General features: G+C 43.1%; 1 long non-coding RNA gene across 1 annotated transcript; it reads left to right on the top strand.

Moving 5' to 3' along the window:
- The first annotated feature begins 25,087 nt into the window (after nt 1-25,087).
- On the top strand, nt 25,088-62,123 carry LOC115096574. Its single transcript, XR_003858108.1, has 3 exons — nt 25,088-25,145; nt 45,342-45,394; nt 61,941-62,123. It is a non-coding gene; the product is annotated as an uncharacterized LOC115096574 (long non-coding RNA).
- The last annotated feature ends 9,966 nt before the right edge of the window (nt 62,124-72,089 follow it).

Here is a 72,089-nt window from a genome sequence, read left to right as displayed (position 1 = left end):
TCGTGATGTCGAGTGACAGGAACCAAAATGGCGCCGACGCTACCTTTGCCCTGTCATATGGTAAGGGCAAAGGGCCACCGGCGCCATTTCTATTAACGCAGCCGTGGCCCGAGAGCGGGAGATCGCGCCGGGACCCCCCCCCACTGGACCCCAGGTAATTTAAAACATTTTGGGGGGGTTCAGGAGGGTGGGGGATTTGTTTGAAAGGGTCGGGGTGGGTTTTAGAGTTGTTTTGGTGTGCCGGTTTTCCCGCCCTCCCCTGATTTACGATTTTTAACGATTTAAAAAAACAAAACAAAAAAAACCCATGACGATCAGATTTCCCTACCCCCCTCCAGCCAAAATCAATCGTTAAGACGATCGATCACACGATTCACATCCCTACTACTTACCATAGAAAAAAACATTCAAATTAAGTTGTCACTTCAGTTATATAAAACCTTTTAGAAAGAATGTCAAGGCTTTCTATTTAACAAGGCTTACATAAGAATTGCCATACTGGTTCAGATTGAGGGTCCATCAAGCCCAGTATGCTGTTTCCAACTGTGACCAATCCAAGTCACAAGTATCTGGTAGGATCCCAAACAGTATAGATTCCATGCTGCTATCACGCAGTGATAAGTAGTGGCTATTCCCTACATCTACTTGGTTGATAACAGTTAATGGACTTCTCCTCTAGGAACTTGTCCAAATCTTTTTTAAATTCAGCTAAGCTGATTGTCTTAACCACATGCTCTGGCAATGAATTCCAGAGCTTAATTGTGTGGAGTAAAAAAGAATTTTCTCTATGTTTTGAATGTGCTACTTACTAACTTTATGGTATGTCCTCTAGTCTTTGTATTTTTTGAAAAAGTAAATAAACAATTTACATTTATCCATTTTATTCCACTCATGATTTTATAAACCTCTATCATACTCCCCCTCAGCCATCTTTTCTTCTTTCTTTTCTTGTTTATATATTTTTTCCTCTTTTGGTTAAGAACATAAGAACATGCCATACTGGGTCAGACCAAGGGTCCATCAAGCCCAGAATCCTGTTTCTAACAGAGGCCAAACCAGGCCACAAGAACCTGGGAATTACCCAAACACTAAGTCTATTCCATGTTACCGTTGCTAGTAATATCAGTGGCTATTTTCTAAGTCAACTTAATTAATAGCAGGTAATGGACTTCTCCTCCAAGAACTTATCCAATCCTTTTTTAAACACAGCTATACTAAGTGCACTAACCACATCCTCTGGCAACAAATTCCAGAGTTTAATTGTGCGTTGAGTGAAAAAGAACTTTCTCCGATTAGTTTTAAATGTGCCACATGCTAACTTCATGGAGTGCCCTCTAGTCTTTCTATTATCCGAAAGAGTAAAAAACCGATTCCCATTTACCCATTCTAGACCTCTCATGATTTTAAACACCTCTATCATATCCCCCCTCAGCCGTCTCTTCTCCAAGCTGAAAAGTCCTAACCTCTTTAGTCTTTCCTCATAGGGGAGCTGTTCCATTCCCCTTATCATTTTGGTAGTCCTTCTCTGTACTTTCTCCATCACAATTATATCTTTTTTGAGATGCGGCGACCAGAATTGTACACAGTATTCAAGGTGCGTTCTCACCATGGAGCGATACAGAGGCGTTATGACATTTTCTGTTTTATTCACCAACATTCTGTTTGCTTTTTTGACTGCCGCAGCACACTGAACCCGACGATTTCAATGTGTTATCCACTATGATGCCTAGATCTCTTTCTTGGGTAGTAGCACCTAATATGGAACCTAACATTGTGTAACTATAGCATGGGTTATTTTTCCCTATATGCATCACCTTGCACTTGTCCACATTAAATTTCATCTGCCATTTTGATGCCCAATTTTCCAGCCTCACAAGGTCTTCTTGCAATTTATCACAATCTGCTTGTGATTTAGCTACTCTGAACAATTTTGTATCATCTGCAAATTTGATTACCTCACTTGTTGTATTTCTTTCCAGATCATTTATAAATATATTGAAAAGTAAGGGTCCCAATACAGATCCCAATACAGATTCCAATATAGATCCCAATACAGATCCCTGAGGCACTCCACTGCCCACTCCCTTCCACTGAGAAAATTGTCCATTTAATCCTACTCTCTGTTTCCTGTTTTTTACATTTATTTCTTATCTCTTTTGAATACATTTCTTTCTCATCTTCCTTTTCTCAGACTTACAAATGATTTATTTTATTTTTGGTTGTTTTTATGTGTTTATTATGTTGTACTTGTTTTATTGTATTATTTATTCTGAATGTGATTTGTCATCCACTGAGTTCTATTACTTTTTAGCATTGTGCAGTATATAAGTTTGTGTAAATAAATAAATACAATAAGCAAGACCCACTGTTACCAAGCACTTTGTAAAGTAACACAAAAAAACCTGCAAAAAGTAACTGAGAACCTGCCATACCAAACACAGCACAAACTCCCAGAAATCAAACAGCCCTGTATGAAAAGGCAACTTTGCAAACATTCCACCTGGCCCTAAAACACTTATACACCTTCTACTGGGAAAACAGAATAAGCTGGCTACAGATCCCTGCAGAATACTTCACCTCCATCTCACGTGTAGAACACAGACCTTCCTCAAAGAATTACGGATTAGAAATAGAAATATGCAGAGAAAAACTTTGTTCTGTTATTCACTCCAGTTTCAAACCTTCCCCATTTCTGTTCCTGGCAGACAGAAGGAAGGGGGGTGGGGGTGGGAAAAAGAGACAAGAAGGGGCTGAATTAAGGAGGGTTCTTCTTTACATTGCACTGTGCACTCTCTGCTACAGGATCACTCTCCTCCCATCCTCTTCCTTGCATGCTGCTTGGCTGGAGTAGGAAGCAGGTGGCTGTTCTCTACCGTCAGAAATTTGTGGCACTGGAAAATAGAGTCATCAGGGCAGAGCTTTGTGTGCTTACACTCATAGGTGAAAGGGGCCCTACTGATAACTCTGCCTTGGGCTTGATACCCGGAACAGCCAGCCCCCTTGCCCTCCGCAGCTCTGGCCCTGCATCAGGAGGTCGATATTCAAAGACTTTTAATTGAATAACTCAAAAGTAACCTAGATAAATACTGACTTATGAATATCAGTGCTTTTAGCAGTAAAGAAAGCGAAGATCGGTGTATGGAAAAAGCCCTTTATTGAAATTTATCTGGATAAGGCATTATCAGACAAAATTATCTGGACAACTGGTAGGTATTTCGGGGTATTCAGGATGGAGTTGAGATAGCTGAATAACTTATTATCCATGAGTTAGATGTCACCATAAAGAGGCTCCCAGAAACTTTAAGCTTAACCGGCTATATTTAAAAGAACAAAGCTGGTTAAGGGGCAATTTAACTTAAAAATATCAGTCTATTGATATTATGCACTAGAAATGTTCCCTTGACATTTTGAAATAAAGATAGTTACCCTGCAGAGAAGAAGTTGATCAAGTTTATTAACTTGCTGTAGTAAGCTGTGTTATGGGAACGCTTGAGGCAGTCCCATTTCTGGGATTTTGTGTACCCTTTGGCCACGACGCAACCACAGAGAGCTCCAGGAAGCGCCGAGGCAGGCGAGGAGTGTCCAAGCACAGGCTGAAGATGCAGGACCCTGGCCTCTGCCGAACCTGATCACATCAAAGAGACCCAGTAACGCAATGTTGGTCTCTGGGGTAGCCCTCTGGCCACTCGATAGCCCTTTCGGACCCACCGTATGGAAACTGCGAATGCGACAGAACGGACATGTGCGTAAGTCCAAACCCCTTTCCCAATTCTGCCTACAGGAACACCACCACTCACTCCAGGTAAACTTACGTGCATATGTAAGTTTGCTCACATATCAGGTGGGCAATTTTTAAAGGGAAGCACTGGGAGAGCTCCTGGGGCACAGTATCACTTTGTCTGACTAGCGCTGAATATGTAAAGTAGAGAAAGTGCTGCTGCTACTTAACCACTAAGGTATTGCAAAATACAACCCAAGGTAATGCTACAGGAAGAGCCAGAGGAGAAGACAGCGCAAAAAGGTACCAAAACAAAAAACATTACCAGACTGAACATCTCTTACAGATGGAGTTGTATCGTCCTCCTAAGAGTTTAAAGTCTTATCAGGAGCCAGGCTTCTGGAAGTCACTTCGTCTCAGCTCCTGTCTGTATACACGGGGACAGTAACTTTTATATGGTTGCATGGTCATGCAGGTACGCACGTATGCAGGCTCGCACCAATGGACCCGGCCATTTTATATCATATGCGCGTATACGAGCGCATGGTATAAAATAGGCTGTACACGCATACATATGCACATAATTAGGGATATGAATCGCTTTTCTGACAACTGAAAATATCGTACGATATTTTCAAACTTGTCAGAGATCGGGGGGTCTCCGAAGCCGATAGGAAAACCCCACGAAATTTTCTTGGGGTTCTCTTATCGTTTTTTTTGGGGGGGAAGAAAGGGCACCCAAAAACAACCCCCAAACCCACCCCGACCCTTTAAATCTAGTTCTTTAGCATCCCCCATCCTCATGACCCCCCCCAAAACTTTCTTAAAATACCTGGTGGTCCAGCGGGGGTCCCGGGAGCAATCTCCCACTCTCAGGTCATTGGCTGCCAGTAAACAAAATGGTGCTGATGGCCCTTTGCCCTTACCATGTGATAGGGGCTATCGGTGCCATTGGCCGGCCCCTGTCACATGGTAGGAGCAATGCCCTTAATTTCTGAAATATTTGACAGACTCAGGGAGCCAAGATATTTTCTAAATTGGATCTCAAAGGAGCTTACAACTTGGTGCGCATTCGTGAAGGATATGAATGGAAGACAGCTTTTAACACCCGCAATGGACACTTCGAATATCTCGTCATACCCTTCGGACTAAGTAACGCACCTGCAGTCTTTCAAAATATGATGAACATCTTATGGGACTTACTATATCAATGTGTAATAGTATACCTTGATGAAAGCTAGATACTTCACTTAGAAGCAGTCAAGCACTGCTCTCTACATTAATGGCAGGGTGGAAGGGAAATAGAACCAAAAGGTTACATTAATGGCGGGGGTGGAAGGGAAATAGAACCAAAAGGTTACATTATTACTTCACTTAGAAGCAGTTCCAGCACTGCTCTCTACATTAATGGCGGGGGTAGAAGGGAAATAGAACCAAAAGATTACCTTAATGGCGGAGGTGGAAGGGAAATAGAACCATAATGCTTCCCAGCATAATATCTAAGCAGCATAAACAGACCTGGGCCCTTTAAAAGCTGACTGCTCCTGTTCCAGAATTTGGAGTGGTGCAGCCTGCCTTCTGGGTACCAGGACACAGAAGTAAAAGGGGCAAGGTTGCTCCAGTCCGATGACTAATGGAAAACCATCATGGATACTGGGTCTGAGGATCCAGAGGGCCAGCTGTAACTGTACAGGGGAGCTGCAGCCTACTTCTCCAGTGCTAGACTCACCTGACAGCTCAGTTATAACCTCCTCGTTCGTGCAACCCGAGGTGCCAGCAATACATAACCGCCAAATATTCCCCGAACGTGAAGAAAAATGGCAATCCATCAACCCTCATCATCCTGCAAGGACAACAGAGATAGAACAAACACTAACAACAACTGTAAGGAAAAAGGTATGAAATCTAAAACAAAACTTAAATATCAACACACAACTATTAATCACAACAACAACACATCACTCTGTATCTATCTAACACTTTCCTTCCTACTCTTTAATGCTCAATCGATAATCAAAAAAATTCCTATCATCAATGACCTTCTCCAAGATGAAAAACCAGACTTTATATCCATCACAGAAACGTGGGCAAAAAACACAGTCACTGTAATAATTAACCAAATCAACAACTCCCCTTACAGAACTTTTTCTTTACCCAGACCAAAAAAGAAAGGCGGAGGCCTAATGCTCATCTCCAAAAAAACCTACAGATGAAACTAATTTCAACAAGCAATTGCACTCCACTGGAATTTGATTCGCCACACTTACAAATTTGCCTAGTATTCTGCTCCTCCCCAATACTCTCAAAAAAAACTGCTCACCATTCATTAAATTTTTCATGACCAAATTATCTATCATCAAACCTATAATTATTCTAGGTGACTTCAAACTACACATTGACTCTACCCCCTTATCACCTGCCTGCTCCTCAATAATTAATGCACTATCATCTCTGTGTCTCAATCAAATTATCACTGGCCCTACACACAAGGCAGGTCATACACTAGACCTAATCTTCATCAATACCAAGTTTTGGTCTAATCACCAAACGACAATTTCAAAAATTCCATGGTCGGACCATTCTATCATCCACACAAATCTATTCTCACATCATAAACACTCCACAAGAAAAAACACAACCAAATCCTTCTCCTATCGTCCACCTTTCTCCATAGAAACCGTTCAAGCAAATCTGCAGTCTGAAATAAACATTGATCTATCAAACATAGAAATTGCAACATCTTCATGGTTCAACATGACGAAAACAATAGCAGACAAGATAAATCCCATAATAACAAAAACTATAAAAGAAACAAAAAATCAGAATCCTTGGTACAACAAAAACATCAGAGCAGCCAAAAGGAAACTCAGAAAAATAGAGAGATCCTGGAGAAAAAACAAAACAACCACACTACTAAACGTATATAGGACACAACTCGCCGAATACAAAAAACTCATCCATAAAACAAAAAAAAGACTTCTACTCCAAAAAAATTGCCAAATACCAACAAAACCCGAAGATGCTCTTCAACATAGTAAAAAGTTTAACAAAATCCTCTCAAGATGATCAACCACTTTCATCATCAAAGATCAAATGCGATGACTTTGCCAACTTCTTTAATGAAAAAATCAAATCACTCATAAAAAACAAACTAAAAAATGAATCTCAAGACCAGAAATTACTGAACAGTCAATCAAAACCCTGGTCCAACTTTGAAACAGCATCTTCCTTAGAAATCCAAATGTGCATCAAAAAAATGAACCCAGCTAAACACCCCATGGATGCCATTCCCATCACAACAATAAAAAATCTCGATCCATCAATTACCAAAACAGTAACTAAAATTGTAAACCTTTCCCTCACTGAAGGAAACTACCCAGAATGCCTAAAATCGGCTATCATTAAACCCATTCTAAAAAAGAATAAGCTAGATCCAGAAAATCCACTGAATTACAGACCCATATCAAACCTCCCATTCATTGCCAAAATCATTGAGAAAATTGTCCACACTCAACTCACTGACCATCTAGATGATAATAACATCCTCCTACCTTCTCAGTTTGGCTTCAGAAAGCAACTTAACACAGAAACACTACTACTTGCTATGAATGATTTCGTACTCAAAGGATTCGAAAAAGGCCAAAGTTACCTTCTAATCCTGCTCGACCTATCGGCAACATTTGATACAGTAAACCACTCTATACTGATTAATCGTCTATCTGAAATTGATGCTAATAAAACAACCCTTCAATGGTTCTCCTCTTACTTGTCCATGAGGTGTTTAGCTGGGTTCATTTTTTTGATGCACATTGATAAGACAGGCTAAAAGAGATTTTGAAAAGAAGTTGGCCGTAGAGGCAAAAACTCACAGTAAAAACCTTTTAAAATATATTCAAAGCAGAAAACCTGTGAGGGAGTCAATTGGACCGTTAGATGATCGAGGGATTAAAGGGGCACTTAGAGAAGATAAGGCCATCGTGGAAAGATTAAATGATTTCTTTGCTTCGGTGTTTACTGAAGAGGATGTTGGAGAGGTACCCATACTGGAGAAGGTTTTCATGGGCAATGATTCAGATGGACTGAATCAAATCACGGTGAACCTAGAAGATGTGATAGATCTGATTGACAAACTGAAGAGTAGTAAATCACCTGGACCAGATGGTATACACCACAGAGTTCTGAAGGAACTAAAAAATGAAATTTCAGACCTATTAGTAAAAGTTTGTAACCTATCATTAAAATCATCCATTGTACCTGAAGACTGGAGGATAGCTAATGTAACCCCAATATTTTAAAAGGGCTCCAGGGGCGATCCGGGAAACTACAGACCAGTTAGCCTGACTTCAGTGCCAGGAAAAATAGTGGAAAGTGTTCCAAACATCAAAATCACAAAACAAATAGAAAGACATTGTTTAATGGAACAAAGTCAGCATGGCTTTACCCAAGGCAAGTCTTGCCTCACAAATCTTCACTTTTTTGAAGGAGTTAATAAACATGTGGATAAAGGTGAACCAGTAGATGTAGTATACTTGGATTTTCAGAAGGCATTTGACAAAGTTCCTCATGAGAGGCTTCTAGGAAAAGTAAAAAGTCATGGGATAGGTGGCGATATCCTTTCGTGGATTGCAAACTGGCTAAAAGACAGGAAACAGAAAGTAGGATTAAATGGACAATTTTCTCAGTGGAAGGGAGTGGGCAGTGGAGTGCCTCAGGGATCTGTATTGGGACCCTTACTTTTCAATATATTTATAAATGATCTAGAAAGAAATACGACGAGTGAGGTAATCAAATTTGCAGATGATACAAAATTGTTCAGAGTAGTTAAATCACAAGCAGATTGTGATAAATTGCAGAAAGACCTTGTGAGACTGGAAAATTGGGCATCAAAATGGCAGATTAAATTTAATGTGGATAAGTGCAAGGTGATGCATATAGGGAAAAATAACCCATGCTATAGTTAACAATGTTAGGTTCCATATTAGGTGCTACTACCCAAGAAAGAGATCTAGGCGTCATAGTGGATAACACATTGAAATCGTCGGTTCAGTGGCTGAAGCAGTCAAAAAAGCAATCAGAATGTTGGGAATTATTAGAAAGGGAATGGTGAATAAAACAGAAAATATCATAATGCCTCTGTATCGCTCCATGGTGAGACCGCACCTTGAATACTGTGTACAATTCTTGTCGGCGCATCTCAAAAAAGATATAATTGCGATTGAGAAGGTACAGAGAAGGGCTACCAAAATGATAAGGGGAATGGAACAGCTCCCCTATGAGGAAAGAGTAAAGGGGTTAGGACTTTTCAGCTTGGAGAAGAGACGGCTGAGTGGGATATGATAGAGGTGTTTAAAATCCTGAGAGGTCTAGAACGGGTAGATGTGAATCGGTTATTTACTCTTTCGGATAATAGAAAGACTAGGGGGAACTCCATGAAGTTAGCATGTGGCACATTTAAAACTAATTGGAGAAAGTTCTTTTTTACTCAATGCACAATTAAACTCTGGAATTTTTTGCCAGAGGATGTGGTTAGTGCAGTTAGTATAGCTGTTTTTAAAAAAGGATTGGATAAGTTCTTGGAGGAGAAGCCCATTACCTGCTATTAATTGACTTAGAAAATAGCCACTGCTATTACTAGCAACGGTAACATGGAATATACTTATTTTTTTGGTACTTGTCAGGTTCTTATGGCCTGGATTGGCCACTGTTGGAAACAGGATGCTGGGCTTGATGGACCCTTGGTCTGACCCAGTATGGCATGTCCTTATGTTCTTATGTTCTTAAAGATCCTACCAAGTACTACTTAATGATTCCCTATCAAAGAAATCAACTTAGACACTGGAGTTCCCCAAGGATCCGCCCTTTCAGCAACGCTCTTTAATGTATATCTTCTCCCACTATGCCACTTCCTTGCAAATCTGAATCTAACCCACTTCATCTATGCTGATGATATTCAAATATTAATTCCAATAAAAAAATCGATTGGAGAAACATACAAATTAACTGCCAATTACCTAATCAGCATTAAGGAAATACTAGCCAACATAAAACTCATCCTCAACTTTGACAAAACTGAATTAATATTACTTGACAGAAAGAACAACTCTCTGCAAACACCGCCACTCAATCTCATAGACCAAAATTCAATCTTATCTCCAATCAACCATGCCCGCAATCTTGGAGTAATAATCGACAAATAACTTTCATTCAAAAATCATATATCAACAAAAATCAAAGACGGCTATCATAAACTACTCACACTTCGTCATCTAAAACCTTTTCTCCCAAATAATGACTTCAGAACAGTCCTACAATTACTAATTTTCTCCAATATAGACTACTGCAACTCTCTACTTCTCAACTTACCTCTAAACACCATTCGTCCTCTCCAGATCCTGCAGAATGCAGCTGCAAGAATCCTCACAGGAGCCAAAAAGCATGACCACAATCACCCCAACCCTTATTTCACTCCATTGGCTACCAATAAAATACAGGATTGAATACAATAGAGATGTGAATCAGAACCGGAATCGGTTCGGTTCCGGTTCTGATTCAAATCATATAATGTTCATCATCCGGCCCGATTGGTTTTTTGTTTATTGGCTGCGCCCAACCCTTGTTAACCCCCCATTTCCCTATAACCTATTTTGTAAACCGTTATGATGGCATTATTTTGACGTTTCCAAATAACGGTATATAAAACTCATTAAATAAATAAACAAAAATTAATAGTGGGGGTGGAAGGGAAATAGTACCAAAAGGTTACTAAAGGCCAAGAGTAACAGATAAGTATGAGAGAGAAAAACAAAAGTGTGGAAGCTTGCTGGGCAGACTGGATGGGCCATTTGGTCTTCTTCTGCCATCATTTCTATGTTTCTATGTTTCTATATTCTGATCTTCTCACAAGATCTACAAACACATCAAAGGACGTCAAGAAGGTTTTAAGACGCCTGTGGGAATACCAGTTATACGCAAAACTAGAGAAGTTCGCGTTCCACAAGGAGTCTGTACCTTTCCTGGGCTACATTGTTTCTAAAAATGGGTTTCAGATGGACCCCAAGAAATTAGAAAGCATCCGGGATTGGCCCCAACCTACAGGCCTGAAGGCACTGTGCCACTTCTTGGGCTTCATGAACTACTACCGTTCCTTTATCAAGAACTACTCATCATTGACAGTTCTTTTCACTGCTATGACCAGAAAGGGAGACAATCCTTCCAACTGGTCTCCTGAAGCCATATCAGCCTTTCTGACTCTCAAAGAGGCTTTTCAAAAGAAGCCGTGCCTCCGACATCTAGACCCGCATCGCCCATTCATTGTCGAGGTCGATGCATTGGATGTATGTGTGGGAGCGGTTTTGAGCCAGTACAGCGAATCCAATGTACTCCATCCCTGCTCCTTCTTCTTAAGGTGGTTCTCGCCTGCCGAAAGAAATTACAGAATCGAAGACAAAGAGTTACTCGCAATTAAGCTGGCCTTTGAGGAGTGGCGTCCTTGGCTGGAGGATGCACAACATCAGATAGTAGTGTACACTGATCACAAGAACTTGGAGTACCTCAGACATGCACAACAACTCAATCACCGTCAAGCAAGATGGTCACTGTTCTTTAACAGATTCGATTTCCTTTTGAAATACCATCCGGGAGAGAAGAACACCCGGGCTGATGCCCTGTCATGATCCTTCTCCCCTCAGGATGTGCCCGACGAACCCCGTCACATCATTGACCCCGGGAAGGTGGTTCTTGCAGTCACTCATGTTGTACCCGCTGGAAAGACGGTTGTGGCTAGAAATCAAAGGAAGAAACTGTTGAAGTGGGCGCACGATTCCCACCTGGCCAGCCATCCTGGACAGAGTCGTACTTTGGACATGTTACAGTGGTATTACTGGTGGCCAACCATGAAAAAGGATGTACAAGCTTATGTGGGTTCCTGCGCTGTCTGCACCAAGCAAAAGTCGCCAGCCAGACATCCTTGGGGGTCTGCTTCAACCCTTGCCAGCCCCAGCTGAATCCTGGAGACATATAGCAACCGATTTTGTGGTAAACTTACCACTCTCCAACGGGAACAATACCATTTGGTTCAGCGTTGACTGCTTCTCCAAGATGGCACATTTTGTAGTCTTCCTACTTATCAGCAGACCTCATACAAGGCATACATATCTGATGCTAGTTAGCAATAGTATACCAGCGGTATAATCATTGGTCTTGTAATGTCCAATATTTTAAGCGGGAACAATTGGCCAGATACGGGCGGCCGCCCGCAGACCAGATCTCAGAGCAACCGCAACCCACCGTAATTAATATCTCATCTCAGCAGCTTTCACCTGCACAGCTGTCTCTGCTTGAGAAGGGTCTCTCTTTCGTGCCATCTTACCAGTATGACGCTTTTCTTACCAGATGTGATTTGTTTCAATTTTTTCGCAAATTACAGTTGAGATTATTTTTTGCTTCCCAACCTCCTACTACTGAAAACTCTATTGTGGCTCCTAAATCTGTCTGGCTTCCCCCGGGCCCTATCGACCCTCACATCAAAATGTTTATTGATTTGGTGTTGTCTGCCCTAACACGCATTGAACAGCGCAAAGAACAGGTTTCCTTTAATCTAACCCGTGATCAACACAAGGCGCTTATAGAATTGAAAAAATCTTCCTCTCTTGTCATCAAACAGGCTGACAAGGGTGGTGCTACCATTGTTATGGATAGAGATTTTTATACTACTATGGTTTCTGAACACGTTTCTGATACTAGCAATTATAAAATGTTACCTCAAGACCCGGGTCCGTCTCTGCTAAAACAGATTGAGGACTGCGTCGAAGATGGTTTTGTCACAGGTTTCATTTCAAAAAAAGAATCTGCTTTTCTTGTTAACAAAGGATATAGATCTCCGATCATCTACATGCTTCCTAAGATACATAAGCACCCCACCATCCCTCCAGGTAGACCCATTGTTAACACAATAGGGTCCCTGTTAGAACCCTTATCCATCTTTGTTGATAAATTTTTGCAGCCCCTTATTCCTCAGATGGCTTCTTTTATAAAAGACACCAAATCAATGCTATCTCGCTTGGATACAATATGTGTCACAACTACTTGCATACTTGTGACTCTTGATATAAAAGCTCTCTACACCAGCATTCTGCAGGATGCAGCCCTTGTGATTCTTGAACAATTTTTAGACACTCGTCCCAGACCTCACCGGGTACCCACTACATTTTTGGTTACATTGGCTAAATTCGCTTTATGTGACAATTAGTTTTTGGAAAGTGACCACTTCTATAATCAGATACATGGAACAGCGATGGGGGCCACTATGGCCCCCAGTTTAGCCAATCTGTACATGGCAAATTTTGAGGAACAGCTATTATACCCTGCTCCGATTTTTTCATATGTTTCTAATTGGACTCGCTATATCGATGATATATTCTTTCTTTGGCATAGCGATGTAGCACATCTCAAAAATTTTTTACAGTGGATAAACACTCTGGATTCTAATCTCCTTTTTCCTATGCAATATCATGATTCTCTCATCTCATTTTTGGACATTTCCATTACATTAGTAAATGATCACTTTGTCACAACTCTTTATAAAAAACCTACGGATAGAAATACACTTCTTCAGTTTTCGAGTTTCCACGCTTACAGTTTAAAGAAGAGTCTTCCGATTGGCCAATTTTTGCGCCTTCGCCGCCTTTGTTCTGATAAGGCTGAGTTTTGTTTCCAAGCCCAAGGTTTGGCATCCAGACTGCTACATCATGGTTACCCTCCATCTGTCATCAAAAAAGCACTAAAAAGAGCTTCTAATGCTCAGCGCGAATGGCTACTATTGGAACCTACTGAAGGTCGGCTGGACCCTCCGCTGGTGTGCACAATTCAATATTCCTCTAGGTCACAAGAGATTGTCAAGATCATACGAGATCATTGGTACATTGTCCAGACTCATCAAATTTTTCAAGATTTTCCCCTCATTGCTTTTAGCAGAGGCAAAAACCTACGGGACTTGTTGACTCAAACCCGGACGCACGCGGATGTACCTACCTGTTCTGATGAACCCCTTGGCCACTGGGCTTGTGGCAAATGCTCGATGTGTGCACAATCGCTGGATGGTCCTTCTTGGATCGACAATGCTGGTATCGCTCATGATGCTCATTTTCATTCTACCTGCCTTACTTCTCATGTGATATATATCATTGTTTGCCCATGCACTAAAATTTATGTTGGCAGAACAAAACGTAACATCAAAACACGACTGATTGAGCACCATAGTTGCCTCAATACAGGTAAAACCAATGCACCCATTGTTCAGCATTGCCTTGACAATCAACACCATTCACTGATCTTAAGTGGCGGGTCATCGATCGGATTTTCCCCACGATGAGAGGGGGAGACCTTCAGAGACTTCTTAACTTACGGGAACAGCGTTGGATATTCCAATTGCGATGCATAGACCCTGATGGCCTTAATGCAGCCATCGAATGGTATTCTCTGCTATGAATCACCTAGCAACTATGCACGTCATTTCCTGGGTGGACTGATGACTCTGATTGGTTGTAGCCACTTGGAAAATGGCGTGATAGCGTCCCCTTCGGCAGAGGAAAAAACACTACTACTTGAAGATGCTGCTATTTTCACCTTCACGTTGGTACCACTGCTACGTAATGTGTATATATATATGATTTGTGCTGAAAGATCGTTTTACTCATGATATGTTTGAATTGCAGATATTATTGGCCCTTGAAGAAGGCTTTTTAGCCAAAACGCGGTCCGTGTCGGGCTTGACGCTGTGCATGTCCTCACGTCCATGTCTCTGCTACCTCCTCGAGAACACAAAGCTAAGTGCTGAAATTTGCAATGTGCTACTAACTAGCTAAATGCCAAACAGCTCAATGCTTAAATTTTGCAATGCTACATAGCCTATGATGTGCCAATGGGTTACTTTATTGTTCACTTGTGCATTAGAAAAAGCTTAAAAAATATTGGACATTACAAGACCAATGATTATACCGCTGGTATACTATTGCTAACTAGCATCAGATATGTATGCCTTGTATGAGGTCTGCTGATAAGTAAGATCACGTTGTGTATTTACACTATTATAGAGCTTCAATTTTGGGATTCTAGCCGTTTTATTTATTGCTTGCTGGACTGCTACTCCCTTCCTTTAAACTGGGTGCTATAGGTCTGCTGTGGTCACATTTTGTAGTCTTACCAGGATTTCCTTCTGCCATGGAGTTAGCAAGACTCTTCATCAAACATATCTTCTGCCTTCATGGAATGCCTAAGCATATTCTGTCCGACAGAGGAGTACAATTCACTGCTAAATTCTGGAGAGCCTTATGTCAAAAGTTTGACATCTCCTTGGACTTGACCTCTGCTTACCACCCTCAGTCTAATGGACAGACTGAAAGAATGAACAGAACGCTTAAACAGTTTCTACGGTCCTATGTTAATTCAAGACAGATTGACTGGGCGGAACTGCTGCCTTGGGCAGAATTTGCTATCAACTCGCATCCTGCTACATCTAGGGGTCTTCTTCCTTCCAACTCGTCTATGGATGACAATCGCTTCCTCCTCTGCCAGTTCCCTTATCAGTGGCTTCTTCTGCTGCACAGGCTACTGCAGCAGAGTAATCTCAGCTTTGGAAGCAAACGAAGGATCTGCTCCTTAAAGCAGGACAGAAAGCAAAAAAGATCTATGATGCTCACCATCGAGAGGCACCTCAGTTTCAGCCTGGAGACAAAGTCTGGCTGAGTATCAAGTTCCTCCATCTTAAACTACCTTCAGCGCATTTTGCACCTCATTATGTAGGACCCTTTGCAATCCTTTGGTGCTTGGGAAATCTGACGTACAGTTTGAAACTACCTCCATCAATGAGAATACACAACGCCTTCCATGTCTCTCTGTTAAAACCCTTGATGCTCTCAGAGTTCTCTAAGAAGACCCCAGAACCCACAAAATTGGACACGGAGGACAACATTGAGTATGCTGTAGATGACATCTTGGATGTCCGTAAGAGAGGCAAGATGTGGGAATACCTCATCTCCTGGTAGGGTTTTGGACCAGTAGAAAACTCATGGGAGCCTCTGGCCAACATCATGGATAAAGACATGGTACGTCAATTTCATCTCACACACCCTCGAAAACCCAGACCACCAGGAAGAGGTCCTGGAGGGGGCCCTTTGAAAGGGGGTACTGTTGCGTCCGTCGGTTGCAGTCGGCTGCGACCGCTCTGCCTCACCTTTCTTCTACCCTTTTCCTCCTCCCTTGGAAGGATGGTTGCCTCCGCTGCTGCTTGCCGAAACCCTCGGCATCTCCGAGACAGCATGGGCATCCCCGTCCGCCATGCTTCTTCCTGAGGCCTCCTAGGGCATGCGTGCGCATGCTACCTATGTTTTTGAATATGTCATGGCGGGAACCTCAGGGGCGGCCCCACCACATGACGTCAGTACCTCCGGGTATTTAAACCTCCGCTCCAATTCAACGAGTTAGCAAGGACTTCGGTTTTTCTACTCTGACCGCTTCTAAGCTGCTTGCTTTGATTCCTCTCTACTCTCCGGGGTATCTCGCACCTACGGAAGCTCTGGGTACCCGCTCCTTGGGGGCCTCTCGCTTCTACCTGCCCTTCAGGGTTCAACTGCCTAACCTTAAGGACACCCGCTCCTCGGGGATCCTGTCTGCTTTCTTTCAGGAACTTTTGGCGCTCCTAGGTACTCGCTCCTCAAGGGCCTATTCTGCTTAGGGTATCCTGCACCTCGGACCACGGGTCCTTCTCTTCATTCTACTACCGAAGGAAGTTTATCAGCATGCCACTCTGTGAGTATCACTATGCTCCAGCTCTTCCTATTCCACCCCTCAGGTTCACGGCTTATCCCGCGCTGCGGAACACTACCGGACCTTTACTACATCTGGATGAGGCCATCTACTACAGAGACTGTCTGAGCTTACTGTGATATAGCTGGACTACAGTACTGTCCATTCCTTGGGCAAGACTCAACCTTATCAATAGCAGTATAATAAAGCTTTCTTTCCTCAGTGTCTGCTTACTAAGAGTCTAGCCAATCATTGTGGATCCCCACGGGGCCCCTCCCTGTGGGAGGAGTCATTGCCACTTTGACCAAGAGTCCACAAATATGCCACAAACCCAAAATAATTCATACACTGCTCACTCTCTGACTCTTTGAGCTCCCTCTAGAGCATGCCCACAGCATTCTGTGGGGCATTATCACAAGGGCTCCAAATGTAGGGTGTTACCTCTCTGGACATATCATGCGATACAGGTGCTATGTGCAGCATATATAAGTATATCACAAGACAAATCTATTTCTGATCTTAGGAATACCTGGGTGAATGCAATAGTGTCAGAAATATTTGATATCTGAAAGTAAAAAACGGTTACTTGGCAAAACAGGTAGTTTCCATCCTAAAGCAGAAGGATTAGTAACTCAGCTTTGGAAAATACTATTCAAACAGGTGGACACACCAGCCTTGTTCTTCTTATAAAAGCACTGGTTAGAATGTTAACCAGCCACATCAGAGAATCTCCTGATGCTACCCATTGAGTAACTGCCTATGTCTAGGGACCCTTGTTTTAAGTTTGGGAAATTATCAGTGTTTATTATAACCAACCAAATGGTAGAAAATCAGTAGAAAAAAATGATATCTTTCCCACAATTTTCTCCTGTTCTTGTTGGTTATGATAAACACTGATAAATTCTTCAGGAAAATAAAATAAAAGAACTGAAAACAAAGCTCCCTATCTATGTCCCATGCCATACCCAGACCATGGCCATAGAAATAAAGTCACAGCTGGTGCAGAACGGCTAGGAACGGAAATGCAAAAGGTGAATCGGCCCACAAATCTCTCTCTCTCTCTCTCTTTCTAGATATAGATGTACACACACAATTATAATTTAGTTCACCAGTTGAGTGAAATGTCATTTCAGAGTGACAGAAAGTCCAAAGTAGGTCTAATGCAGTTCTTGGATATCAGTACAGCATATATTCTTGTTGTAAATCAGCAGCTTCTCAGTATTATTAGTACCCCGTACATGCTTTTTAGCACTTCACTTGCCAGTTTACTGTTTGCATGTGGATTTAATGCCAACACAGTCTTATGCTAAATGTGTCCCAAATATGTAAATTAACAGTGACAAATCTGTGTACTTTTCAACACTGAATGATGAATACCTCTGCAGTGTATGTTCCAGTTCAGTCTGAGATTATTGCTGGTTGAATTTTTTTTTTTTTTTTTTTTGCTTAAGAAAAATCCTTTTCACATAGCCTCAATATTTAAGTAGAGAGACCCTCATTTATTTGTGCCTTTCTGTGATTCTGGGATGTACAGAAGGCTCTGGGTGGGGGAGACCCCCTTAATAAGGTATTTGGTCTTCTGGGGGGAACAAATGTTTAAATGGTTGTTGCCTGTTGAAATAATGTTTGGCCAATGTATGGTATTTTTGATGAGGGCATATATATATTTATTTTTATTTTATTTATTTGGATATTTTTTACATACCGTTGTTTGGTACTGGCCTTCACAACGGTTTACAGGTATAACAACAGTACATATAACATTTTACATGTATAGCGATATATATATATAATGTGATTGGAGAAAATGTGTGTATATTTCCTTAAAGGTTTAGGATTTTCCTATTGGTTGGTGAAAAGGAAGTGGGCAGTATAAAGGGGGAAAGTTTTGGTGGGGTTTAGCCCCTTCCTCCCTTCCCTTGTCTGAATAGAATGGGGATTAGGGATCGCTAGCTATGTAATCGACTGGAGTACTCAACCTGTGGGCTGGGAGGCCCAGGGACCTTGCAAGGGAAGTGGGAACCTGCACGGGCTCTTCCCCTTAAGGGGAAAGGCCCAAGGCCAAGAAGTGGTGGAGCAGAGTCTGCCTCCTTTATGAGGTTTGGCCCGGAGTGGAGGAGCATGAGACGGTAGCAAGAAGTGGGGGGGTATTTTCTCCTCCCAGGAGAACTACACCTTGGAGCAAGGAGGAGAAGTGCAGGAGTAGGGTGAGTCATAAAGTGGGATTTGCCCAGGGCGTCTTTTGATGCGCCAAGGCCTGGAGGAGCAGCACAGAGAGAAAGGAGAAGTTTCCTCCTCCCCCCGAGGAGCTTCCTGGAGTGGTGAAACTGAGGGGCCAGGTGCTTGTGTGTGGAGTGGAGCAGAGTAGGAGCACGAGTAAAGGTATGTCCCAAGAAGTCCTTGATGCTCAATGTCTGGGGAAACTTGCACTAAGAGGACTGAGAGGTCAAGAGTAGGAATAAAGTCCAAGACCACTGGAGGTGTGAGTAATGCTATAGGAAGTGGGATTATGTGACTGGTACCCACTGATGTGGGTAAGGTTGAGCAACTCAACCTCCCTTACAGCTGAGGGAGAGAAAAGAAGACAGTGTATGAGGATAATACATTAACCGTTGGGGGCAATGGCAATTCACTGCCCATGAATTTCTGACTTGTTCAGTATCTTTGTACAACACCTTCTGGTCCATGTACATAGTTTTGCCTGGCTGGAGATTCCAGATAATAAAGTAAGTTGCTGTTATTCTGTAGTTCGATACAACGTGTCAGTCTCCATTACTATGACAGCCTAGTCCAGTGGATGGAGTCAGAGATCATGGAGGGGAGTGAGGGGGTTTCCGCCCTATCCTAACAGCAGAAATGAAATGGCGTAGTGGTAAATCAGTCTGTCCCCCAAAGGTCCATTTCAACATCCGCATGACCATGTTAAGAACCCACAATATAAATGCAGGGGGGGGGGGGTGACCACCCCTAATACTGGCAATCCCATTCCATCATTTTATGCACCCGCTCGGGGGTTACACTTACATATTACTGTAGTTTTTAAAAGGCTAGCACCAACAGGAAAAGCAGCACTGGTGAAGATCTTTTTTAAATGACTTTTACATGGGAATTTTTTTACCAGTGTTTAAAAAGAAGGGGAGAATATTAACTTTTTTTTTTTTTTTTTTTTTTAGCTGTGCTGTCTGATAGAAAAGAAGATCTGTTCTGACTGTATTTTCTATTTTTTACCATGCACAAAGAGCTTTGAAACAGGGCCAGAAATGTTCCTATAGGATGTCATGGGAGTTGCATGGCTGTAGCAGCTCTCTGGCCTTGACTTGATTGCTCCTGAGGCAAAAATAACTATATATTGGTCTGAGTGCTTAAGTAAAATAAAAGCCATATATTTATTTGGGTGAAAGGTTGCCTGTAAACAGTATGTCTGTTGGAGGAGTGGAGGGCACTAATGGTGTGTCTAAGGTATCTTTTCATATTGGGCTTCTTAGATATCTTTTTTGAGGCTTTGGCAAATATATTCTTTTTTTTATGAGAATTATCTGCTGTTATGGCAGTTGCTACAGCTTATATCCACTATTTGCCCCCCAAAGTCATAAAATGGTTGGAAGAACTGAAACCTTCTAAGATTCAGATATTCAAATCACTGTTCCTAATGTCCCAGTGTATTAAAAAATAACTCCTTTGCACACTTTCTCTCTAGTCACAGAGAGGCTGATATTCAAACAAAAGCTGAGCACTTACATTTGTTAGGTCCCTAACTTTTCAAGATGAAAATTCACATAAAATTGGGCACCTAAAACTTGTTCCTATATTTACGACTGCTAATCATTTGCCTAGATATAGGGGCTAGGGATGTGCAGAGCAAAATTTTATGTTCATATTTTTTATGTCCGAAAGGGGGTCCCACTTGCGGCCAATATGGACATAAAAAAAATCCAATGAGTTGGGTATATGTACATATGTGCAAAAAAAAAATTTAAACCCCCTCACCCTCCTTAATCCCCCCCCCAGACTTACCACAACTCCCTGGTGATGGAGCGAGGAGTGAGGACGTCATTTCTGCAATCCTTGGCGAGAAGCATGTGATGTCGGTGGCACGTCGAGTGACGCGGCGTCACGTGATTCCCGGCTCGTTCGCGCCGGACGGCTCGTTCGGCCCAAAAAGAACTTTTGGCCAGCTTGGGGGGGCCTCCTGACCCCCTCAAGCTGGCCAAAAGTTCTTTTTGGGCCGAACGAGCCGTCCGGCGTGAACTTGCCGGGAATCACGTGGCGCCGCGTCACTCAGACGCGACGTCACGTGATTCCCGGCAAGTTTGCGCCGGACGGCTCGTTCGGCCCAAAAAGAACTTTTGGCCAGCTTGGGGGGGCCTCCTGACCCCCTCAAGCTGGCCAAAAGTTCTTTTTGGGCCGAACGAGCCGTCCGGCGCGAACGAGCCGGGAATCACGTGACGCCGACGTCACGTGATTCCCGGCAAGTTCGCGCCGGACGGCTAATTCGGCCCAAAAAGAACTTTTGGCCAGCTTGGGGGGGGCCTCCTGACCCCCTCAAGCTGGCCAAAAGTTCTTTTTGGGCCGAACGAGCCGTCCGGCGCGAACGAGCCGGGAATCACGTGACGCCGGCGTCACTCGACGTGCCGCCGACGTCACATGCTTCTCGCCAAGGATTGCAGAAATGGCGTCCTCACTCCTCGCTCCATCACCAGGGAGTTGTGGTAAGTCGGGGGGGGGGGATTAAGGAGGGTGAGGGGGTTTATATTTTTATTTTGGCTCAACAATCGCGATTTCCCACATATCGAACATATCTATGTTCGATATGTGGGAAATCCGATCGTTTATGTCGAATCAATTTTTTAAGTAAAAAAAAAATATGAGTTGCGTTTTACTAATGCGGTCAATCCGAATGCACACCCCTAATAGGGGCTTTACAGGGTCATTCATCCAATTGCGTTATGGCAAGTATTAGGGCCCTAACGTCCACCATAATGCATGCAATAAATAATGCATCATGCGAGATGCATATGTAAATATAGTCAAAAGGGAGGAGTTTATGAAAATGAGGGATGTTTAATGCAATAGCATGAGAGAGAAAGAGAGAGAGAGAGAGACTCTCTAGGAAGGGACACCTGTTAGTCAACTTTTTATACCACTGTAAGAGGGGTCATTCTGAACTCAGGGTGAGGTTTTGGTGGTGGCCTAGGTTTTGGGGGCAGTTTTACATGCACAATCAGAGGTACGAATAGCACATTTTTTTGCATGCGTTAAAGGCATTTTTTTCATGCGAAAATGCCTTAATGCACGTGAAAACTGCATATAGCACTTTGATAAATGATCCCCTTAGACAGCTAACTCAACTCTGCCCAAGAACACCCATATGCAATATGGCTATATTTTAGATGGATACGTTATTCAGCTAAACTTTAACCGATAAATGGGGGAAATATTGAAAAGTCTGCATTTAGCTGGATAGTTTGTGATTATTGACCCCTTAGATTTTTTTCAGAAAGACAGATAATATTTACATGCCTGCTACTGTGGCTACTTCCTAGCACTGATTGCTTCCTGTTTCTTGCCCTCTGATCTAATGACGATCATCTGGAGCAGTGGTTCTCAAGCCAGTCCAAGGGACACACCTAGTTAGTTAGGTTTTCAGGATATCCACAATGAATATGCATGATATAAATTGTCATCCACTGCTTCCACTGTATGCAAATCTATCTCATGCATATTCATTGTGGATATCCTGAAAACCTGATTGGGTAGATAAGAACATAAGAACATGCCATTCTGGGTCAGACCAAGGGTCCATCAAGCCCAGCATCCTGTTTCCAACAGTGGCCAATCCAGGCCATAAGAACCTGGCAAGTACCCAAAAACTAAGTCTATTCCATGTTACTGTTGCTAGTAATAGCAGTGGCTGTTTTCTAAGTCAACTTAATTAATAGCAGGTAATGGACTTCTCCTCCAAGAACTTATCCAATCCTTTTTTAAACACAGCTATACTAACTGCACTAACCACATTCTCTGGCAACAAATTCCAGAGTTTAATTGTGCGTGGAGTGAAGAAGAACTTTCTCCGATTAGTTTTAAATGTGCCACATGCTAACTTCATGGAGTGCCCCCTAGTCTTTCTATTATCTGAAAGACTAAATAATCGATTCTCATCTACCCGTTTTAGACCTCTCATAATTTTAAACATCTTTCCCCTATGAGGAAAGATGTGCCCTAAGGACTAGCTAGAGAACCACTGATCTGGAGGATTGATGGAGGATGTTTCATTGCTCAGTTCTGTAGTATGTCCACCTTTTAGAGTGGATACTGTCTATAGTAACATTCACCACTTAACTCAGTTTTCCATTTCTACTCAGTTTATAGTAGATGTGGATATGAAAAATTGCAGGAGGACCTTGCAAGACTGGAAGACTGGGCATCTAAATGGCAGATGAAATTTAATGTGGATAAGTGCATGGTAAGGCACATAGGGAAAAGTAACCCACACTGTGCTTACATGATGTTCGGTTCCTATATTAGGAGTTACACAGGAAAAAGATCTAGGCATCTTATTTATTTATTTTATTTGTACATTTATAGCTCTCTTATACCAAATCGATTGTGCTAAGTGAGTTACAATACATTAAAACATTATACACAAACGTATAAAATTACATAATATAAAAAAACTAAACTAAAGTAAATTGCACTTTCTATCAGCTACAAACTGCATCATCAAAAGGCACCTGAAACAAATTGTCAGGCCGATACAGTACAGTGCGCTCCGACGGCGCGCACTGTTAGCCTGCTATTGGATACGCATTTTCCCTTACCCCTTATTCAGTAAGGGGAGGAAAACGCGCGTCCAACCCGCGGCACCTAATAGCGCCCTCTACATGCAAATGCATATTGATGGCTCTATTAGATATGCACGCGGGATACAGAAAGTAAAATGTGCAGCCAAGCCGCACATTTTACTTTCAGAAATTAGCACCGACCCAAAGGTCAGCGCTAATTTTGTCCGGCACCAGGAAAGTGCACAGAAAAGCAGTAAAAACTGCTTTTCTGTGCATCCTCCGACTTAATATCATAGGGATATTAATATCATAGGGATATTAAGTCGGAGGTCCCGAAGAGTAAAAAAAGTAAAAAAAAAAAAATTTGAATTCGGCCCGCGGCTGTCGGGCCGAAAACCAGACGCTCAATTTTGCCGGTGTCCGCTTTCCGAGCCCGTGGCTGTCAGTGGGCTCGAGAACCGACGCCGGCAAAATTGAGCGTCAACTGTCAAACCCGCTGACAGCTGCCGCTCCTGTCAAAAAGGAGGCGCTAGGGATGCGCTAGTGTCCCTAGCGCCACCTTTTCCCCGTTTCTACCACGCCACCTAATTTGAATACTGCATCGCGCGCACCGGTGAGGGGCCGGTGCGCGCATCGGGAGGGCGGGCGTTCGTCCGCTCTCCTGCGGACTTTACTGAATCGGCCTGTGTCTTAGTGAACAATACATTGAAATCCTCGGCTCAGTGTGCAGTGGTGATTGAAAGAGCAAACAGGAATTATCTGGAAAGGAATGGTGAATAAAACAGAGAATGGCATAATACTTCTGAATTGCTGTATGGCAAGACTACACCTTGAGTACTGTGTGCAATTCTGGTTGCCGCATCTCAAAAAAGATATAGTGGCACTAGAAAATGTTACAGAGAAGGGCGAACAAAATGATAAAGGAGATGGAACGGCTCCCCTATGAGGAAAGGCTCTAGAGGTTAGGGGCTGTTCAGCTTGTTGAAGAGACCACTGAGGAAGGCTATGATAGAGGTCTATAAAATCATGAGAAGACTAGAATGGGTAAACATGGATTGGTAATTTACTCTTTCAGATAATATAAGGAATAGGAGGTACCCCCATGAAGTTAGCAAATAGCACATTTAAAACAAATAGGAGAAAATTATTTTTCACACAGTGCACAACTAGGCTCTGGAATTTATTGCCAGAGGATGTGGTTAAGGCAGGAAGCATAGCTGGATTTTTAAAAAGTTTTGGACAAATTCCTGGAGGAGAAATATATAGACTGTTATTAACCAAGAAGACTTAGGAAATAGCAGCTAATTACCAGCATTAGTAGCTTGAGATTTATTTACTCTTTGGGTACTTGCCATGTACTTGCTACCTGGATTGGCCACTGTTGGAAACAGGATGCTGGGCTTGATGGACCTTTGATCTGACCCAGTATGGCAATTTCTTATGTTCTTATGTTTAAATACTCTGAATTCAAATTCAGTTGTATGAAGAAGATTTGCATATTTACCCAGATTTTGAATTTGTGAATGATTGCATTTTTTAAAATCAAGATTTATTCAGAATGGAATGTGGCCGGCGCTGACACCTATTAGCCAAATGAAGGCAAGTCAAATATTTGCAGATCTAGGTTGGAAAAGGATTGCCCAACCCAGAACTAAAATGTCCTAATTCACTGAGGTGTTAAATGGAGGTAGCAGATTGTGTAATAGTTCAATGGTATTTCTTTTATGTTCACTGCCTGACCTATAAGTGGTGTAAATTAAAAAAAAAATATTCAAATGACTTGTTATTTTTGAGAAGCCTGCTGAACAGCACATACACAATTCCTGCTTGTCCCACATAATAAGGTCAGTGTTATCATCTGATTTTGCCATTACATTAATTTTTACATAATATGTGCAGATTATTCTGTAGGAGCAGCCAAGTTTGAACAGTGTGGTCAGTGTGAATGAAATATTTAATGCTGTGAAAAATCTCCCCTCCTCCCCCCTCCACCTCTTTTTTTTAACCTGCTGTATTGGCTGGATTTTTATCAGCCTTCTCTCCCCTATCCCCAGACACAAAATGGCTTGATGAATTGGCTCAGGGGCACGGCGTTGTTCCTCACCTTTGTGTCACTGGTTCTGTTATACATTACTGGCTATGATCCCTTACACTGAAAACATGATTTTGTTGTTCAGCGCTGCAAGTGCAAGGGTTATGGATGAACGTTTTTCTGATCTAGCACTGAATAAGGTAATGTGACTTCCACATCAGGCCACTTAGATACATAGAAGTAAAGGGCTGCAAGCGATTCCCTTATATTGGACATAATATTTTTCACTAGCTGTCGAGAGTTTCGTATTCCCTTCGTCAAGCCTGTGCGAACTGATGCCAGGTTTATCATGACAGTAACAAGACCATAACCAATAAAGGCGTGCCCAGGCTGCTCAAGAGAGCTAGTGTGTACGGATACCATTTGTCACAGCATGACCTAAAAGTAACTTTACCAAATGTGTTTGGGTGCTGTGAAAAGCTCTTTGGAAGCCTGTGTGAATGAGGAGGAGCACTCGAAAAACAACTGAGTTCTGCTAAGTGCTTACAGGATTGTTTTAATGTTCCTGAAAACTATGAATCCTGCACGTCTCTGTTCAACATTCCTGCACAGCATGTTCCCTCCCTCATCCTATCTTTTATCCGGAAAGGCTCTTAGTTAAAAAAAAAAAAAGTGTTAAACACAAAAGGCTTGAAGGGGGTTGATGGGTCCCTTCTCAGTACTGTTGCTACCCTGCTACGTTTTCCTACACAAATATTGTGCATGCTATACATTCCTCATAAGTTAATCCCATTAAGCTTTGACTGGGGCCAAATATAGCACTATATATGCATGCACCTGTCCTGCGTTAATGACCTGCTATTATCATTTTCCTCCCCTCATTTTGATTGATGGATATTATATACATAATGACCCTCCATGTTTTTTTTTTGTTAGGCTTTGCTAAAGCAACCTTCAAATTAATTTAATATCCTCTTTTGGTTGGGAGCTATGAAACCGGGGCTCGAGGCTGATGATGCGTAAACCATTTGTGGCATGTATTTAATCTCCGGACAATGGATAGAGATGTTAGTGCATGCTACACTAAGTTCTATTTACGCTGGCTATTAAGTGCAGTCAAGCTGAAGGCAATAGGAGCACATTACAGGGCCTAATGGGAGAGGAAGCTAAACAACAGTACATTAAAGGCTGAAAATGAATTAAGAGGGAAGCATGGTAGAGAAAGCAGACAAGTGAAGAGTTTTGTAGACAAATAACTCTTACTGACAGCACAAATATTCCTGTACTTAGAGTTCCCAAATCCAATTTTGGTATTGGTTACTGGCTCTTGAGGGAGTGTTTTCAACTTTGCAGTAACTCCATTTTCATGCAAGGATGCACTGCACACAGATGGCCGTTTGCTGGGATAGCAGTATTGTCCAAACAACCCAACTGTACCTTGTGTATTCTGCTCTAGAACTTTAAAAGACATTCTAAGGTTCCAAACATTGTTTCTGAACACACGTTTCTTTAGCTCTGTATTATGATGTTTGAACAGACTTCAGTATGGTGAGAAACCTAAGTTCCTGAAAACTACTGCAGTTTGTACTTGAATAAAAAGCGAGATGGAGAAGTCACTGATGAATATACTAGCCTGTTATAATTTATCATTTTATTTTAAACAATTACTTAATTTTATAAGTCATTTATTTATGGATTTATTAGCAATCTCTGAATTCAAGGTATAAATTAGAAAACATTTGTGATTCTTTAAACTACCCATGCTTTAATCTAACAATACTCTTGCCACCCTACAATTTTGTCATTTTTCAAACTGTGAAGCATGAAAGAAAGACATTTGTGAGGTCCCAACAGGCAATTCTTACCTTCTGACAGTCTCTGTGGGGCTTTTAGTATTTTCTAGTCAGTTGTCCCAACTCCTTGGCCCATACTTCCTGCTGGTGACCATTGTTTCCTGTTTGGACATTATCATTTCCAGGCTTTCAGTCAGCAGGTTGCCAGAGTTTGGTTCTCATTCTTCAGCCCTTTCGTTGGAGTCCTGCTTCCAGAGTTCATCTCAGTGCATTGACTCCATTGTATTTCTCACTTCTCCAGATCTACTGATTCATCTCACCTGATCTTCCTGTGTCCAGTGTTCTCTTGTACTTCTCACTGTATTCCTGTTAAATCTTGGTTTAGGGCTTACTACCTAAGTCTGCCAACTGTCAGCATCTGAGGACTTAACTTGAGGGGAAGGTGGCCATTGCAGGCAGAAGACACCCTGCCGCTCTTTCAGTTGGAACCCATGTACCTCACCTTGCAAGGTACCAGCCACTCTGGTATAGGGGGCACACCCCTGGCAGCCTACACTGTCACAACATTTTTTTCTATACCTATTTTATAAAAGTACATGTGTTTTAGGATGTGGTTTGGAAGTACACACACATTTATATATTTTATAAACAGAGTATGTATATATGTCATCAAAATGTGTGTATACTTTTACACTTGCTACGCAAGTTGGGGAAATTACATCTGACTTCTTTTTTGTCTGCAGTTTTTAGGTGGGGTTCTACAGCAAGTAGTGGAGGGTATGGGTGAAGTATGGGTCTCCAAAAAGTATTGCATGGAAGTATGCACATATATTAGCCAACTTTATTGGGTGATGGGTGTCAGTGAGTACTGCAGTGGGTCAGGGTTGGCATGTTGACTTTTGTACCATGATCATGCTGATTGGGTTAAATGAAGGTTGGATAGTGCAAGATTGTCTGAAGCATGATTTAGGTGCTTGGTCTTTGGGATGTGCTTTTGTTGAGTATTTGTGATTCATCATTATCTACTCATGGGTGAAAGGGTGCCTTTACAGCATTTGTTCAGTTTGTATATGGTCATGTACATCGCATTGATCTGGAGTTTCAGGGGTAAATTTTCAAAGGCGTTATGTGCTTAAGTAACTTGTACTTTCATACATGCTATTTTATAAACATCAAAAATACGCATGCAATTATGGTTTTGCGGGCACATTTATATGGTCTAAGGGTGTTTTGGGGTGGGCTAAGAGATACACATGTAAGTTGCTATTTTATTAGAGCCTTATGTAAGTACATTTGGCAACGTATTTATGCAAGTTTATACCTGATAATTATCTCACACAATTGAGATCAGACTTATCTGTTGTTGCTATTGGTTGGGTGGGAAGTTTGGGTGAAGAACCAGGAGTGTCTTGTTTGCTTAGAGAAAAATTGGGTGAACTGGTGGAAGTATCTGCAAATTGGTGATTTTAATTACATGTGCATGTAAATCAGGGTTTTACATGAGCAAGTTATATTTTTTTCATGTGTAAAATAAATGCTTATATGTTTATAAATAGGTAGGAAAAGTACGTGCTTTCAATGTATTACAGGCATTTGCATGTAACCAAACAGAAGCATATACATTGGAGGTAGACATATGCTTATTTTATAAATTACAGGTTATAAAATACAGTAGTAGAGCTCTGTGGGGCCATATACACTCATATATGGTGCCACACAGAGTTGTTTGATGGTTATCCTCCCTTAGTTTTGTTTTTTTACTCTCTCTTTCTGTGGGTTGCATCACAGTTGGACAATTTGAATTGTTTCTCTTTGTTTGAGAGTTGCATCACAGTGGGAACAATTAAATAGATTCTTTGAATAAGGGTTGTATCACAGTTTGAACATTTTAATGGGTTTTCTGAATGAAGTTGTGTACTGAGAGGTCTGAAGGAGGTACTTTGCTGAGAAGCATGTTTCAGGAGCTGAGAGACAGTGTTATGGGAATTCTGGTAAAGAGAAAAAAACACCCAACTCCTGGTGAAATTAGCTTGTAGGAAGAATATGAAACCCAGCAGTAGAATATACTTACCCCAGTAAAACAGAATTGAAGCTTTGCAATGTGAGTAAAATGGAGGATCTATTTTCTAGTAACACTGGACTGGAGTCAAAAGGATTCACTGGGTTGTACTCTGTGAGAGGGAGGCACCCACTCATTAGAAAACAAGCAATATCAATTCCTTAGGAAAGCTGGGGAGAAGTGATATGCTTTAAATGTGTGGATTTTTCTCTGAGTAGTTTATATGAAGTCGGAGTAAGATATTTACAAATTTTTCTAACTGAAGTCAGAACCATGATCCCAAAGCTCCAAGGGAAGCCAAGAAAATAATATGCCCTAGAAGGAGAGGGATTTGTGAGATCTGTAACCTCATAAAGGCTGGAAGAAGAAGAACACTTTGAAATGTTTAAGCTATGTTATGAGACAATGGGCTGGAATGCAGAATGAATCAAAACCTGAACTTTACTTATTGGAGCTGTGAGAAATTTAAACCCAAAAGCTCTGCACAGCTTTCTGTAAAACTGTGCTCAATTGTTCCTGGCCAGTGTAGCAACTTGTGTGAATAATATTCTATGTAAAAAAAAAAAGTCAGACCTATTTTGGAACCACACTGTCTGCAATTATTCTAGGGAGTTGCTTATCCTCATTCAGAGCTCCCAGAGAGATTTGGTCACCCTTGCCTTTGAGAACTTTCACCCATGGTCCACTACCATCTGATTGAATACCCATTAAAATTCCCTTAGACCTTCAAGGTATCTTACCCTTAAGTCCAATATGCTATCCTATGACTAGTTAGTAAGCACCTCAGGAGGGGGAGAGAGGAGCGCAGGAGAAGGGTTATAAGCCAACTGGGGTACCACAACCAGAAGCAAAGATCACATTTGTGGAGAAAATAACTTAAAATACATTTTCATTCTAAGGGTGTACAGAGTCAAAATTTAGTACGGTATAACCTTGGAAAGCATTTCAACTTGTAGCCAACAATGGCTGTAGGTTGAAATTCTTCTCTTCCATATTATTGATTGTCTTGCAATTAAAATATTGAGATTTCTTCTGAAATGCCTAGTTTGTTTGTTTTTTTTAATATAATGTTCTCATTTTCTGTCTCTGATATGTTTGATAAATGTAAAGATCAAGAAAGGGCTAGAAGAAGGGACACATTTTCAAATATTTGTTGGCAATCTGAGAATTCTCCAGCTGTTGAAGCCAGCTAACCTCCCATCTCAGCATACATGACTGATCTCCATGAGGCATTGACCATGATAGGAGGAGGTGGGGAGGTTGAACAGGAAATGGGAGATAGACCTGAGTGTCTACAACCACCTCCCCTCCCCAAGAATGTTGCCTGCTCAGTTATCACTCTTCATTAGGGCAAGCCACCTGAGCATAACCCTGCCTGTTGTTTCCCACACATTATCAGATCAACACAGCCTTAATTGTTAAAGAAAGGGAGTATCATACACAATTATTGCACCATACTTTAACTACTCTGAAGCTTAAAGTCAATTTGAAGCAGTTCATTTTTCACGGATGCTATTGCTTTACTAGAGCTAGGGTGCCTCAGAGTCTAAACAGGTGGCACACAGGCCCTCAGCTAAAAGTGGTTTGTTAATAGCTTTTAACAAGATCATTTAGAATAATTGAAAATCTGTGAAATGTTAATTTCATGCATAAGTTTCATTAGCTTTCCCCCTTAAAGATCAGTTAAAAGCATTTATTGAGTTATCTCTATAGGGATGAATAGGAGGTCACCAATTTTAGTGACCTCGTTGCTTGCTAAATTCTCTATTTGAGAGAGGCTATAAATACAGAACTTTAATCTCGGTTGAGAAAGGACATCAGAGGAAGAACTCTCCCACAAACTGTCTTTTCAGGTTTCTTAATCCTGCAAGGTCAAGCTGAAGCACATGCGAGGGCCTAAGTAGAGTTGATAGTGGGACCTTTTGCTAAAAGACGTACTATGGGTTTCTTATATTTGATGCTTGTAATTCTTTTTTTTTCTCACTATAGACAAAGAAAAGCTACAAGAATCAGGATTCTTTAGGGGCAAGAGTTTTTAATTTTTAATATTTGCAATCTATTGGTTTGCCTAAATCTACACCTTAGCAAGCTGATTTCAAAAGATATAGCTAGGTCCCTAACTTTAAGAGTGTCTGCATCTGTAAAATTGAATTTCTGCCCTGAATTTCTAAAGTCAGGCACTTTAAAACGGGCATGGCCAGGGGTAGGTCAGACCGAGGGAAAGAAGTTCAGTTTTCAGCACTAACTGGCTAACTTGGGTGACCAAAAAAGGTGCTACCAGAACAGCCCTAAATTTGGCTATCCAGATCTTCCCCTTTCTCTCTCTGGAGAAGATAAAAAAAAATTGCAGCAAATCCTACCCCTTCCTATCTAATGTACAAGTCTGGGGAAGAGGCAGGCGGCAGCTGCCCTTCCCACCATAATCCCCCCTCCCTTGCAGGAAACTGTAAAAAAAAAATAAAAAAAAATTGATTGCCTCCCCCTGCCACTGACAATTAAAACAATTTCTGCCCCAGCCTCCTCCAATGCCTCTTTCCATCAAGATGGCCAAAATTCTCCTCTGGTTTCCCGACCTATCTAACCCAAGACGCAAGGAGGAGGCAGTCTTCAGTCCTCGCAGCTTCCTATCTATTGTTGCTCTGAGAATGACGTTCATTGAAAGAGCAATGACGGACATGAAGCTGTGAGGAGTGAAGACAGAATCTTCCTCGCTGCTAGGGCTTGGGTTATTTGGTGGCTATTTCGGGGAGTGAGGAGTAGATATTGGGGGCTGGAGGTGGCCTTTGACCATCTTGGTAACAGGGGGCATTAGGAGGGTTCTCGATGCAGAAAAGTGTTTAATTTATCAATGGTGGGGGAGAGGGGAATTGCAGGAGGGGTGCTTATCATTATGCCCCCCTCTCCCTGTCTCCCCAGACTTGCACTTTGGAAAGAAGGGAGTGGGGCTGGACCACGTTTTTAATCTGTTCCAGTGGGGGTGGGGTGGGGAGGAAGATTGCCAGATGGGCTTGGTCGGCCAGCACGCCACTGATATCCAGCACTAGGTTCCTAAGTTTAGAAGCATTGGTTATAGGCACCTAAGCTTCTTCCATGTAAGTACCTATAATCAGCTGCATATAGACATCTAAATTCCAGCGCTGAGCCCTCTTGAATATCAGGTTCTAGATCAGGGGTTCCTAACCTTTTAGAGAACGCAGACTGCTTTTTAGCCTCAAATTTTCATGGACCCTCCACACATCTTTCTTTAATTTTTTCCTGCCCCATTACAAAAGAAATAAAGATATGCGCTCCAGAATAATTTATAAATTTATAAAACTTAATATATTTAGCGATGCTTACTGAACTAAACTGAATACATAGGGGGGGGCACCCAGAGCATTTTAAAAATCGCCCCCATAACTGAAGGCGGAGGCCAGCAGTGGCCTCCACCTCCCATTCCAGCTGCAATGGCGTAAAGGATGCGAGTTCAAAAAGGTTCCAGGTTGGCTGCTCAGTGCGACCTGGCAGAAAACCTGCACGGCACCTGCAGACCTGCAATCTAAATTTCAAAGGGACACTGCCCACGAGTTTCCTTTTGAAAATTCAAGCATACGGGGGAAAGCCAACTCTTTTGTAGCTGTGTACTTCGCACCTGAATTGAAGCATGCACGAGGATTTGAAAATTAAATCCCTGCATGTATTTTTCTTCCTCCAAGCTAGCCCTGCTCCGTTTTCCTCGCAGGTAAAAATCTGCATGCTGTTCACTGTCTCAGTGCCCAGCAGAAACACATTTCAAAGGGCCTTCTTACACAGATAAACAGATAAAAAGATTTGAAAATTACCATCCCTGAAAACTGACCTCCTTTTAGCCTGCATTTCTTTTATACTTTATTATTTTCTTTTATGATTCTTACAAACACAGAGAGAAAATGGTAGTCATTAAATAATTTAGATTTTAGAAGCAGCAAAGCAAGTTAGCCTGCTTTTCAAAGAGAAGGTTTATGAGATCTCCATATCTGTCTGTGCGTCCCCCTAAATAACTTTTGGGTTTTATCCACACCTGGCTATTAGGGATGTGAATCGTTTTTTGACGATTTAAAATATCGTCCAATATATTTTAAATCGTCAAAAATCGTTAGAAGCGCGATACAATAGGCATTCCCGCGATTTATCGTCAAAAATCGTAAATCGGGGGAAGGGGGAGGGGAAGGGGGAGGGCGGAAAAACCGGCACACTAAAACAACCCTAAAACCCACCCCGACCCTTTAAAATAAATCCCCCACCCTCCCGAACCCCCCCCAAAATGCCTTAAATTACCTGGGGTCCAGAGCGGGGGTCCCAGTGTGATCTTTTACTCTTGGGCCTGCGGTGCGTTGTAGAAATGGCGCCGGCACCATTTCTACAACGCACCGCACCGCACCGCCGGTGCCATTTTGCGCAAAATGGCGCCGGCCGTACGGCAACACGATTCGACTGCAGGAGGTTGTTCCGGACACCCGCTGGACTTTTGGCAAGTCTTGTGGGGGTCAGGAGGCCCCCCCAAGCTGGCCAAAAGTCCCTGGGGGTCCAGCGGGGGTCCGGGAATGACCTCCTGCAGTCGAATCGTGTTGCCGTATGGCCGGCGGCATTTTGCGCAAAATGGTGCCGGCCGTACGGCAAAACGATTCGAGTGCAGGAGGTCGCTCCCGGACCCCCGCTGGACTTTTGGCAAGTCTTGTGGGGGTCAGGAGGCCCCCCCAAGCTGGCCAAAAGTCCCTGGGGGTCCAGCAGAGGTCCGGGAGCGATCTCCTACGCTCCTGACATCGGGGGACAAAAAACAAAATGGCGCCAGCGCTACCTTTGACCTGTCATATGACAGGGCAAAGGTAGCGCCGGCGCCATTTCTACAACGCACCGCAGGCCCGAGAGTAAAAGATCACACCGGGACCCCCGCTCTGGACCCCAGGTAATTTAAGGCATTTTGGGGGGGTTCGGGAGGCTGGGGGATTTATTTTAAAGGGTCGGGGTGGGTTTTAGGGATGTTTTAGTGTGCCGGTTTTCCCGCCCTCCCCCGATTTACGATTTACACGATATTTACAAAAACAAAACCGTGACGATCCGATTCCCTCCCCCCCCAGCCGAAATTGATCGTTAAGACGATCGATCACACGATTCATATCTCTACTGGCTATGTCTCATCTTCCCTGGTGATCAGGTCATCTTTCCCATCTTCCCCCAGGATTGTGGTAGTTCTCTATCCCTTCCTCTCTCTCTCTGCCTCTGTCCGGCATGATGCCTGGGGGTCCTCTCCTTCTCTTCCCTGATATGCTGTCATCTACTTTCACTCCCCTTACCCAGGTCAATCATCGATTCCTGTCTCCCTCATTATCTGCCTTTTCTTCCTGTTTTGTCTCTCATTCCTTCCCCATCTCCTCCTTTTTTCCTCTGAGTCATTCTACTCCCTTTCTTAGTGCAGCTTGCCTCTTCTCTCTCTCTCTCAGGCCAGTGGCAGAGAACATGACAATAGCAGGAAATGCTTCTCACCATTGTGATCACCCTGCTTGTCTCCTGCCTTCCTCAGTGTGCAGCAGTGGCTGCTGAAGTTTTTGACAGCCGCAATCGGCCCCTCTCTTCCCCCACATCCCCATGGTGCAGCAGTGTAGTTTATGGCTCTTGAAGGGTGCAATCAATCCCTTTCTTCCCCGCCTCCACTGGGCATATGGCAGAGCAGTCTGAGGCTCCTAATGGGTGCAAATGGCCCCTCTCGGTCACTTCTTCTCCTGGTCTGCAGCAATAGACCCAACTCTCAATCTTCGGGCCTGTGGCAGCAGCATTCACTAATCACAGGTAGCAGCAGCCCAAACCTTTTCTCCCCAGCTGAACTTTGTGCACCCCTTCTGGTGGACCCTAGGTTGAGAACCCCTGCTCTGATCCTAGATCTTGGCGCCATAGGCATAGGCAATATCTTTGCATTGCCAAACAAGTAAAGCAGACCTTGCTCTACTTTGTTCAAGGCACTTGAATACTGTTTTAGTATATTAGGCAGATAAGGACAATAAGATCCTTCTATTTTTCCTATACTGCAGAGGTGCAGAGCCTCGTTATTCTCAGGTTTTATCTTTGCTCCTCCACTGCTAAGGAACAGCGTGTACTTGTCTCATACTTTCTTTGTTTAAGTCCAGTGCTGGTTTTGTCTCCAGCACCTGCTAATCTATACATCCACCACTTTTCTGTGATGAAATATCCTCTTAAACTGCTCCTGATTTTAATCCCTCTACACACACCCATGCAGCAGCCACATGCAAGACAGAGCTTAGAGTATCCGCATGGTATTGCCGAAATTAGATGCACTATGAAGAGAAAATAGGAAAGTTTAGCTTGGCGTAAAAATTTACTATAGGTTAAGGGGATAATTTTCAAATGTATTTCCACATGCAAAATACCGTTTTATGCACAGGAATGGGCTTTTATAAAACTGCCCGCCCGATGTGTGGATAAACGTCAGTGTTCTGGAAAAAGAGGATTTTCCTTGTGGGGGAGTCAGAGGGAAGATCGCCTTGCAGGGAGAAGGTCCCCCAGAGCTGCTGCTTGAAGGAAAGCATCAACACAGGAGTTTTCTGAAGTTTCTAGCACCTACTGGGAAGGAATCTGCATCCTGTTTGCAGGTGGCATTCCGGGACGTTCCCAGGGAGGGGCCCTCCTGAAGAATGTCTAATGCTAGGCCCTGCAGATTTACCAGTGTCTGGGTCTGTGATTTTCTTCTGGAGCTTTGCTTTCTGTATTGACGTGCACTATTCTAAAGTGGACCCTTTGTGACATTTCATCTTCCGTCAAGTATTCAGCAAAAGGATTTATCTTTCAAAGACAGCTGACTCCTGCAGCGTGCAGAAGGCCTCCACAGAAAGCCTAAGGACCCTGAAAGACTAAGATCTCAGGAGCATGGATCAGAGTGTGGCCTAGCACTCCCCAGTGAGCCCTTGAGCCCTGTTAGCCGGCGGGACAGAGCTACACTTAGAAGTCAGAAGATGTCGGTACACCTCGGGGATCATTCTTGATTCATTTTACTACCGTGCAACTTTTCCCCACAGTTGGGACTTTGCTTCCTGCCCACTCCCTTTCTAGATTGCCATCTGTTTCATGACACCATGCCCCCATGTGCCTTCCTGTTTAGACTAGTCTACAAAATAGTCAAAATTAGCATTATAAATATTTAGCACCATTTCAGGTGCAGGATATATCTGCGCCTAATTAGATAGATACCCTGGCGTTTCAGCTGACAACTTATTCTCACAGCCTTTGGCAAAAAAAAAAAAAAAAAAAATGAAATGGTTTACTTATTTTAACACTTGTGAATGCATTCCTTAAAGAGTCAGTCAGGAGAAGTGATGCGTTCTGTAATGGCACACAGTGTACCCTAAGGGTCGGGGCAGAAGGTCCAAGCGAGTGCTTTAATTTCCCCCCCGGATGCACGTAATGGCGTTACTAATATGCCCCAGGGCAAGAGTAGCTTGCAGTTGTGGAACTGGACTGTTAAACTTATTGCAGGTAGAAGATCCCTACAATGAGATCAGAAGGCCAGGTGCCCCAATCAGAGTAATTTGGGAATCAATGATGAGTAGGAAATAATCAAATATAAAAAAAGAGGACTATATTTTCTTAGAAAAGCAAACCTAAAAATAAAACATGTTTTCCTAAATCACATTTCACTAAAGTAAGAGTTAATTTACAGTAGCACGCACCTCCCCTTCCTCCTCCCCCAAACCACAGCCCCCCTTGATTTCCTTCCACTTTTAAACCCGCCCCCCTAGATGGCACATCTGGTGCTCACGCATTCTCCTGCTGACTGAGGCTTGGAGGGGGACGTGGTCTCCAACAGGAAAGTCCGGGGCGCGCACATCAATTGGACCGAATTTTAAAAGCCGCCAGGCTGCGCGCGCATCTCGCTTGATTTCAGAAAGGGGCGTGAGGTGGGTATGGTCTGGGTGGGTCGTGGGCATTTCGGGGCCGGGCCGAGAGGTGTGTAGGGAAATACTTACTCGCCCCAGCGTGCCCCCAGGTCCTCTGCCGCGCAGCTTTACTTCTGCTATGGAGGAGGCGTAAATGTAAAAAACAGACAAACAAAAAAAAAGACCCCAGCCATTTTGGAGGGGTTTAAAGGTTCTGGGGTAACTGGGGGGAGTGCAGGCTATTAAATCAGGGAGGGGGGTTGGAGGACCTGGATCAACACTGGGCAGTCTGATGGACGAGCTGGTGAAACTGGTCATGGCGTGAATGCACGCCAATTTTAAAATACCCTGACTTAACGCGGTAGAAACCTGATTTGCGTGCCTGCGTGCGCACCCTTAAAACCGTGCGCACATGTGCACGCGGCCAGTCTATTTTATAGCGTGCGTGCATATGTGCACGCACGTCAGAAAATGGCCGCGTATCTGGGCATGCGCCGGCATACGTGCGCCAAAGTGCACCTGCGCGCCGGTTTGAAAGTTACCATCCCTGTGTCGAGATCTTCTGGCTACAGGAGTTGCCGCGGTGTTGGCGGATTTTCTTCCCCCTCTCCACATAGCTGGAGGTCATCGCCTGCCTCCCTGACGATGCCAGAGCCCTGCTGGTGCCATTCCAGAGGAGGAGCAGATATAAGTCAGCTGCATTGCCCTGCTATCGGCTGGGGCCATGGAGTTAACCCTTTCAGTAACCCTCTTAACAGAGGCATGTACAACAGCGCTCCTTTAAAGCAGAGTCTCTTAACCTTTTGTATGCCAGAGACCGGTTAGCTACCTTCCTTACAATCGCACAGACCGGTGGTGTTGGTGGGGTAGGGGGATGGATATACTTTCCCTTTCCTAGATGGTCTTTAATCTCATGGGTCAGCCCCCCAGTCTGTGTCATTTTAAGAAAATTGATTTTTCTCAAGTTGCTTTTATTTCAAAAGCCTCTCTCTCTAAAAAAGATCTCCCTCTCCCTCCAGGCCATGGAAAAAGAATCCCTTCCTCTATCTTTCCCTCCCCCCCCCCCCCCCCCCAGCCAGCCAGGAGTTGGTCATTAAAAAAAAAAAGAAGATAAGAAATCCCTCCCTGTCTCTCCCTTCCCCCTGCAATTTATACCCTTGCTCTGGGGAATATCCCCCCCCCCCCCCCCCCCGAGGGAAGCAACCAGAGCTGAATGTTAATGAGCTGGTGCGAGACCGCTGGCCCATGCTGGCTCCGTAGCATTCAGCTGCAGGTGCTCCCGCAGGGACTGGTCCTAACTGGAAAAATAAAGGTCCACAGGGCAGGGCGGGATGGGGGGAGGGAAGGTTTCGGAACAATCTCTGCTGGCTGCATCCTCCTCATCCTCCTGCAGTCATGGTGTCTCTCCAAGGACTGGCAGAAATGCCACCGGGGATTGCTGGCAGTGCAAGGCCCAGTGCTTGAGAAACACTACTATAGAACATCACTGGGATGATTCTGATCTTCATAGCACTGTTTCTCCAGTGACTGCTAAATAAAATGCTGAAAAGGGCCCATTCCTTTTTTAAATGCCTTTTTTTGGGGGTTGCTTTTTCCAGACCCATTTAGATGTGAGGGATAACTTTTAAAAAAAAAGCCTTAGCTGCTGTGAACTGTGCAGTATTTAAGAAATATGCATGACAATTGATAATATTTGCCCTATTGAACCATTGATTTTGAAATTGCTTTTTTTTTTTCAATGTAAAATTTATAAATTTAATATACAATTCCTAAGAATACATTATTGTTAAACAATGGAATCATGTCAGCAAATAGAAACAAGGTATAAAAAGGCCAAAAGAAGAAAAAAAACCCCTTCCTGCACAAAAATCCACCATATAGAAGGCAGAGCAATCGTAAAAACGTAGGAAAACGGTTAACAAACCCCATATAAAAAAAGAGGAACATATACTCTGGTAGAAACAACACCTAAAAGTTCTCAATATTCATACCCTAGAGCAGGGCTTCCCAAACCTGTCCTGGGGACCCCACTGCCAGCCAGGTTTTCAGGATACCCACAATGAATATGCATGAGATACATTTGCAATAATGGAGTCTCGGTATATGCAAATGTATCTCATGCATATTCATTTGGGTATCCTGAAAACCTGACTGGCCGTGGGAGTCCCCAGGACAGGTTTGGGAAGCCCTGCTCTAGAGGAAAGATGGGATCGGAGAGATCTGACAGAGACATTTAAATAGAACTGAAGTATATTGGATAACATAGATTTTTCCTTATTGATAAAAAGAGTTATCAATGAAGGTCTTGCAGATTGGTTCTTCTTTTTATTTAAAATATCCATGCAAATGCCTTATAAAATTATCAGGGGTGAGATATATATTTTTTGAACCTCAACACCTTTCTCTGTTTCCCTGTGACAAGTCATTATCTACGATTTCAGATGCAGCTTGATTGTGATGCAATTTGATTTATTCCGTGTCTTGCTCTATCTAGCCTTATGCTCCTTTAGCATTATTTCCTCTGAGTTTAAAACAATGACTGGATCTGTATTACACTTAACCATTGTAATTTTTTAATAAGTGTGCTCCTTTAATGCAGTTTTGGTTAACTGCAGTGCTTCTGTGCAAGAGTGGTTTTTCTTGTATAATAATGGTACATTTCAATAAAGAGAAAACTAAATACCTCCAAGGTATCAATGCACAGGAGATGGGTCACTTTCAATGGAAAAAGGCTGTCTAATGAGAGAGTCATAGGATGAGGGTGAAAGAGGGTGGTCTCGGGAATAATATAAGGAAATCTTTCTGTACAGAAAGAGTGGTGGATGCTTGGAACAGCCTCCCACTGGAGGTGGTGGAGACCAAGAACAGTATCAGAATTCAAGAAAGCATGAGACAAGCCCAGGGGATCTCTCAGGGAATGTGGGGACTGTAGAGATGGGCAGTTAGCATGGACAGACAGATGAGGCGGGCGGTATGGTCTTTTTCTGCTCTCACATTTTTATGTTTAGCAGAGGGAGAAAGAATGACAATTACCACTTGGGTTTTGAGGCTAGTCAAGACAAGTAAGAGTTAAGACAAGTAAGAGTCATGACAAGTAAGAGTCTGTGAGAAGTGTACTTACTGTAGAAAAGTACTTAGGATTTAAAAGAAGTTTCAAAAAAGGTGAGTTTTAAAAATGGATTGGAATACAGCTAGAGAGGGAACCTGGTGCACTGACTAGCAAGTCTATTACAGAGCACAAGGTGGAGAGTGTGTAGTTGGGAGTTGGCAGTGGAGGAGAAGGGTCCAGTTAAGAGCAACTAGCCTAATGAATACAGTTCATGAGGAAGGGTGCAGGGAGAGAGAAGAGAAGAGCAATGAGCAGCTGCAGAGTGAATGCATTTGTAGGTGAGCACGAGAAGCTTGAACTTGATGCAGAAGCGGAGGGGGAGTCAGTCTAGCAACTTGAGACAAGAGGTTATGTGGTCATAGCGACTTTGCAGATAGATAAGTCACACTGCAGAATTTTGAATAGATTGCAGTGGAGAAAGATGGTTCAGTGGGCGGCCCGCAAAGAGCAAGTTGCAGACCTTTAAGCGGGAGGTAATAAGAGAGTGAATGAGCATTTTGGTAGTTTGCTCAGAAAGGAAGAGACGTATTTTAGCAATGTTGAAAAGGAAGAACCAACACACTTTTGCAGTTTCGAAATGTGCATCGGGAAGGAGAGAGAGGCATCGAAGATGACCCCAAGGTTACGGACCAAAAGAACCGGGAGGATGTGAGTGCTCTCCATGGAGACAGCTGGTGGGACCTGGGAAACCCTGCCAGAGCTGCCGCTTCCAGCATCTGCAGCTCCTCTTCTTTGCCACTGGGCCATAAAACTAGTACAGTAAAACTTGTAAATTACAACTTTCCAGTAACGACAAGATGTTCCTTAGTGTGCAAAGTACACAAGTGACATCAGGGTATAGACTACTGAATATAGACTGCTTTATTCTTTGTTTCTTAGGGTATGATTTACTAAGCTTTTCCCCATACATATAGAATGGGAGAAAAATCTTAGTAAACCAATCCCTCAGTGCTATAAAATAAATACCACACACAAAAAAAGCTTCAAATTTCTAAGAGCTTGCATGCCAAGAGAGGCCTTGAATGAAAGTCTCCTCACTCTTTTTCTGTGGTGCTTTAGGCTAACCATTATTCAAGCCTTTTCCCCGATTGCATCTTTCATGATGTGCTTAAGTGATTTTAAATTGCTTTTGTGATTTAGCTTCATGTCAACCACAAAAAAGTGACCTAAAGTGTATAACTGTAAAAAAAAAAAATGTCGTGTGAAAGAAATGAAAATTCTAGCCTCATCATCTGAGGTTATGATCATGGGGCTGCAGACACAGGCGTCTCTGTGCTAAAGCAGGGGGGGGCCAACTCCAAGAACCACAAACAGGGCTGGTTTACAGGATATCCACAATGAATATGCATGAGATAGATTTTTTTTTGGGCTGGTGGTTTATTTTTTTCCAGCTTCCTCTCTTAGCACAGGCCTTAGGGGCAGATTTTCAAAAGCTTTAATCGCTATCTTTGGGAGTTAGCCATTTAAATCCCTGCTTTAAAAACTTTGACCCAACTGGCTAAATTTAACCCCTAAATTCACATGCTGGCCAAATCCAAGTGGTCAAAAAGGGCAGCTCCAAGGGTGTTCCCAGACTGGGCTCATAATTTAGTAGCCATTTAGTTCTGAGTCTCAGTTTAAGAGGGCACCTCCAGTAGTCCTGAAGCTACTAAGGCAAATTCTGACTGGCTTGATGTAGGTGAATTTTCAGCTGAAAATGTCCCTAAAGATAACTGGCGAACCAGTTTTCTTCGCTAAAAGAGAACCAGATAAACAGTTATCTGCTCTACAGCTCTTTGAAAATTGACCCGATTTGGGTTTTTTTTTTACTCTTGGTTGCTCTAAATTTTTCTTTTTGACATCCGTATCAGGAGATCTCTCTTCCAATGGTTTCTGTCAGGCCTCCTGGCCTCAGTCCCCTTTTTTTCTCCTCAAGCTACCTGTCTGAAAAACTGGAAAATTCTGGTAAAAGGGTCCCATTTCAGCACTGTCGGATGACATCACCTATCTGTATGACTGGTGGGCTGCTGTCTTCAGGGAACCCCCATTTTGTTCTCTCTGCCTTTTCCAGATGTATCTGGCATTGGTTTCATCAAGGCTCAGACAACTGGATATGGTGGATTCTGATGAGAGGAGAGCAGCATTAGTAAATGGTTAAAAATATGCCCACAGAAGGGACAACTACATTGGGTAGGCACCTGCTAGAATGTTGAAGAGCTGCTCTTATAAGAAGAATGCTTTTATGAAAGAAATTCACTGTACTGTTATTTAGGGATGTGCATTTGTTTTATCCAACTGGATAAAAAGTGATGAGTGAGTCGATTTTCAGTTCATTCTGAATGGAATGCATAAAAAATGGACTCATTCTGGAAAAAAAACCCCCAAGCATTAATTGGATCCTTCAGTTAGGTAAATAGTGTGCACTAGCAATGGCACACACTGTTTACTGGCTCTCTTGACTCCCTGTGACCCCCTTCTCAGCCTCACCACAACCCCCAGCCCATGCTTACCCCTCTCATAGAGGTCTCCTAGATAGAAAGGTGCAGGAGTAAGTTCCCAGTGGCTCCTGCCCCCACTGGGTCCAGTTGTGTTTTGCCATGATATTTTAAGGTCTATGTGGGACCCACAAGACCTGCTAGCATAAGAGGCAGAGAGGAGGATGTAGCAAACAAGACAGTCTTTAACTAAAAGACAAACTCAAGAAGGTACAACTTTTCAGGCTCTTGGCCTGGCTCCGTAGCAAAGAGTGATTTACCCTATAGTTGCATGCAGAGTTTCCAATACCAAGCTGCTGCTCAACATGAGCGTCCAGCCAGGATTGGTTGAAGGTGCTTCCACAAGGAAGGATAGCTAAAACCCTATAAAATAAAGCTTTCTGTTCTTTGGCTCTTTGGATAGTGACCCTGAGAGAAGCTTTCCATGCTCTGGCTCCCTCTCTACAATTTGAACCAAAGAAAGAGCTTTATGGACAAGCGGAGTATGGCTGCATGATTCAGGGTCCTTCCCCTACTCTTTTCCTGTCCGCTTGCTTGCTTTCTCTAGCAGAGGCTTGATTTTGTGGTTCACCAGCACATCTTCCTTGCTAGATACCTGGAAGGGAGCGCTGACTCTGTCACATTGCCTATGCAATAAAGCTTAATGGGCTCTTTAAGCACCGTTTCTGCACACTAAAAACAGGATGCTATGCAGTAAGGCATTAATGTGCATGTTAAAATGGTCCCTCAATGTAGTAACATATATGTGCTTAAATTAGCATGTTCCTGAATGTATATGGGGGTGCACCACATGCAAATTAGGCCTGTAAGTAACACAGTGTGCTCCCTTCAGATGCTATTTATCATGGGCTCATGTATGCCAAAACTTTAACAGGTGCTTTGGACAGGTGTTACATTTTTAGCAGATCCAGTGCTGGGAAATCTCATGAGCTAATCAGCCCAAAATAAAAGGGCCAGATTGCATGGGGGATTTTATCCTCTCCCCCCCCCCCCCCCCCCCCCCCGTAACGGCTTCCTCCAACACCTCTGACACAAAAGTAAGGGATCTCTGAGCTCCTGATCCACCTCCAACTCTCCCCACCCCCATAAAGAAGGGGCCTCTGAGCCCCAATATCCTACCTGTGATCCCCATCCTTTCCCCAGAATGACTCTGCTTACATCCTACCATATCTGATGCTGGCCAGAAGAACATTGGGGAGGGAAAGAATTCCTCTATTCCTGCTGTTGTTGATTTTAAAAATGGTATCAGTTAACCTCTCATGTACAAGCTGGGGCTCTGAGTCCCTCTTACTTTGCAGCTGGGAAGCGGGGTGTGTGTGTGTTTATGTGTGTGTGTGGGTGTAATATGTGCTTGTTGGTGTTCTGAGGGCCTCAGGGGGCCTTTGCACACTATGCAGTTGGTAGTATGTTTGTGTGTGTGTGTGTGTGTGTATGAGTGCATATAACCCAGTTTTATGTGCATTAATGGTCCTTTGAAAATTCACAAGGGGGATTGTCTGGTAAGAGTATACATGAAACCCAGAGTCACGTGTACTTTTACCAGCACTCACAAGAGGCATTCCAGAGGATGGTGCGAGGGAATGGAAAAGATGTATACACATAATTTTGATTTTCAAAAGTGGGCACGTAAATCTACCTGCATAAAGTTACCCCTGCTTTGAACGGAGTATAACTTCTTGCATGTAAACCTATGCTGAGGATAATTTTCAAAGGCATTTCTGCATGCACCCACAGAAAAAGAATTTTTCAAAGTTGCCCTCCTTGCATGTGTGTAAAATTGTGCACATAGTGCTACTAGACGCCTAGTGAGAAGATGCATTCCTGGGGAGGGCTTACACTGAAAACTATATTTTTGACTTTTCCAAAGGAAGCACATAGGTTTTTTTTTTCCTCAGAGAAAACTACCCACACAAATTAGCAAGTGTAAATATATGGCAGGTAGCTTTCCTGAGGTAATTTTCAAAGTGAAAGCATGCTCGTATTTTCATTTTCAAAATCAGGGCAAAGTCCACCTGTAAAAAGTACTCATGGATTTTGCATTAGTGTGGGCATTCAGATTACTTCCTTTGCATTTTATTACTCTTCAGTACCATGGTCTGGACAGCTCCTGTGACACACACATGGCCACATCATAATTAAAAACGATGTTCATAGTTTTCAAAGATGTTAATAATGGTATTGTGTGTTTTTCTAGTGAATAAAATAGAATAAAAATCACTGATATGCTGTTTAGTCTGTTGGTTGGCAGGGCTAGCAGAAAAGCCAAACAGTGAATGGCTTATCCTAGTCTGGTAGCCATGAATGCCTTCCCTCTATTGTAAATTTGAAACAGATCAGCACATGGAAAGAGCTGATGCAGCTAGCACCTATGCTGAAAGCACTCTTACTAAACTGAGGATGCCTTGTTCCAGGCTTGTGAATTTGGCTTCTTTTTGTATTGATTTATTTACAAAAAATCATATAAAACAACTGTACAAATTCTCTGACTAAACATCATCAATACAGCTTTACTTTAAAATAACAGTCATCTTAGAAACGTTAAAGACTTTGTGATATTTGTTATATATCAGCAACTCTTCATTTAATAAAAATTTGAAATTACTGTGAGACAGTCTGTGTCACAATGTATATGGGTCTATTTTCAAATGAAATGTACTTGGTTCTTTCAGATTGGATACATTTGAGTTACAAGGATGGATGCAAAACTTTCATCATGTCTATGGTAAAGTTTGCTTCACTGCAGCTGTGTATATAGAGTTCACATCTGTTAATGCACATGTTCCTCTGCATAGCACAGATGTGAAAGCTTAATTTTTTTCTAATTAGGAACATGAAGTATCTTATTTTTGTTTCTCTTTTTAATAATTGTGATATTAACAGTTTAACATTATGCATTTTGTAGCACTTAATTTGATCAAGTTATCTGTTCCCATGGTCTGCTTCCTACGCAGGTATAGCTATACTGAATATTAGCTCGTTATGTTAACTGTGAGTGCTGAGACATCACAAGCTCCAGAGAATTGCTGCCGGGGGCATCCAGGTATCTTGGGTCATCTCATTTACGTTGACCTGACTTCACCATACCTAAATTAAGAAGTGGCACTTGAATTGCTTGCAGAAGACAAAGGGTTAATATTAAGTGGCATATTAAAGCAGCACCATCTGACATATTAAATATGACCAGTAGGGAGGGACATGCATGAAAAAAAAACTCAGTTTGGTTTATTTCTCTTTGCTTGTCATTTTTTGTTGTTTCCTTTATTTTGGTTCCTAAGTTCAGTTGTTTATTTTGTTATGCCATATAATTAGTTTCCATTAAAGTCAGTATGGGAAACAATGCATCATATTTTGAACATTACCATTTGGATTTTCTACCAAAGTTTAATGGAACTTGAAGCCAGTCATTGGCAGCAAAGGAAACAGCAGTCCAAGATGCTAAGAGTGGTGCAAAGTGGCATTGACAGTGGCATGAGAAGCCCAAGGCACTGTGAGAGAGGCAAAGCAGCCCAAACAGAGGCAAGAGCACCCCAAGGTACCAAAAGAGGGGCAAGGAGCACCAAGAACAGTGGTATGACCAGCCCAAGGTACCATGAAATGGGCAAAGCAGCACCAACAGTGATATTATGAACAGCTCCTGGCATTATGAGAGGGGTAAAGCAGCATCAACAGTGGCAGAAACACCCTCAAGGTTCCATGAGAAGGGCAAAGCAGCTCAAACAGAGGCATGAACACCCCAGGGCACCGAAAGAGGGGCAAAGGCCTTCAGCAACAGTGGGATCAGTAGCCCAAGACACACATGAGAAGCAAAGCATGAACAGCCCAAGGCACCATGGAAGGGCCAAAGCAGCACCAACAGTGGCAGGAACCCATCATTTCCACCTGGCTGCACTCTGTACCTGGAATAGTCTTCCCAAGTTAGTGCATCATGCTCTCTCTTTTGCCTTATTCAAATCCAATCTAAAAAGCCATCATTTTGAGGCTGCCTTTGAATCTTAACTCTTGATTATTTCACTTACATCCTTATTGATTTAAATTATTTTCATAATAAATGAAATTTCCAAAGTCTTTTTTGCCCTGTATGTTTGTCTTGATTAGATTGTAAACTCTACTGTTAAGATACTGCCTCTTATTTGTTTTTGTACAGCGCTGCATATGTTGAGCAGCTCTATAGAAGTGATAAGTAGTAGTAGCAGTAGAAACACTGCTATGACAGTGGGCATAGATAGCCAATAATCTATGCCCACTGTCAAAAAAAACCATAAACACTTCTCAAAAAAACAAGCAGCCTTGGCTCTCCAATGAACTCCGTACCCAGAAGCAAAATCTAAGACGGAAAGAAAAAGAATGGAGGAAGAATCCCAATCCCCATTCTCTAACCTTATACAAAGCCGCTCTCCATCAATATAGAACGGCAACACTTCGAACAAAAAGAGATTTCTATGCCCACCGTATCCACGACATGATGTTTGACGCGAAGGCTCTTTTCTCTTATGTATCAGAACTCACCAAAACTGCTCCCCCTACTATCCCAGATGAAACAGCCCAATCAAAAGCCAATGATCTGGCTTTGTTCTTTCAGAATAAAATCTCCAACACTCTTGCTAGATTACCTACCAGCCCAAATTTATTGCCTCTGGACACCTTCCATCTACCGAACACAAACATAAGCTTGGACTATTTTGATCCCACTTACACTACAGAGGTGGAAAATCTGATAAAAAGAATGAAACCTTCGACCCACCCTCTGGACCAAATACCTTCTAAATTTCTGATTCTTATTCCAGAATACATCTCCAAATACTTAGCTGACATTATCAATTGTTCCCTCTCACAAGGAATATTCCCAGATGCTCTCAAATTGGCCACCCTCAAACCTATACTCAAAAAACCAAACCTGGACCCGAACGACCTTAATATCTACCGCCCTATATCTAATCTCTCATTTATAGCTAAGATTATGGAGAAAATTGTAAATAAGCAACTTTCTAACTACCTGGAAGACAATAATATCCTACATCCAACACAATATGGCTTCCGAAAAGATCACAATACTGAAACCCTCCTCATCTCACTCCTCGATCAAATTTACATTGGCTTTGATAAAGGACAATCGTTCCTATTAGCCCTTCTCGACATCTCTGCAGCCTTCGATACTGTAAATCATAAAACACTTCTAAATCGGCTATCAGACATAGGAATTGCAGGATCTGCTCTTAAATGGTTCGACTCCTTCCTTAGCAATAGAGGCTATAAGGTTAAAATTAACAACAAAGAATCCTCACACACTAACGCCCCATCTGGAGTCCCCCAGGGTTCCTCCTTATCACCCACCTTGTTTAATATTTACATTCTGCCTTTGTGTCACTTACTCTCTAATCTAAAACTTAAGTTTTATATATATGCTGACGATGTTCAAATTTTAATTCCCATATCTAATTCACTGGACTCAACACTCAAGTTATGGAACTCTCACCTTCAAAAAATTAACCATCACCTTTCAAGTCTCAACCTCGTGCTCAATACTTCCAAGACAGAACTATTGCTAATCACTCCAGAAGGCAGTCCCCACCATCAACAAATGCAATCTAACTTACAAATATCCCATGCTATAGATCTTGGAGTCATAATTGATAGCCACTTGAACCTAAAGCAATTTATAAAACACACCACAAAGGAGTGCTTCTACAAGCTACAAGTTCTCAAAAAACTCAAACCGTTCTTATTCCATTATGATTTCAGATCAGTCCTCCAAGCTATTCTGTTCTCCAAGATTGACTACTGTAACTCCATCATGCAGGGTCTCCCAGCCTCCACTATTAAACCCCTCCAGTTGCTCCAAAATGCAGCGGCGAGAATTTTGACGAATACCAATCGGAGAGCACATATCTCTCCCATTCTAAAAGATCTCCACTGGCTCCCAGTAAACTTCAGGATTCTCCACAAATCACTCACAATTATCCATAAAAATATTAACCATCATACCTCTCTTGACCTGCTACATCCTCTCAAATTGCACTCGACGGCCAGACCTTTAAGGGATGCATACAAGGGATCCTTATATGTTCCTCCTATCAAAAGTGTACACCACTCATACATTAGAGACAGGATATTTTCTATCACAGGTCCCTCCATCTGGAACTCCATGCCTCCTGACCTCAGGCAGGAAACTTGCCTACTAACTTTTAAAAAGAAACTTAAGACATGGCTGTTTTGCCGAGCCTTCCCTGCCACTAGCCCAACAGCCTGACTAAGAATTGTTCCACCACCTATGTAAATAAACAAATGCTAAAAAGTGCTTATATGTTATTATGAGGTCGGCTCCCTGCCTCCCTCCCATACTCTATTGTATTTAGTACTTTGTCTTCGTTCTCCCACACCTTTTTTCCTACTCCCCGTTAAGGCTTCCTTGTTATAATGTAACTTTATGCTCCTTTTAAAATGTCTCTTTGATTGGTTATTGTTACTTATTAGTTTGATGTAAACCGAGTTGATTTGATTTGTATCAAGAAAGTCGGTATATAAAAGCCTTTAATAAATAAATAAATAAGTCTCTGTGATAAGGGCAAAGCATCATGATCAGTGACCTGAAGGCAGAAGAAACTCTTAAAGAGGTCTTTAGTGGTCTTGATATGATATTGGGCCTGGGTATATGGGCAAAAGACTAACTGAATCATCTAATAGCTGAAAGATGGTGAATTTAATATCTCTGGGCAGGTAGAAGCCAGAAAAAATCTCTGGAGGTGGTCCATAACAGTCCTGACATGAAAGTCATTCCTTGGACCTGTGTATAGGTGTGAAAAATTATTCAAACTACCTAGTGGTGAATTATGCATGTTCAGGATAAAGTCAGAGGAAACAATGAAGAGGGTCTGTAACAATCCTGATATTGATTCCCTATGGCATCAGTGAAGGAAGGAGCTGATGGGGTCAGGTTTGGAGATTGACTTCTCCTTTGCTGTTTCTCTCTTGATGCTGATTGTTGTAGTGTTGGATGGGGCTGCAAGCATGCCAGTCTCCCCTGAAAGCACTAAGTAAGGACAAAGGACACAGTAACTATGACATCAACATTCCTAAGCATAGTGTACAGAAAGCAGCAAGCACAATAGGCAACACCTCAAGGCACAGAGTAAGGGGTAAGGAAAAAAGTAGAGTAGCATCAAAACCGAAAGCACGAGCATCAAAACCGAAAGCAGCAAGCACAGAAATATCAACACTTCAGGGCATAGAGCAAGGGGTAAGGTAGTAAGAAAGCCCCAAACCATGGAGTATACAGGGAGGCAGGAAGGATACTGGTATTAACACCAAAGGTATAAATTGAGGGGTAAGGCACAAAAAAAGTGACATTAAAACCCCAAGGCAGGGATTGTAGTGATGTAGCAAGCACAGTGGTCAACACCCCAAGGCATACAGTGAAGAATAAGAGAGAAAAAAGAGTGTCATGAAAACCGTAAGGTATGGAGTGTAGAACAAGGCAGCAAGCACAGTGGTATCAACACCACATGGTATAAAGTGAGGGGTATGGTAGGAAGAAGCGTGGCATCAAAACTCCAAGGCAGGGCGTACTTAGTGAGCCAGCAAACACAGTGGCACAACACTGCAAGGCATCGAACTAAGAGAGAGGCAAGGTGGGAGGCAAGGTTGGACAATAACAGGATCCTAACAACATAGGAAGGTGCAGAACCAAAATAGAGACAGTGCAGGAGGAACGTGCTTGGCAGCAGAAAGAACTGACAACATCACAGCAAGGTGCTGAATGTAAAAAGTGAGGGAATTAGTTCAGCATAGCTGTGTACTCAGTCCTCCTGCCATTCACATGGAAATTCAGTGAAACCCAGCAGAGGGAGATTTATCTTCATGAAGACTAACTTTTCCATCAGCTCTGGTGCCAGCCAAGGATGATGTGTATTTACAGTGTCCCCTGCCATTGAGAATATAGTACATGTTCACTAGGTACACTGGTTGGTGGGTAGGAAAGGAAATGCTGAGAGATCTTTGCAAAGTCCAGCCAAACCATGGTCTTGTTGCTCAAAGGGTTCTGTGGCCACGACCTCAATGGGCTCTCCAAGGTACCATGTGATTGATATTTTTGTAGGGGTATCCTTTGTTGGGAGGGGATATTGGTTTATGCAACCAACTGCTGAAGCTGTGCCTGTGGCAGGGGAATCCATTCTGCAGAGACCTTGGTGGCATGGTAATAAACATGAGGGAGGAAATGCTGACACTATGGGGAGTCCATTCTTTCCTCTGCTGCATCCCCACTGCTGTAGTCACCAAATTTCCTTTTAGTAAATCAGAGTACTGGACTGGAGGTAATACAGTTCATGTAAGAATCCAGCTGGGATTGGGGTTTGAGCTGCAAGGAGAGCATGAGTACCACCACCTCTGGTGCCAGACCCTGTTCCTGTTGGAAACCCTTTCACTTCTTTTCCAGAATATTTATTAAGAGGATGACTTCAATCAGGGTTGCTGAACTCAGATCCTCTGTATCATCCATGGTTTCTGGACTTGTACCACCTATGTCATGTTTAACCAATCCTAATGCCCCAGGGGGTGATCCATACCAATCTTGATGTCCAAAAGTCTGATATTCCACTAAGCTTTGCATCATCAGACAGATGGAATTCCATGTGGTGTCTGCATCCTGAATAAGCTGGTGCAGAGGCACCCCTGCATCTTCCTTCTCCTCATGGACCTGTTACCCACCTTCATGTACTATTTAAAATGCCATGCTATTTCCAATATCTCTCTATCAGCTCCTACAGGTGCCAGGTACAGCAAGTGTGCTAAGCATCAGATTCCCTAGCAGTCCCCATTACCCACTGTCCTGTGTAATGTTCTTGCCATGGTCTGTAAGAAAATAAAGAGGAGAAATCATGTGTTTCAGGCCTAGCCACGAGTCTTCTGTCATCCCTCCTTATCGCTGCTAAGCCATGAGCCAAGGTATGGCTCTGGTTTATGGCCTAGGTGGGCAGCTCAGCCCACCTATTCCTTGCTGTTGCAGCTCCAGAAAAGCTGCTGCCTGACTCTGCTTTCCAGTTGCAACTACTAGGGAGAGGTAGGTATGTGCAGTGTTCTAGCTGGTTCAGAGGTTGCTGATGAAATGGATGCTACTCCACTGAGTCCACTCCACTTTAGCCATCTGTGCCTGCATCTGGATAAGGAACTATCCAGAGAAGTGCAGCAGTCACTTTAATCCCACATTCCCAGCCACCTGCAGGGGCTAGCTATCCAAGGCAATCATTTCCCTGATGCACAGTGTCATCACCTTCTATGCTGCCTGCCTGTTGTTTTTACAAATGATACTGCATATCACTGTTTGAAAGCTGACTCAATACCTTTCCTTTTTTTTTATTTTTTAGCAAAATAATGTGTATTCTATAACCAGTTACAAAACACAAATAACTCAAAACAGTTTCAAACTAACAGCTAACACCTGGGTATGCAGATCCAGATACATGTATATTTGATTATAAATGCAGCCACTATAAAAATACAAGTTATAACACACCTACAGACAAATCTTTCTATTTAATGATTTCTCAGCACACGTGGCAGCCAGGAGAAAAGAAATGGCATCTTTCTATTCTGAATTGCAACATAGGCAGATCAAATTCTCGGGGGGGGGGGGGGGGGGGGGTGTTTCCAGCAAAACTCCGAATCCAACAGAATAATTGGGCATTCTTTTATAACTCAAAAGCTGAAGTCGCTTCTTTGGTGAGTTTGTTGTTGGCTGTTCTGGGAGAGTGAATACCTTTCTAATACTGTTGGCCTTCCAACAGTGAATGCATTCTGCAAAATGCTGATTCTCTATAACTCTAAGGAGCTTACACACCTGTGATGTATTGCAGAATCCCCTCACTGGTTCTTTGGGTGCTACTGCTCGGACCGAGCTTGAAAGCAGACAAGGAGATAAAAGACCAGGGGCATCTCTCCTGCTCTCGGCTACCTGCTGTTCCTGGGAGGTGCTCATGGCCCAGGCAATTTCATGTACTGCCTCTATGGCTAGGCTGTCTACCTGTGGATACTCATCAGATATCAGACTAGTAACCCAAATCCTCCTCACCTATTAGACTTTTAGAAGGTAATTTTCAAAGACTTGTGTGGGGTTTCTGTGTATGGAAATGGCATTTCTGTGCCTAATTTTCAGAGGGCCACAAGTAGCCATGTATTTCCACTGCCCTACAAAAAGGTAGCCATGGAGAAAGAAGGTATTCTGAGGGTGCTACAGGACTGGGTCAAAAAATGCATGCGCCCTCACCTATTTTATAAGCGTGCATACGTCATTCACATCTGTTTACATCTATGCTTTTTATTTCCCTTTATGGTAGCCTTTAGATGAGGTGTCAGTACATAATCAGTGTGCCTGTGAGATTATAGCCTTCTGAAGAGGTGGGACACCTCTATGGGCAGAAATGGCAAGGTGATACCATTTGCATATATACGCTCAGAGGAGAGTTTGGTTAACTTAGCAGATGTCAGCTCCATGTAAGCTTTCAGCTACTCCAGCCATTCTTCCTCATTCAGCCAAAGGCATTGATCCTTTTTCTTCAAGTTCTCAATCTGATAATACAAAAGGGCTACCGAGTGGCCGGAGGGCTACTTTTGAGACCAGCATTGCATTGCTGGGTCTCACCGGTGCATGCAGGTCCAGTGGAGGGCTGAGCCTGCCTTGCTTCAGTTCCTCGATGTTCCACGCCTTGATCCCAGTCCAGCCTTGTCCCAGCTCCAGCCTGTGCTTGAACCCTCTTGCCTCCCACGGTGTGCGTCTTGGGGCTCCTCCCTGAGCTGTGCTGTGGCCCAAGGCCTCACATTTCCTCTAGAGCAAGCGACCGCACCTCCGCACTCACAACACTTAGGTACACTATCGAAAATGACTCTCCTAATACCTTTCTCTCATTCTTCCGATCCCTCTGTATCAGTGTGTTCTTGAAAGATCTGCTGCGGACGCTTGTTGGAATGAAACAGGGAGGGCTGTGCTGGTTTTAGCTGATGCCTTTCTAGTACCCATCCAGTGCTGCTATCACCTTTCACTGAGTCTGTCATCTTCTGCCCCTGCACCATGCAAACAATGGAGATGGGAGCAGGTGGTGGCTATTCTGGCTTCTCACCCAACCCTGCATTTCTAGCTGGTTCCCTCCCCCTCTTTAAAAAAATTTCTGTTGATTTTAGCAAGGGAGGAGGGACTTCTAGCTATCACAATCCTGCGCCTTTCATCATCACCACTGCTACTTGTGCCGGCTCCAAGTCTCTCTGGAAGAAAAGCCTTTCCTCTTCCTCTCCCATTGCCACATTTGCCTCTTGATGCCATTGACATGATAGGTTAGGGGTTTTTAGAGGGCCATATTAGTTCATAACTTAGCGGACAAATTGCACTTTTTATTATTCCCACCGCATTCACTGGTTCCAAATAATCCAGCCATGCTGTTATTTGGATTAAAATGTAGCTGGATAAATCAGAGGTGCTTCCAAGATTTCTCTGTATAAACTGACTAACACATGCACAGGTACCATTGTACCCATGTACCATGCTCCTGCAATTTCTGCAGCTGGGGTTAGGCAGGGGAAACTATCCGTGTCTACTGAAATATTCAAAGGACTCATATCTGTTTCTTCCCTGACCAAGTTATATCCCCCAGGAATGCCTTCATTTAACATGGCTAAGTATAGCCCCCTAATGAAATGAGGTGGCTAAAGTTAGTCACTATGCACGGAGCAATTTTCACCTTGCAGGATCTAGCCAGCTAACTCCTCAAAGGTGAATTTTAAATGCCTGAAGTTGGGCTCGCGCACACCGACTGTATTTTAAAAAGCACCTAGATACATGTGTAAACATGTAAACATTTATTATGTTTACGTGTTTTATGTAAAGCCTGTTGCTGCGTTATGTTTTATTGTAAACCGAGGCAATGTTCCAAACGTGCCACGGTATATAAAACCCCCGAAATAAATAAATAAATATATATATATATATATATATATATATAATATATATATATATATATATATCTAAACCCCGCTGTGCACACATCTGAAACGTTTCCCGAAAGTTGTGGGGCATGGGCATGGTCTGGGCAGGACATGGGTGTTTCGGGGCTTGGCAATGAGATGTGTACGTAAATAATTACTTGCCCCGGCGAGCGCCGAGGTCCTTTGCTTCATAACTTTACTTCTGTTAAGAATGACATGTAAGTCATAAAATAAAAGGACTGAGCCATTTCTGAGGGGTTTAAAGGGTCCGGGGTAACCGTGGGGAGTATAAGGCTATCAAACCAGGGGGGGGTTGGAGGGCCTACCTGTTAACTGGGCGAACTGGTGTGAGAACTGATAAACTAGCAATGGTGTGGGCATGCGCCCCTTTTAAAATTCCCTGATTTATGTAGTAGAAGTGGGATTTGTGCACCCATTGGCATTGCCCACTTAAAATTTGGCACACACATATTTACATGGTCAGGCTGTTTTATAATGTGCGCGCATATACGTGCGCAAGTTATAAAATGATTGCATCCCTGGGCGCGGGCCAATGTGCATCTGTGAACCAGTTTGAAATTTACTGTCCCTGTTAACCAGCCAGATCCCTTTCAAAGTAGTTCTCCACATGACTAATTGAAATCTGCACCACGTTTCATAAGAACCACTTAAGATCTGATAAAGAAACACTTAGAGGTCTATGCGATAAATTGTGATGTGAAAGGCCATTTAGCACATTTTAAAAATAGCATGCTATGCACTAAGGGCCAGATTTTCAAAGGGTTACGCGCTTAAATCGCCTTGCACGCGCCATGCCCATTTTAAAAAGGCCCATCGACGTGCGTAAAGCCCCAGGACGCATGTAAGTCCCGGGCCTTGCAAAAAGGGGCAGGAAGGGTGTGGGGCGCGGGCAGTCCAGGGGCAGGGTGGGGCGGGGTCAGGCTCCCGGCACAGTGGCCATATTTGCCGCTGTGTCGGGGATCGCACACCGGCCACTTGCACCTGCCCAGAGGCAGGCGCAAAAGGTAAAACAATTTTTTGAGGGGGGTTAGTGTAGGGCTGGGGGGGGGGGGAAAGGTTAGGGGAAGGGGTGGGAAGGTCAGGTTAGGGGGAAGGGAAGTTCCCTCACAGGCCACTCTGATTTTGGATCGGCCTGGGAGAGAACAGGGAAGGCAGCTCGGCTCGGCGCGCGCAAGGTGCACAATTGTGCAGCCCATTGTGCATGCCGACCTCTGATTTTATAACTTGCGCGTGCCTGCGCGAGCAAGTTATGAAATCGGGTGTACATGTGCGCGCACACATGTACACCCCGTGCACCTGTTATAAAATCTACCCCAAGGCTTCAATATGCATGTTAATTCAATCCTCCAACACATCAACCTGTAAATGCTAAAATTAGTGCTTCCCTGCATGTATACGAGGGAGTGTCATATATGCAAATGAGGTTTTCCCAGGCATCAGGGTAAATAACATGCTTTGTAGCTCTCCACTGTCTATTTACCCCAGGCTCAGTAAAAGCAAAATTCAGAGACAAACCCCTGCCTAAGTGCAAAATCCATGGTTATATGACCTTAATGATCATAAAGGTTCATGGTTATATGACCTTAATGATCCTTAAGGAAACACAAGCACACTTTCTCTATGAAAAATGTCCATGGGAACAAAAGACACATGGGCTTTTCATCTGTTGTTTTTGTAATTAAAATTTCAATGGAAAATAATGCATGTAGATTTGAAAGACCAATCCATGCACGTTAGTTTCTCCCTTCAGCCTAAATGTGCTTCTGAGTACACCTCCTCTGGCTGAAAGTATGCATGCTTAGGTGAACTGAGGGAGGGTAATATTCAGACAGTTTATTCAGGTGCATCAGTATTTACCTCGGTAAATGGTTTGAAAGTTGCACGTCCTTGCTTCAAGGTAGGTGTTAGATTTTTATCGTGCACGCTGTGGCCTGAAATTCCCCTTTCTAATTGGCCCTTTCATTTTGGGCTGGTTAGCAAGGGGATTTTCTCACCCTCTGATCTCTGGCAAAGAGAAATACCCCTTCCCCGATACCCCAAGCACCATCAATGTTCTTGACCACCTGCACCCTACTTAGCAGGGACTCTTCCCAATCGTAACACCCCAGCATAGGCAGAGACCCCCCTATTGGTCAGTAATCCCCTCAGTTTATGTGTGAATATTGTCTTTTGAAAATCAACAGGGGGGGGGGGTGTAGGTGTTCTTGGGGGAGGAGTTCAGGCAGAAAAATCATTTACATTCATACTTTTGATGTTTGAAAGTATTCAAATGCACCCACATGTTTTGCCCCTGCCGTTTTTGCAGATGGGGTTAGGCAGGGGAATCTACGCAGAATATTGCACCTTCTCCAGAGCAGGTGCACTTTCTTATGACCCGTGAACACACATGGGCCAGCACTACCTGAAAAGTTTCAAAGCAGACTAATGTTCAGACTGCCGAACATCACCCTCAGAACTGATTTTGTTAAGCTGCAACCATGAATGGTATCCTTTATGCCTTCATAAACTGCAGAACAAACGGCATGATGTCCTTAAAATGAATGTGTCAATTAAATTAACGGAGGCTAGTCCGTGAATCTTTACTACAGCAAGGTTTGTGCTTCATTTTGAAAGGTAACACGGCTTGAGGCAACACTCTCCAGATCAAGGAATGTATTCTTACTAGGAGATTCAGAATTCTCTTTAACACGGTCCACTGCAGTACTTGCTCGCCAGATGGGCCTCACTGATGCCACATAACAAGAATCTGTATTGATTCTATCATACAAGCATGTCTAAGTCTGCTAATGTAGAAACTGAGATAAGAGAGACCACATACGAATTTCAGCCAGACATGAACCCCAGCTCCCTCCTTATACTCTTGAATCACTACTGCATTCATCAAATTAGGCAGTGCAGTTCAGCTGAAGGCCCACATAACACCGCTGTTATCGTTATCTGTCCAATCCTCATTCCTATTCTGCCAGAATATCTGGAAGGAATTCCATAGGGACCCAACCGCAATTACTTGTGTGATTTAATTGGCATTATCATTTTAATGACTTGACAGAGATAAATCGCCCTTTTGACTAGGGCTCTATTTGTGACAGTGAAGGGAAGAATGGATAACTTCTTATTTTAAAGCAATGACCGCCATTGTATCTTAATTATTATTAGGTCTGTTTTAATTAGCCATCTTTCTTGAAAAGTGGTTTAAGAAACCCAATTGATGACTTGATAGCTTGGGAATAGCACATTGACAATTTGTTTCTGATGTAGTGACTCATCCCCCCGTCCATCTCCATATTCCCACAGAACAGGAGTAATGATGCGTTAGGAATCGCACACGCACAACTCGAGGATCAGTGATATTAATTCATTTTCTTTTTTCTCCTGGGAATGATTGTATCAATGTAAATAGATTTTATGAAATTAGTGTTGAAAAATCAAATTTTTTTTAGACATCTATGAAATTTGGAGAAATGCAAATATTGAATAAATCTCCGTGGGACAAAACTGAATATCTTTTTTTTTTTTTTTTGTAGAATGAGATAAAATGCTGCATCTTGAATTTCTCCCATTATTCTGTCATTTTCATGACTCGGGAATTTTTGCATCATTGAAGCTTTAAAGATTAGAACCCACCTAGAATTCTCAGTATTTGAATTTCTCAAAATGCTAATGAAAACAAATGCCCACTCATAACCCCATTGTGATGCAATGTATAATTTGCATGTATATTATTATTGTTATTTGAATAGTGCAATCAAGTTTATGCAGTGCTGTACAGACACATGTGGTAGCCAATCCATACACATAGTGCAGCAGCTGAAGACCTTTTTGAGTTTACAAGTGCTAAAATCAGTGGCATATGCTCTTGTCTTTGCAGTCCTTGATTACTGTAATCTTATTTATTGAGACTTCCCAGGCAATTTGATTTGGAAGTTTCAAGACACGAGAATCAGATGTTCCACTTCTCGCGAAATTGCATTGGTTGCTGGTTAGGCTTCAATGTAAATTCAGACTTCTAGTACTTACTTTTAAGATTTTGCAGGGCTTGGGTCCACCTCATATGTCCAAGCATTCACTAAGAAATACAAATTTACATTATGGTCTCCAACTTTAACTTCCCTCAGTCAAGAGTTTTTGACATGTTAAGTTACAAAATCATTATTTCTCAATGACCACACCTAATTTATGGAATGATCTTCCTCTTTTTATCAGAGAAGAAACTGATGTGATGTGATTTTGGCGTAAAGTAAAAACTTGGCTGATGACAACGGAGCTTCCGAATTAAATTTGGGAGTGGTTCAACGTTTTGAAATTATGATTTCGGCATAAAGTAAAAACATAGCCATTATGAATTGTGCTTCCGAAATAAATCTGGTAATGGGTCAGCACTTTGGAAAACCCTAGACATTTCATGCTTGAAAATTAGTAGAGTAAAAATCTGGATGTAGGATCAAAGAAGATCATAGGGCATGACAGAAACGTTTGTTTTATTAAGTGGTTGTTTTGTTTATTTTATTTTATGTTATGTTTTAATTTGTTTTATTATTTTAAATTGGCTATGTACATCATGTTGGAAACTTTTATTGTCAAAACTGGAAAGCAAGTAATAAGTTTTATAAATAAGTAAAGTAATGAGGCTTATTGATTGTCACAGAGCTAGAATAGTGGACAGAGTCCAACTGAAGACAGGAGAAACCACGTGAGCGGAAGCAGGGTATGGTGGACAGGCAAAACAGCATAACTATGAAAATTAAAAAAAAAAAAATCTTCATCTGTAGATGTCCCAGCTGAGTTGCAGGCTCCAAGGAAAATAAGTAAATATATTTTATACTCACCTCCCCTTTTTATCTGCAAATTTACTATAAACATGGGCTCTTGAACAAAATTATCCTTAGCTCATTCTGCACTGACTTGAAGTATAATCAGTTTGTGAAAGTTAGTGTCAAATGTATCATGTTAGTTCAATTAAAAAGTATCACCTGCTTGTTGACCTTTATTTCCATATATCAAGTACACTAATGTGGCAACCACGTTGCTTTTTACAGGCTTCTATTGAATGTTTCAAATGTAGAATGCAAGGATCATTTTAAGTTGCCCACACCATAACAATGTAGGTTATTCACAGTTTAACTTTAGCATTGTTTGCTTTCTCAGCTCCACTGGCACAAAAAGGCTGAGAAGATGAGGCTTGTTAAGCTTGTAGAGGAAGCTGTAGAAATAAGGGTCAACAAACAAATTGTCAGTGCTCTTTTGACTGTATTGCTTTAGTCCAATAAAGGGGGAAGGGGTGGGTTTTAGGTTGTAAGCTTGCTTGTTGTGTAGATATATTTTCTATCTAAAATAATGTGTGTAGAGTTGAAAGTACAATTTAACACGTGAACATAAGAAGTGCCATGCTGGGTCAGACCAAAGGTCCATTGAGCCCACAATCCTGTGACTAGCAGTGGCCCATCTCAGACAGTAGCTCCAGTTTCCCATGACACATGGTGGGTTTCCTGGAATCACCTGTTTATGAACTTCTCTTCCAGAAACTTGTCCAAATGCTTTTCAAACCCAGCTATGCTTGTAGCTGTGACCACATCCTTGACAAAGAATTGACTGTGCGTGCTATTTTCCGATCTCGCCCAAAACACACCTTTGGAAACATCTTTCCTCAATGCAGCTAAAAGTATATGCAGTTCAGTACAACAAACATAGCATTGAGAGAGTATTTTATTTAAAAAAAAAAAAAATTAACCCACGCAATCCCATGTTCTTGGCAGTGTACAGCATAACATCTATAATACAAACAGGCGCAAAGTCTGCTGGCACTTTTTATTGGAACACTTGCTGCTAATCTTCAAAGAGAAAGTATGTGCATACATTTGCTTTGAAAATTCAGGAAAACTGACTTTGTTAAAATAGGGAAGTATCTCAAGGAGTTGTTAGGTGGATGGGAAAATCTAGGGGAAGTAGAAGAGTGGGCAAAACAAAAAGAAGGTATTACAAAGGCAAAAAGCGTTTCTGACAGGAAAGCAAGTAAAAGTAAGAGGAAAGAGAGGTGGCTGTAGTTTACTTCTAAAGAAGCAGCTAAAACGGTAAGGGAGCAAAAGTTAGCATTCACAAATTCCAAGAGATAGCAGAAAGAGGAAGACAGGCACTGGGGAGAGTTGGTCTGGGAGGAGGAGCTGGAACCTACAACATGCTTTTTGATCACAAAAAGTATGTGCATAAATTAATCTGCACAAGTTACCTTCTCAAGAGGAGGGGCCGATACTTAGCCACTATCCAGCTGCACAAGTTAGCTGGATAAACTTAGCCAGCTAAGTTGGCCGAGATATTCAACAGCATGACTGCACCACTGAATATACTCAGCAATCTTATAGTTAGCCAGATAAGTTTATCTGGATACCTTTAGGACACCCAAATAGCAGTCCTAGACTAAACCAGCTAAGCTGGGGTAACACTGAATATTGGTAGCTGTCCAGCTAAATTAACCAGACACCCTTATCCCACCCCTCACTTAGTCTGCGCCCGGATATTCAAATGGTACCATTTAGCCGACTAAGTCCAAACTTAACCAGCTAATTGGCACTGAATATTGGGCCCAAGCTGAACTTTGAACAAGTGAATCTATGCATGTACATGGCTAATCACCTATTGTAAAGGAGTATAGAGGAGAAAACCCTAAATCACCTTAAAGGCCCTGATCCAGAGATCTGGCCCAGTCCACCTTAAACCTAAGACAGCAGGACATCCTGATCTGGGCAGAGGTCTCTGGGAAGGTGTAAAACTAGTCAGGCCCAGGAGGAAAAGGAGCTCCAGGGGAGAGAAGGAAACCTAAAGAAAGAGAATACTGCTGAACTGCAAAGAATAGAAAAGAAGTTTATGCAAGATTTCTGCCAGCCGGAATCTATTCTCTTGCTCTCTTATGATCACTCACTTATGCACATAACTTTGCTTTGAAAATATTGGCTAAAGTCTGAGTGTACAAGTTATATGCAGACTTTAGCCTTTCTCGCACGGTTATAAAATTACTCTCCTTATGGACAAATACTTTATTGTGTTTCTTTTCACAGATTCTGTATATAGCAAATAACTTGGTGTTTCTTTTGTAGACAATGAACGTCATGAGATTTAAAAATGACACATTAACTAAATGTGAACTTGGACTCTCTAGGTCTGGTTTAGGTTGAGTGCTTGGCAGCTCCATTGCCTTTTTGAGTTCATCAGCTATTGTGAAAGAAGAGCTTGTGAACCATTGACTTTCTGATAATAATCCCATCACACTTCTGTGTTCCGCTTTACAGACTGAGAATCCCGTGCTCTGTTATAATCCTTCTACCAGCTCTAACTTGGATGGAAGACAGCACTGAAGATATTGAAAGGACAAATGTCTCAAAGGCACACCCCTTCATGCATTACTTTGGCAATGCATAGAACCTGTCATGCCAACGATATTTCTTTACTCTAAAAACATTACCCTCTCAAATTCCAACATTATGGCCTATTTTCTCTTTTATTTTCCTATAAAAAGTGATATTGTCCCTCAATAATGCTTATCTGTTTGATTTCTTCATCCATCAGTGTTTGTCTTTATTATTTCTTGAACTGGTGCAAGTTCCAAAAACATTAGAATAAAATGTCCAAACTTTGAAACTGTTCTAGTGTTGGCTCTGGAGCACCTAGATCACAAAGCAATTGAGCCTTTTTTGTCTGTTTTTATAAAATTCCTGTTGAATGTTGCATGTAATAAGCAAGAAGCTATCAGTCAAGCACAAATCACTGGAGAGGTTAAGGTAAAATCTAGCTACTTCTTCTGATGTTATTTTTGGGCATCCAAATGCTTTAGATTCCAGTGTTCTATTCATTTTGCACATAGTTCAAGACTTGACCTAGCAGGGATGCCCCTCATAAAGGAATTTATCTGCTGGATCAGTCTTTTCTTGGCAAATAATTGTCCTCCATCCTGAAGTTGCACATCCAAATAAAATGTTTTAAAAACAAACATCCCTTTTGAATCCTTCTTCTCTAAGAAATGAATGGAATTCTGGAGGATGTTACTAAAATAACTGTTTTTTTCCTAGATGAATGAATAATTTACTATTCACATATCTCTGCTAGAACTATCTTTGTATTTGGGATGGAACTGGAAGGAGAAGGTCATTTTTCTTAAAAATCTTTCTGCTGAAGAAAAAGCTGCAGCAATAAAAGTGGGCATCGGGAGACACAGGGAGGAATACTGTCAAGGGGCATCGTATTTTATTTCTGGTTTAAATGAGCTATGAATAATTGATTCTCCTATGAATTATTAATAGGATATTTGATAAAAAAAAAAAAAGGTAATCGTTTGGCACATCACCCCGTTTACAATCAAACCAATCTTATCCTTAAAATGGGAGCCATGGATAAGGGAAGTAGCATGACAATGTGTTGGAGAATAGCATTTCTGGGCAGACAAAGTGTTCAAATATCCTTTTAAATCCATAAGCAACATTTCGTGGTACAGATCCCTCCCTTCAGACTGTGATCCTGGTGATCCATACTATGTGCTTTCATGCAGGAGGTTATAGGAATGAATTCCAAACTCTTAAGAGAGTATTTTTTAAGCAGGAGGTTTACTTCTCACAGAGGTCAAGTGGTAAGGCATTAACCCTACCTCCCCACTCACCCCCCCCCCCTCCATATTGTACACCTTCTCAATCTCAGCTGAAAGGCCAAGAAGGAAGTGTCTGCAACTCATAGTTCAGACCATGGCTTGGATCTTTGCCAAAATGAGGGCAGTAAGGCTGAATACAGTTCAGTAACAGTAATGTCAAGCTTCATTGCATCAGGGACTTTATTACTTTTAGGTTGGAGATTTTATCATTTTTATCTTGGTTTCAATGGCTGTTTTTAAGCAATTTTGCATAACTCATTTATTAATCTGTTTCAAAGTATTGTAAATAAAAAATTGTCAGTATGGAAGGTTAGCCATGCTCTACAATAGTTCACAATTAGAATGCACTCTGTTGCATAACACTAGCCATACTGACATCAAATATACCAATGCCAACCAAACACACTGTATCTGACCTACTCTCTTGCATGCTAAAAAAAACAAAAGTATTTTCCTTTCTTAAAGGTGAGAATAAGGATTTTTGGATGTCTGGCACAAAAAAATATCAAAAGCCATCCCTCTCCCATCTAAAATAAAGTAAAATATCTGTCTATAAGGCTAGAGATGTTTTGCTACATGTTAGATATGTTGGGGTTGTTACGCATGCCGGCCGCGGCAGACCTGCGGCTCGGCCCCCTCACCTCTTTCAAAGTGATCCAGCACCTGGTCCCTTGTCTCTGGCGGCAGTGGGCCGCTGGCTCCATCCTCGGGCCGCACCTGGGGCCTCTGGCTCTGCTACAGTTCCTGATGCTCCGCGTCGGGCCTCCCCGCATGGCCCGGGGAGAGACGCCGTCCCGACCAACGCCATGCCCCTCCTTAGGCACGCGTGCGTGCGCATGCACACAGCTGATCCTTTAATAGGGCCCGCACAGGAACCTGGCTGCGGCCTCAGATGATGACGTCGGCTAAGCTCTGGTATATAAGGCCGGGCTCCGCTCTCTTAAATTGCCTTTGCAACAGGTCCCCTTGCTAGTCGAGTACTCGTTGCTTCTTCTTCTGTTCCTGGTTCCCGATCCTGATTGCATTCATTTGTTTCCTTGTTCCGGTGTTCCTGTTCCTTCATTTCTCCTTCAGATTGCTAACCTGGTTTGACCCTGCATTGCCTGATGACGCCGTTGCCTCTCTCCAGCCCCGGACCTCTGCATTGCCTGATGACTCCGTTGCCTCTCTTCAGCCACAGACCTCTGCATCGCCTGACTACTCCGTTGCCTCTCTCCAGCCCCAAACCTCTGCATTGTCTAACCACACCGTTGCTTCTCTCTGGCCCTGGACTTCTGTTTCGCCTGACCATCCTTTGACGCTCTCCTCATCTAGACCTCTGCCTTGCTTGCCACTGCTTCCAGATTCCCGCCAGCCCAGAACCCAGCTTGCTTAAAGATGCCTCTTCAGCCTTTGTCCTGGATGTGGTTCATTCAGGCTTCGGCCTGCTCTTGCTCGGGCGCCCTCTGTCAGACTCTGTTCCTATTGGCCCCCGGGTCTCTGGGACTCTGCCTCATCCAGTACAGACTGATACCTACACCAGTTGCTGGCTCTGGGATGACCTCAATCCACCCATCGACAACCACTGACAGAGGTCACCTAAGTCCAGCTGGCCTCGGCACCCCAAAGGTTCAACCCGCGGGGAAAGAGGGCTGGTATTAGTGAAGTACCAGCCGGCCTCTATCTGTCAGCCCTCTCTGCCTGCCGATGGTGGGGACCTGTAGGATCCCTCCTATGGGTAGCATCAACCCCACCTTGGCCCAAGGGTCCACCTCCGGCGCAACAGATTGCAAAGGCCATGGACTCTGCGGAGCCGCATGCCCTCCAGGCTATTTCTGGCCTGGCCCTAAAGGTACAAGAACAGCAACAGTTTCTTGAGGCCCTGGCCTCTTCCCTCGAATGTCTACATACACGGCTAGATGCCATGTCGAGCAACTCAGTTCCTCTTCGCCACAGCCATCTACGTCCTCCTCCAGAGCCCTTCTGGCCCTGCCAGTCCTGCCTCATTTCAATGGTGACTTCAAACTATGTAGAGGGTTTATTAACCAGTGCTATATTCAGTTTGCTCTTCAACCCTCCATCTTTCAAGATGAATTAACCAAGGTCACCTTCATCTTGTCTCACCTAGAAGGGAAGGTGCCGGCGTGGCTTCTTCCTTGTGGGATCGTTTGGACTCACTCCTATGGGAACTGTCTCAGTTCGTGACCGTACTCTGGCGAACCTTTGATGATCCTGGGTGGCATGTCGTGACAAGCACTAGTCTACTATACCTATGACAAGGAAAAAGAAGCCTTTTCGACTACACCATTGTATTCCGGAATTTAGCGTCTGAACTCGCTTGGCAGGAGGACTGCCTTTGAGCTATCTACCTGGACCGGCTCTCCCCACAACTAAAGGATGAGTTGGCAGCACGAGAGCTCCCTTCCTCTCTCAAGGATCTTATTGATCTAACAGGGTGAATTGACCACTGTCACCAAGAGCGTCACCGGGAGAATCGGATGCCCAAGAAACCGTCTCGGGTCCGTTCCCACTCTCCACCTGCTACCAACCCTACTACTGATAGGAATTCTGCTGTGGCTGAGGCTGATGAGCCCATGCAGTTGGGTCATGGGCGCCTGTTCCAGGAAGAGCACCTCCGGCGGAGACTGTGTCTGTATTGTGGAGCACCCGGCCATCATCTACAGACTTGCGCAGTCCATCCGGGAAACTTCCCAGCCTAAGTTCGGTTGGGGTCCTGAACTTGGGCGCAACATTCCCGGCCCCTCAGCTATCCATGCCTGTTACTATAGTCTGGAACACTTGATCGTTTCCTGCCTTGCTCTGGTGGATTCCGGAGCAGGTGGTAATTTTATTCTTAGAGACTTGGTCCAACTCCTGGGTATCAATACCCGTCCTCTGAAAACTTCCTTGTGCATTGCTTCAATCTATGGAGAAACATTACCCGGTCGAGTCTCCTTAACTACAGAGCCAGTTTGACTTCTTACTGGCGCTCTCCACTCTGAAGAAATTGAACTTTTGGTTCTAGAGAAGTCCATCCACCTGATAGTTCTGGGACTACCTTGGCTCTAACGTCACTCCCCCCAATTCAGCTGACAGAATGAGGCTCCACCTGTCATAAGACTTGTCTTCAGAAAGTTGCGCCCCCACCAGTGGTTCCTCTGGTGACCACTTCCTCAGGCATACCTGCTCCCTACGCAGACTTCGAAGACGTGTTCTCAAAGCAGAAGGCGGACCTCCTACCTCCTCTTTGGAAATGTGATTGTCCCATCGATCTTCTGCCTGGAACCTCGCCCCCATGAGGGTGTACCTATCCTCTGTCGCTTCCCGAGACCAAGGCCATGATGGAGTACATCCGGGAGAATCTTGCTAAGGGGTTCATTCACCCCTCTACGTCTCCTGCTGGCACAAGGTTCTTTTTCGTCACGAAAAAGGACGGATCTTTAAGGCCGTGTATCGACTACCGCAGTCTAAATGTGATCACTCTTAAGGACAAGTCTGAATGCGATCACTCTTAAGGACAAATACCCTCTGCCCTTGATATCAGAATTGTTTGATCAGCTAAACAGAGTCTCTATCTTCACCAAGTTAGACTTACACGGAGCCTATAACTTGGTGCGTATCCACCCTGCTGACATCTAGAAGACTGCTTTCAACACCAGAGATGGACATTACGAATATTTAGTGATGCCCTTCGGCCTTTGGAATGCACCTGCAGTTTTCCAGCAAATGATTAATGAAATCTTCAGGGATCTCTTATACATCAAAGTTGTGGCATACCTGGATGACATTCTTATCTTCTCCAAGGACCTGGCCACACACCATACCAATGTTCGTACTGTACTTGAACATCTTCGGGAGAACCATCTGTTCGGGAAATTGGACAAGTGCCTATTTGAAAAATCCAGCTTGCCCTTTCTGGGGTAAATAATCTCCCAACAAGGATTCTCGATGGATCCTGTGAAACTAAAAGGAATCCAAGACTGGCCACAACCCGTGGGCCTGAATGCACTTCAACATTTTCTAGGATTCACGAATTACTACTGCCACTTCATCCTGCACTACTCTACGTTGGTGGCTCCTCTTACAGCTCTGACCCACTTCCGGATCCGTGGCCCCGTGTTCCTTCTACTCAAGCAAATTCTCTGCTGCAGAACAAAATTACAGCACTGGAGACCACGAGTTACTCACCATCAAGCTGGCTTTGGAGGAATGATGCCCATGGCTAGATGGCACCCAACATAAATTTACAGTGTTTACAGATCATAAAAACCTGGAACACTTGAGCCAAGCCCAATGTCTCAATGCCCGTCAACCTCGATGGGCTTTGTTCTTTTCCAGATTTAATTTCGAGCTTCGCTACCGCCCGGCAGAGAAAAATCTCCGGGCAGATGCCCTGTCTCGTTCATTTGAACCTGAAGATAAACCCGATGAACCTGGTCATATTATTGACCCAGCCTGCATTTGTCTTTCGGCTACTCATCCTGTTCCTACGGGGAAAACGGTGGTGCCTCATTGACTCCATGAAAGAGTCCTCCGGTGGGCACATGACTCTAAGTTTGCTGGTCACCCAGGGCAAGCGCGAACCTTAGCGCTGCTTCAGCGGTTCTTCTGGTGGCCCACTATGGTCTCTGATGCTAAAGCATACGTTCATTCCTGCAGTACCTGCGCTCAACAGAAACACTCAGTTGGGCGATCTTGGGGTTTACTCCAGCCACTCCCAGCTCCCGAAGAACTGTGGACACATCTTTCCACGGATTTCATCGCGGACTTACCACCATCTAAAGGCCACACGGTCATATAGGTTACAATTGACAGATTCTCCAAAATGGCCCATTTTGTTCCACTACCAGGCCTACCATCTGCACCTGAATTGGCACCCCTGTTCTTTCGACATATCTTCTGACTACATGGCTTACCCAAGGGCATTGTTTCTGACAGAGGCCCACAATTCATCACCAGATATTGGTGCGCCCTTTGTAAAACATTTGCCATTAACATCAGTTTGACAACAGCATACCATCTTCAAGCCAATGGACAAGCTGAGCATACAAACCGCTCCTTGAAATCCTTCCTCCATGCATATATAAACGATCATTAGGACAATTGGTCAGAGCTTCTTCCTTGTGCGGAGATCTCCCACAACTCCCACATTGCCGCTGCCACAGGTACGTCACCTTTTTCCATCGTTTACGGGAAACAACCGCGACCACCACTACCCATATCATTATCAGTGCCTTCTCCTGTGCAAGCTACTGCTGATGCCCTCAAGGCACCTTGGAACCAGATGAATCTTTGCTTACGCCAGGACACTTCCCGGGCCAAGAGATCTGCTGACAGCCATCGACGCTCGGCTCCTGAGTTCCTTCCTGGCCAGAAAGTCTGGTTAAGCACCTGTTATATTCGACTCAAGATACCTTCTCAGAGGTTTGCACCAAGGTATATTGGACCTTTTCCAATCATTCATTGTGTTGGACCAGTAACCTACCAACTCTGGCTGCCGCCTACATTGGGAATCCACAATACGTTTCACGTATCACTCCTAAAAACGGTGACCCTATCCTGGCCTTCATGAAAGGCTCCTGTCTCCTCTGTGTTGGTCATGGAGACCAACACCACTTACAAGGTCCAGGAAGTCCTTGATGTCCACCGTAGGGGCCACCGGTGGGAGTACCTCCTTTCCTGGGAGGGTTACGGCCCTGAAGAAAATTCGTGGTAGCCAGCCTGTAACATCCTGGATAAGAAACTCCTCCTCCAGTTTCATCGTGCCCATCTGGGCAAACCCAGACTTCCAAGGGGGAGGTGTAGAGGGGGGGTACTGTTACACGCACTGGCTGCAGCAGACCCGTGGCTCGGCCCCCTCACTCGTTGCTTCTTCTGATCCTGGTTCCCGATCCTGATTGCCTTCATTCCTTTTTCCTGTTTCCTTGTTCCGGTGTTCCTGTTCCTTCATCTCTCCTTCGGATTGCTAACCTGGTTTGACCCTGCATTGCCTAACGATGCCATTATCTCTCTCCAGCCCCAGACCTCTGCATTGCCTGACTACACCGTTGCCTCTCTCCAGCCCCGGACCTCTGAATTCCCTGTCCACGCCATTGCTTTTCTCCAGCCCTGGACTTCTGCTTCGTCTGACCATCCTTTCACTCTCTCCTCGTTTAAATCTCAGCCTTGCTTGCCACTGCTTCCAGACTTCCGCCAGCCCAGAACCCAGCTTGCTTAACGATGCCTCTTCAGCCTTTGTCCTGGATGTGGTTCATTCAGGCTTTGGCCTGCTCTTGCTCGGGCACCCTCTGTCAGACTGTGTTCCCATTGGCACCCGGGTCTCCGGGTCTCTGCCTCGTCCAGTACAGACTGATACCTACACCAGTTGTTGCCTCTGGGCTAACCTCAATCTACCCATTGACGACCACTGATGGAGGCCACCTAAGTCCAGTCAGCCCTGGCTCCCAAAGGCTCAACCCGCGGGGAACGAGGGCTGGTATTGGTGAAGCGCCAGCCGGCCTCTGTCCATCAGCCCTCTCTGCCTGCCGACGGTGGGGACCCTTAGGAACCCTCGTACGGGTAGTGTCAACCCCACCTCGACCTAAGGGTCCACCTCCGGCGCAACAGGGGTCATTGGTGCCTTTACTGTCTTTACAGTATATCCTGGCTTTTTAGCCTAAAAATTGGAGCAGTCCTTGAGAGTCAGTCTTAGCCACCTAAAGACTGGAGAAGTCTGGAAAGTAGGACTCAAGGGGTTAAAGTCTGGTAATCCATCTCTCCACAGAGTGGCACCAGTGGGCCTATCCCCTTCGCAGGGAAGATTCATAACATAAGAACATAAGATATGCCACTGAGTCAGACCAAGGGTTCATCGAGTCCAGTATCATTTTTCCAACAGCGGCCAATCCAAGTCACAAGTACCTGGCAAGTACCCAAACATTAGATAAATCACAAGCTACTATTGCTTACTAATTACTAGGGATGTGAATTGTTTTTCTAACGAATTGAAATATCGTCCGATATTTCTAAATCCGTTAGAAATCGGTTAAAAGAAAGAAACGATCAATTTTCCCTCCGATTTTTCATAAAAATCATTTTTCTGGTTAGTGCGGGCTAATAGGAGTTAGCCCGCACTAACAAAAAAACATTTATTTTTGTTACTTTTTGTTATTTTTTTACTATTTTTGTTAGTGTGCACTAACATGAGTTAGCACGCACTAATCCGAAAAAAGATTTTTCACTAAAAACAAAACTGTGGAAATGCGGGAAAACAATTTTTTCCCGTGGCCAGATGATCCCAAAAGCGGGAACGATTGGGCACCTCATTCACATCCCTACTAATTACCGTAATAGCAGTTTATGGATTTTTCCTCTAGGAACTCATCCAAACCTTTTTAAAACCAAGTTACACCAACTTCTGTAACCACATCCTCTGGCAATGAATTCCAGAGCTTAACTATGTGCTGAGTGAAAAAGAATTTTCCTTGATTTGTTTTAAATAAGCTACTTGCTAACTTCATGGAGTGCCACCTGGTCCTTCTATTATCTGAGAGAGTAAATAACCAATTTACATTAACTTGTTCAAATCCTTTCATGATTTTGTAGACTTCTATCATATGCCCCCTCAGTCATCTCTTCTCCAAACTGAACAGTCCTAACTTCTTTAGCCTTTCCAGAATAGGGCAGTTGTTCCATGCCCCTTATCATTTTGGCTTCTCTTCTCTACACTTTCTCCCGTGCAGCTATATATCCTTTCTGAGATGCGGTGACCAGAACTGCACACAGTATTCAACATGCGGTCTCACCATGGAGCGATACAGAGGCATTATGACATCCTCCTTTTTCTTTGCCATTCCCTTCTTAATAATTCCTAACATTCTGTTTGTTTTTTTGATCACCACAGTACACTGACCTGACAATTTCAATGTATTATCCACTATGACGCCTAGATCTCTTTCCTGAGAGATAGAACCTAACATTGTGTAACTACAACAAGGTTTATTTTTCCCTATATGCATCACTTTGCACTTATCCACATTAAATTTCATCTGCCATTTGGAAGCCCAATCTTCCAGTCTTGTAAGGTCTTCCTGCAATTCATCACAATCTACTTGAGATTAAATTACTCTGCATAATTTTGTGTCATCCACAAATTTGATCACCTCACTCATCATACCCCTTTCCAGATCATTTATAAATATATTAAAAAGCACCAGTCCAAGTAAAGATCCCTGAGGCACTTCACTGTTACCTTTTTCCACTGTGAATAATACTGACCATTTAATCCTATTCTCTGTTTCCTGTCTTTTAACCAGTTTACAATCCACAAAAGACTTCGCCTCCTATCCCTTGACTTTTTAATTTTCTTAAAAGCCTCTCATGTAGGACTTTGTCTAATGCCTTCTGAAAATCCAAATACACCACATCTCCCGGTTCACCTTTGTCCACATGTTTATTCACCCCTTCAAAAAAAGTAGGCGATTTGTAAGGCAAGATTTCCCTTGGGTAAACCAACCAATGTTGGCTGTGTTCCATCAAACCATGTTTTGAGATTTTATTCTTTATAACAGTTTCCACGATTTTTCCTGGCACTGAAGTCAGGCTCAGAGATCTATAGTTTCCCCGAATCACCCCTGGATCCATTTTTAAATATAGGGGTTACATTAGCCATCATCCAGGTACATCGGATGATTTTAATGTTAGGTTACAAATTAATTGAAATAGGTCTGAAATTTCATTTTTTAGTTCTTTCAGAACACTGGGGTTTATACCATCTGGTCCAGGTGATTTAATACTTTTCAGTTGTTAATCAGGCCTACTACATCTTCCAGGTTTCACCGTG

The sequence above is a fragment of the Rhinatrema bivittatum genome, chromosome 8 (assembly GCF_901001135.1).
Source record: "Rhinatrema bivittatum chromosome 8, aRhiBiv1.1, whole genome shotgun sequence".
NCBI lineage: Eukaryota > Metazoa > Chordata > Amphibia > Gymnophiona > Rhinatrematidae > Rhinatrema > Rhinatrema bivittatum.
Note: the sequence above shows the minus strand (reverse complement) of the source record. Positions and strands in the feature narration are given on the sequence as shown.